At 36.9% G+C, this 72,089-nt stretch overlaps 2 protein-coding genes across 2 annotated transcripts; both read right to left on the reverse strand.

The window, feature by feature from the left end:
* Positions 1-22,736: 22,736 nt before the first annotated feature.
* Positions 22,737-42,074, reverse strand: LOC140226472 (DNA-binding protein RFX6-like). Its single transcript, XM_072306937.1, has 18 exons — positions 41,803-42,074; positions 38,323-38,500; positions 37,129-37,252; positions 36,222-36,283; positions 35,684-35,761; positions 34,709-34,736; positions 33,803-33,907; positions 33,205-33,282; positions 32,645-32,758; positions 32,026-32,075; positions 31,433-31,533; positions 30,180-30,238; positions 28,643-28,772; positions 27,394-27,488; positions 26,874-26,997; positions 25,840-25,962; positions 24,406-24,510; positions 22,737-23,593 (listed from the first exon to the last, which is right to left on the reverse strand). Exons 2-18 carry the CDS (start codon positions 38,496-38,498, stop codon positions 22,905-22,907), a joined length of 2,241 nt encoding a protein of 746 aa, XP_072163038.1. The 5' UTR covers positions 38,499-38,500; positions 41,803-42,074; the 3' UTR covers positions 22,737-22,904.
* Positions 42,075-46,293: 4,219 nt separating this feature from the next.
* LOC140226473 (uncharacterized) lies at positions 46,294-60,513 on the reverse strand. The gene is made up of 5 exons (XM_072306938.1): positions 60,340-60,513; positions 54,758-54,930; positions 54,136-54,195; positions 47,964-48,215; positions 46,294-46,529 (listed from the first exon to the last, which is right to left on the reverse strand). The coding sequence occupies exons 2-5, from the start codon at positions 54,905-54,907 to the stop codon at positions 46,446-46,448; spliced, it is 546 nt and encodes a 181-aa protein (XP_072163039.1). The 5' UTR covers positions 54,908-54,930; positions 60,340-60,513; the 3' UTR covers positions 46,294-46,445.
* Positions 60,514-72,089: the final 11,576 nt, after the last annotated feature.

Here is a 72,089-nt window from a genome sequence, read left to right on the forward strand (position 1 = left end):
TGGTATTCAAATTGTGGCTGGTGTGTGGATACGATTTGTAAGGTAATATTTATCAATCTTCGCACAAAACTAAGATTCCACAAAGCGTGTGGCAGAAAACTAACAATCTTTCACCAGTGTGTAACGTATTATGGTCATTGGGCCGATTTATATCAGTATATAGGTTCTGGAGAAGTAACACAAGGGGCTCATGACATTAAACTGCTTGCAGTTGTTGTTAGTTGCAAAGAAGGCCGTTGCCATGGAGACGACTGATTAGATATTTCCCTCCAACGGTTGTGGCAACTACAATAGTTTCAAAAATTATCGCAAACCTCCTAAATGAAAACAGACAAACGCCCTCTATGGCAACTTTAGAGATCAGTCGATAATCACGCGCCTGCTATAAACATCTCCATAATTATATTACACACCCTTTTCTCACACACTTCAAATTCCTGTAGGTACAGGCTTAGACGAGTTGTTGTTTGTTTGTTTTTTATTTCCGTCTTCATATAAAAATACACACATTGCAAGTTGCATATACATTGCATATACGTACAGAAGGAACGGGGGATTGCATGTTCAGTCATATTACCAAAATATGTCTGTTCTTCCACAGGGTCCCTAAATTACAGTTCAATACAAGAATAATAAACACTGTATATACAAAACATAAGACAAGAATAATGAAAAAAAAATCATTTACCGAACTGGTACAGTGAGAGTCAGCAATAATCAGAGATAGGTAGAGAAGAGCAGAGCAAGGAAAAGAAAAAGAGGAGGAGAACAAACTTAAAAAGAAAAGGCAAGACTCATATACCCCCTCCCCCTAAAAACAAAAAAACAAAAAAAAATGGCTGTTACATTTGGTATTCTATTGAGTCTTTTTTTTTTACCATAATACTCTATCTAAATAATCGGATAATAACATTTGAAAAGATCTTAAAGTTGATGCGTTACGAATTTCATTGGGCAATTGATTGTACATTGATACTCCCCTGTAAAAGAAAGTCCTTTTACAGTTATTCGAATTTGGCTTTGGAAGATTCAAATTCTGGTTTGAACGCAGTGAATAATTAAGAAATCTTCTAGAAATATCATCAGACATGTATTTGGGGAGAAAGTTCTGCAATATCTTATAAATCATCATACTCATATTCTTTTTATATCGGTATTCAAGAGTGCAATGCAAGTTATTGTAGCTTGTATTGAGATGCCTGCTGTGGAAATTGTGATAACTTGGAAACTGTAACATCTTGAAACGCCTGAATTATCATCTGTTATATAAGGCTTATTGCTATTAGTAATGATCATCTTATCTGTAAGTGATAAACTCTTATCGGTGCCTTTATATTCCATTATCCTTTAAATTTTATGCTGCCTCAGTCCCTCAAAATAAATAAAGAGAAAGCAAAGAAGGCTCCACTGACGTGTCCCACATCAACCCAGACCCCACTAACTACTGCCCTATAAAAGCTGCCTGACAGCATACGGTCATGTTTCTGCTTCCTTTTGCAGATACCTAAGTCCAAGCAAAGGTGGGCAAGAGTCTACCAATATATGTATATATATATATATATATATATATATATATATATATATATATATACATATATATATATATATATATATATATGTATATATATATATATATATATATATATATATATATATATATATATAATCCGTAGTAGAGGTAACGAATACATGAGACAAGTTTAATCCTTTTACTGAAAGTAACTTTATTAAGGTCACACTCTCGTATACTGCATAATATACCACGATACACAATAATTATTTAATAGAATTCAGTTCACACACAAAAAAACTCGCAAACGTTTACCACTATATCAAGTAGTATAGTACATAACAATATTTCCAAACCATTAGCAAATTCCTTACAATTCTGTAAAACGTACATAGGCCCTAGTATTTTGCAATCATTCTTATTTTCAAAACTGAAGACCATCACATCCCATGTAATAAATCTTAATTCACGTGTAGTAGTATATTCACACCAAACCAAAGTTCTACTGCTATGGATTGGTAAGTATAATGATAGCATGTATAACGAGTCAATTAGTCACATATACTATCGACAGGCAGATTTTCCTATCATTACTTTTAAACACATGACAAATCACACGATACTCAATAAACTTACAGGCAAACCTGCCTTAGCAGCTACCTGTCTGTAGAGACCACCTGTCGAACGTGGCATTGAAAATCCCCCAGAAAAAAAAAAAAAAAAACCGTTAAAGACTCTGTGTATAACGTTCAAAAATTGTGTTCCCCTGCAGACTTAAAGGGAATGGCTAGTAACCGATCAGTGGGAACCAGTGGGAATGCTGAGGGATGATTGTTCCAATCCTTGTGGGATTCATTTAAGAGTACATTATATATCTACTGCTGTGTGAAAATCATTTGCTTCAGAACGGTCTCATATTCAAGTAATGTGCAGTTTAATGTTTCCAGGTTAGCATGCTTGGTCAGTGACGGGGCATTAATCTGCACATTACTTGAATATGAGACCATTCTGAAGCAAAAAAAAAAAAAAAAAAAAAATCACACAACAATAGATATAACTATAATGTACTCTTAAATGAATCCCACAAGGATTGGAACAATAATCCCTCAGCTTACCCACTGATTCCCTCTGATCAGTTACTAGCCATCCTCTTTAAACTGTCTACAGCGGCCACAAAGTCTCTGAGCTGTTTAGGTGTCTAGCTTGTGAACTGTGTAGCTCGTGGTTGTCGAACTTATGACTTGTGCGCCCAAAATTATCCATTGTATCTTGATAATGTAGCTACATAATGACAGGATATGTACAAGAGCAGCAAATGTTACAAAAGTCAATAAAATGCATTTTTGTCTAGAATAAAAATCTATCGCTAGAATTAATTCTTTCTAATGCATGTGGTATGATGTTCATAATACAAGACATTGCAAACTAGCAGGAAGTATTTGAATATACTCATGTTTTGCATTGTTCTTGAACAGTAGCCAATATACAATATTGAGCAAAGTGCAACTTAAGTCAAATAATGCAGTCATCCCAAAGTCTACCGTTATAAGAAAATCATAGGCAATATTATATCTATACAAAATATTTCATCATAATTATGTCCAACACGTTGTGTACAGGTTCATTTTTGATCATTATTTTTCAACAGCAGACACGTGTTCATGCAAAACGAAGTAAATAGAATACGTGTATATCTTCATGACTTGTGAATAATGTGTGCGATATTATTATACTTATTTTCTGTTATGTACAAGTGGAGAAATAAAACTCACTGAAACTAAAACTGAAACGTGTCAAACTATACAGTTCACATAAAACATCTGCAGCTGAATACAAATTAAACGTAGTATAATCTTTCTTCCTACTAAGTTCACTGTTTTGTTATTCATTTTCATAATACAAGCGTTCATTTACTCAGGGATGTGACCCGCTACAACAAAAGGATCCGAGAGTAGGGGTAGGACAATTTCCTGAAAACGAAATGACATTATTTCCTTACTCTTCCACTTTAATTTCCTACATTACACGACTCATAAAAGTACTCGGTTGCGGAGATATCCATGATTTTGTTGCGCATGTCGAGTGGTTTAGAAAATCGGCGTTTTGAGACAACCGCCTTCAAAGTTTTCCTTTCCACTCTATTATAATCAAAGGGAGACACGGCAGTTTTCACCTCTTGACAATAGGACATAGCAATCTCCGCGATGTTCATTCAAGCTTAGCGCAAGCAGTCTAGCACGACCAATCAGTAACCAGGATGCCAGTCACCGACCAATAAGATCCCTTCCTCGTTGTTAGGGGCGGGGTCTAGCTGCGGAGCTAAATCCAAATCTTCGGACGTGTTTAAAGTCTGAAAAATCATGGCTCATAAAACGCTATTTTCTTGCCTTTCCTTCCATCATTTAGCTTCAAAATTTCAGATGTTAGACGATACAGTCATTAGAGTACAAAATTATGTTAATAGCAGAAATCTGATCGTTTTGACCAATTTTGATGATCTGACTTCAAACTCGACTTTCTCGGCTCAGCTGTCAGCGACTTTAGGATCCTTTTGTTACAGCGGGTCTCGTGTATATTACCAGGTGTTACACAAAATAATATTTTCCACTCTTGATCCTCAATAGTTCACTATATACCACATAAAACTGTCATTGATATGAGCAATAGCTGAATAGTGTACGATTTTGTTGGAGGTAATTCAAAGATGATAGCCTTAATCAGACTTATCAAATCCAAGATTTATTTTAATAGGGTTCATATTTTGCTCTGTTTTCAACCCTCTGTAAAAAAAAAAAAAAATCAATTTTGCACACGGGTCAATAGGTCTGTATGGTAGTGTGTCGTTCACAACCTCCCAATGGGCCTGGACAATGACCAGGATTGGAGGCTCTGTTACATATTCATGAGAAATATTTGTCATGTGCATGCACTTTACCCCTTGCCATAAATTCAGACCAGCAGTGACCAGGGAAAGCCATCGTGAATTATTAATAAAACATTGTATTGCCTTGAAGCAATTCTCCAAAAGCATAGTCAGCAGACCTCTGAAAAAGGTTGTATTCATGGTATTCATGTCTACTGGTCAGTGCCATTGTATGCACACACTCACATACACATCATTGATACTTGTGTAACGTTCAATTTTGTACAGAGGGTTCAAATTTCACCAAAATCTGGAACTTAACTTTAACATTCACCATGGCTTTAAAGAAACTGATCGCCATCAAACGACTTCAACCAGCAGTGACGATGTGACACACACGAATCAGGACTCGACAAGCCAACCCATACAACCCCAGCCTCAGCCCAGTCAGCCACTCTACAAGCACAACTGCAAACGCACCGTACAGAGTGGCGTAAATAGTCAAGTCTGACTGAAAAGCGCCAAAAAAGCCCTCAACAACAACAACAATAACAAAAAAAAAAACCGAATCCTAATCCAAAGGAGACTTCCAAATAATTTTCAGACTCGCAATTGGCATTCATAAATTGGTTATGCTGAGTACAAGCGTTAAGAATTGATATTCTTTTCTGGGGATGGTGAGAGGACATAGAATAATTATGGCTGTGATGTTTTGGAGACCAAGATGGATTTTAATCCGACCAGCAATTATAACCAAAGAAGAGATAGTTCGTCGCTAATTCAATGACATATCCCCTTTTATATTGGTTTTATATGATTATAATATTTTCATTGGAACAGCATTAAAATCTAAATAATTATTCTTATCTGAAACCAAAGAAGGATGAGGTAATTCTGGAAACAGAAAAGGCAAAAGATGTCGAAAAAAAAAAGGAAATGAGAATGAGGGAGGGGCAAGCAGAGTGAGAGGAAAAGAGAATTTGGAAGTAGAATTTCAAATCAAAATAAAGGACAACATGGCATTTTCAACTTTATAATCCTTATGGCCGGAATTCGCAGATGTATGGCCTCGTATACGAGCAGGCATATTCATGGATATGTGTGCTACTTATTGTCTGAGAAAGATGTACGTACATACAATCCCGGCCATCTGCATATTGTGGATGTGGCTCACCAGTAAACCACAAACTGTCTGAGCTGGACAAGGTACCATTAACTGTCTCCCACGTGTAGACTCCTTCAGAAGATCGGTCATTCAGTCCTATCCAAATAGTGAGGCTGGAAAATCCAGGATTGCTGATTCGAACTGCCTCTGTGATACTGGACAGCTCACTTGTTGTTTCTATAGCAACCAGATATCCACCTAATTCATGGCATTTATCCCTGGCCGCCTCCCAGGTCTTGAGATCCTGTCGGTAGAGATAGCAGGAGACCGAAGACGACGACTCAATGCCGGGACAGACGATTTCTAGGCACGGCAATAAAACGAAGCACTTGAAAAGTAATATCTAGCATTGAAAAAGGTGAGAAAATACACAAATACACGATACTTTATAAACGTACAGTAACTGTTTTCAGTCATTGTCCTGTGATTTATGTGGAAAACACCTTAGAAAGAAGAAACATGAAAAATTCAATTGGGTTCCAACATTGGGAAAAAATAATTGTATGACAAAGTGTCATTAAAAATGAAAAGAAATGACTAGTTTAATAGCAAATCTGGCTGGCCAAGCATAATTAAAAGAAGTACTGAGATGCACAAGTTAACAAAAAAAAAGAAAAAAAAAACCAGGAACTATCACGTGGCCTCAACTGCCGGATCTGATGAACCACCTCAATTTGCGCAAACAAAAAAGAAAAAAAAAATCACAAAGACAAAATGGAAAAAAAAAAAGGATGGGCTTGCGCGTCACTAAAAAGGGAAACGTCCATTAAAGGGGAAGGCTAGTAACTGATCAGTGGGAATCAGTGGAAATGCTGGAAGATGATTGTTCCAATCCTTATGGGATTCATTCAAGAGTTCATTGTATATCTATTATTGTGTGAAAATGATTTGCTTCAGAATGGTCTCATATTCAAGTAATGTACAGTTTAATGCTTCCAGGTTAGCGTCCCTGGTCAGTGACGGAGCATTAATCTGCACATTACTTGAATATGAGACCGTTCTGAAGCAAATCATTTTCACACAACAATAGATATATAATGAATTCTTGAATGAATCCCATAAGGATTGGAACAAGCATCTCCCAGCATTTCCACTGATTCCCACTGATCAGTTACTAGCCTTCCCCTTTAACTCTTCCTCACACTAGATGATTGATACAAGTAGTTCATTCGCCCGCGGATGTCAGCGGGACGTCTCTACATCGTCATCGAAAGATGAGCACGAAGCTCGACCACGTTGCGGAGACGTCTTGAAGGTAAAACAAGTCTCCGCGACGCGGCCGGATCTAAGGAGACGTCAGAGAGACACCTCCAAATACCATCTGCAGACTGGAAAAAGTCTACAAAAATTGACCATGCTAGTCTCTAGGAGAAGAAACTTAGGAAATAACAACAACCCTTTCGAAAATCTATATTCGGGGAAAATTTTCGGTGTCTCTCTGTTAAAATGGTGTGCGCCTATGATTCTTCTCGTTGTCTCCCGCTGTTATCGCTCGAGACGATTTTTTTTTTCTCCTTTCCGTTGTCGGGGTTAGGTCTACCATAACAGGGATTTTAGACACACACCTGCGCACCTTGTATAATCATCTCTCAAGATTGTTGGTTTATACTCATATACATATTCATAAATATGTATACATATTATCAATGTTCTTATCACTTTCAGTATTTGCGTATATATACAAAGGGGTGTTCATATTTTACGGTTACTATGATAATCAAAACGCTGAGTATGCAAACCATAGATACATACCCACTTCACATAGGTTTCCGCCAAATGTCCTCGGGCACGTGCAATTGAAGCTATCCGGGATATCCAAGCAGGTTCCTCCGTTCAGACAGGGATTGGGCACACAACGTGTTTCTGTTGTGCAAAATAACAAAACAAACTTATTCTGACTTCGGCTAAGACTACGTTCCGTCATCACGTTGAACATAGAATTTGAAATATGCTCACTCTAAAGGTGCCTAGATATCGCTATGCCATTTTATGCTTTTAGATCAATTCAGGTTACTTTGATTTAAATAACACTTTACGTGAGAAAGATAGTTATGGTAAGCCTGGTCACTGAAAGACTTAGTTGTTTACGCTTCTTTGAGGAATGTCCCAATTACATAAAAAGAAAAGGTTTAATAGGAGAGGGAGAGTCAAATTTGATGATCAGGTGAGATGGATAAATTTCTGGTCAATTTTCACTTTGAAGTCACGATAATTTGATATCATTAACAATGATAACGGTCACATTCTCGACAAAAATCTCACACCAATCTTGCTTGCATTCATAGAATAAATTCCAGGCGAACAGAATCATACAGCATGGACATGTCTACATAACATACCACACCCGTTAACACACACACACACATACATACATATAACACCTGCTTGTATTAAAAGTGTCACCATGGACCAAACTTAACGATCACGTGCATCAATCCCTTTCTCTGATACATAAAACACGCATGCGCAATGGTCGAAACAAAAACAACAGTGTTGCAGTCAGGATTCGAATTCAGGGCCTTCAGTTTGCGAGTACACCACCGCTATATCTGTAATAAAATGTTGTCTTACATTCATGCATGTATATTCATATTGATAAGGTTCTTATCAATTTGAATTATTAGTTTATGAAGACTAGTTTCAATACTTTACAGTTATAAAACAAACAAACGTTATTTATTTCCAACATGGTGACGTCACGACATGTGCTCCTGCGACAGTCTCTCAGGTCTTGTATTCTCCACAGACTTATGGTTAGAGTTGTGATAAGGTTTTAGGTGTAGTTTGATGTGAGGATTAGGAGTAGGGATATGGTTGTCGTTAGAATTTATATCAAGCATAGCGTTTCGATATTTCATGGGGGCGATTGTCGTAAAATCAAAGAAATAGAACTTACTGAAGCACGCACTTACCCACTTCACATCGGTTTCCGACAAAATATCTCGGACACTTGCAAGTGAAGTTATCCAGAGTTTCCGAGCAGTTCCCTCCATTCAGACATGGGTCGGGCAGACACCCTGTTTGTGTCGTACAAAATAACAAAACAAACTTATTTTGACTTCAGCGTAGACTATGTTCCCTCATCGTGTTGAATATTAATTGAATTATACTTACTTTACAAGATTCCAAGACGGTTATCGCCATGATGGGAGATGTATTCAAATTTCTTTACTTTGGTACGTGATAATTTACGTGAGAAAGTTATATCTATACATCAAACCTTGACACTTTACAGCTTCATTTTGATTACTATTTATGTCAAGAAAGTTGAGGTCAGTCATGAGCGAAAATTGCTTTACTCAAAATAGAAAAATGATTTCACCTTTTGCATACAGATAAATCGGATTAGACGAATAATGTCTAGTCGTTTTCACATGGAATTCACGATAATTTGATATCTTTAATAGCGAAAGCTCTTAACTGCATTGAGTAACGTTATTTAAAATGATGAGAAACACGCAGTACTGACACGCCTATACATACCGCACACTATAACACGCCGCACAAACACACACAAAATGCCTGAATGACGGCGTGAATAATTTATGGACACAAATTAAAGATCACGCGAGTCGGAAAGTATTTGCTTCAGTCCCGAAGCGGAAGCCTTGAACTCATGAGAGGTTAACTCTACTATCATTTCAAAATCGATTTTTTTTTTCTAAGTCAAAGACTTGCAGCCCATGATTAATTTGATTTTTCCCAAGTCAATCTTTCCACATTGACTGCTATCAACCGATGCATGACCATGACACTTTGATTCCCAAATTGGCCGAGAGTTTCGAAGTCTAGGGTTGAAATCACTCCCTCATAATGACGTGTCTAGTAGCTACATCGCAATCAATAATCAACATGAATGCACAAAAAAAAGAAGAAAAATAACAACTAACCGGGATGGGCACAGTAAAAGTTGGTCTTTCCTCTCGCTGCTTTCGGAACCATGACGTCATACTGAGGATGGTCACGTGGGACATACTTTGGTATCGACCGGACATAACTGCCTGTTTTCTCAGAGAAGATATTTGGGCAAAGATTTTCCATGTCCATCGGTACATTGGAACAAGTGTCACTTCCAGCGGCGGCGACCTGCACGTAGTAGACTACATCGTCGAAGAATACACATTTAAATGTAAGCTGTATATGAATCTCTAATCCATTAACCCTACAAATACTTACAACTGACATAAGCATACTTTCAAAAATAAAAATGTAATGCATTTTCCTTGATAAATTCGTATTAGTGTGCGGAAGAAAAACTTGTCATGGACAAATTTTCTTGCCCACAGGAACATAGTATTGTGCACAATAGAGTTTAAATCATGTCATCAAAGGGGTATAGTTTTAGGTGAGGTGAGAATTCAGCGTTTAACCTTCTGCGAAATATTTAGAAACCACATTACAAAATGCTCAAAAAATATACGGTTCTATAAAGAATGCAAAATTTTGTTTTTATAAGTCGAGATATCAAAAAAGAAATATAATAATAAAAAGAAGCAACCCTAGTTCAGATCGCTTTACTTTAGAAAACTCAGCGATGTAATCATCATCATCCCACCAAAAAAGTTGAAAACCTCCTGTCCCACCTGAACTGCAACCGTAACTTCCCCTTAAAACAAGTGTATCCAAAAGCAGCTGTATTTGTTTTTACTTTATTTGATATCACAACTTTTTTTTCCACCAATCATGAAAATATCTTAAGAGTATCGTCCTCCATTGACTACTTTAATGTCTCAATGTCAACATAGTACAAATCATAACATCCCTCTTTTTAATTAACATTTCGTTAACATTTACACAAACAAATGTTTGGGTGATTGCCACTTTAAACTTAACTTTTTGAGAGTACCCAGAAATATGATGTTTAGAGAATATCTTTCATTTGTTTAATATTCATTTTTCTTCATAAAGTTAAACTTACGGACCTTGTTCTTTAACATTTATACAAACAACTGTTGCTTTTAATCAGAATCACAACACAATTTAGAACATCGTTTCTCTTTTCTCTTTTCTTTGAAACCATAATTTTTTTTCAGACTAGACTTTAGCTGTGTTTTAGAACCTCCATTTATCCACTTTCATTCCACATTGACTTGCTAGTCTCACATTCATAAAAGAAATACACAATATCTTCCAACATTTCTTTACAGAAAGAATATTCTTTATTGCTATTGATTTTTTCATCTTTTGCAGTTTGCTCATTCAAAAACAAAATCCTATCAATTGTTAATACTGAAAATAAGTCAATCCAATGTCAAAAAACAAAATATCATAATGTGATACTTTTACATTTTTAAAGATAAACACAGGTTGAGAGTGTAATAGGAAAAAGTAAGAAAGAGAAAAGGGTATAGATTTGGAAATAAATGAATAGATAAATTTGTATCATAAGGCTCATAGAAAACTGATCCACTATAGGAGCATTACTGTGTTGCATTTTGAACTGGAAGTGAGTTGTATTTCATCACTCTAAAATCTTCGAGTGACCCCTGAGGTCACTCCAAAATGAGTGAAAATGAACATTTTCACTCAAAATGCACTCCAATTTCACTCTAAATTCACTCTTGAAAGAGTGAATATTTTCACTCGATCTTTTTTAGAGAGTAGACAATTAAAAACAAAATAAAACGAAGCAATCCTAATAAAAAAATAACTCACACCTTTTATTTGGGGCTTAGTTTTGGATATCACAACCATTTCAAAATCATTTTTTTTTATCAAATAAACTTTGAATTCCTCTTAGAAATATATTATCTTTCTTATATTTCCTAACAGTTTTTTTTATTATCTCAAAGATAATCATTAAAAAAAGTTGGAGACTTGAAGCCTCATCTCATGCAAGAAAATCATCCTTTAAAAAGTAAAATCAATTAGAGTCGTAGAGAAGAGAAGAATGATGAAAATGATACAGAAACAAATATAGAACACAAATTAACGAAGGTCTCTTGACCGAATTCGGTTGCACATGTACAGCTGTACGACTTTGTAAATTGGTGAAAGTCACATCGCAAATATCGATTTTAAAGCCATTTCTGATTTTCGCTACTTAATGACGAATTTGAAGGCCAACTGGTAATTTGGAAGCGTTCCCCATTAAAAATCAATGGCCTACTTCAACTCCTTTTTTTTTTTTGGCTCAGGCACTATTAACAAAAATTAAATGACCTACATTTTACTTTTGCATGCAATTAAGGCCACAATAGGTGCGAAATTGGACGGGGAGATGATAATAAAAGAAAGCTGAGAATAAACAGCGATTCAACGGCTGCTACTGTGCTTGTAGTGTATAACACGTACGTTTTTGTTTGGGCATTTTTTTTTTTCAGTGTTCGGCCACGTGTGTAAATGTTGCGTATATGTAAACGTACATTTATGGTTTGGTGTGTGTATGTGGGTATGTCTGTGTGTCTCTGTTTGTGTGTGATAGTGAGCATGCGCCTGTTGATTTTATAGAAAAAATGTACATCACAATGTGTTATAATTAGGGACGTAAATAAAAAGGTCATATTTCCAGTAAGAGAACGCTTCCAGTCAAAGCTAGAATTGAGTATATGAATATAAGAACGACCCAAGTCCATGGAAGACCATTTCGAGTAAACTTAAAAAAACTTCCTATTTTTTTTATTTGTCCAATAATATTCTATCTAACTGTGGTGGGAAGGCAACATCGTATATACAAATTAGAACATATATTATTATGACAATTAACATTTACATTAATTGTGGAGAGGCCATTTTGTGTGATGGACTTGGGTCGTTCTTTGATTCATATACATGATATTCTGCTATAGAGATGAGAGAAGGACGAGAGAGGGCGCTATAATATGAATGTAAGAATGACCCAAGTCCTCCATTCTTACATTCATATAAGATTTAACTCATTTATTTCAGGCACTTCCGGGGGTAATTATGATTTATCATTTTTACACAAGATGAGTCCATGCATAAGCTACAATTTCCCATGTCAAACTGAATTTTGCCAAAAATTGGACTTGGGTCGTTCTTATATTCATATACTCAATTTGTCCTTCGAAATGAATGCACATGATTTTTCATTTATTGGATGAGATGAAAAAAGAAATCCTAATGAATATATCGCAGTTATAATCATTTCGTGGCAACTTAGTGACATCGCGTGGTGATGATGTAAACTGATAATGTATAAGCACCCGTTTTATCTTATCTGCATACAGGCTTATGCCAAGACACAGGTATATCGAACACTCAGTGAAGCCTACATTTACCCCCAAAGTCTTAATAGGTCCTACCATCAAATTTTGCTCGTCTTTCTCAAGACCAAATGTAGGAAATGTGTCTATCTCTAATCTTTCATGTATCTACACTGTATATTTTGTGTGATCGTGTTTAGTTTTTATTTATTAAGTTTTAATTAAGGAAGTGCACTCACCTATCTGTAGTGACAGGGTAGTTATCACCATGGCAACATGAAGTCGCTTTAGAAGCTGCATCACGGCATTGAAGTACATTGGGACCCTGAGTGAAGTTAAAAACGAAACAAAGCAGAAACATGGCAGTTAAACATGCTGCTATTGCAAAATTGTGTAATATAATAATAAGGAGGTTGATCGCAAAACGGTTAAAAGGACGATTTATAAACAAAATGAGTCCACAAGAAAACCATGATGTCATCTTGTTTCTGTAATGCATTGCAGTAATTACCCGAACTAATGGAGGTTATCAGAATCAAAGAAATTATACATAATTGGCTATATTCTAATTGTTTAACATGATTATTCCGGGTAAGCGAGTCTTCAAGCGAAATAATTATATTTCTTCCAAGTAAAGTTTTAGAAACTGGCTACTGGAATTTACTACTGTTGAAATGATTTAGCGAGAGAGACATGTCAGTATTTATGTCATTGTGATAAATACTACCCTAATTACACAAACGAGGAGTTATCAAGATTTGACTGGTATATCTAGGAAAATCTGGAAATCAAGGCCTGAATTCTTGTACTTCTTATATCATATTCTTGTATTGCATTTACATCGCATAATGTATAAACTCGTATGGCATCATAATAGTCACATGACATTTATATAAAAAAATAGCAAAGGTGATATAATACGAATTCCCACAAATGGAGTGCTGTAATGATTGCTAACAATAACAAAATGTGCAGTTGTAGGCCTACAGATCTTCCGGCCAATTTCGTAAAACTTTCATTATTTTAATCATAATGTGCATTCAAATTTGTTTTTAATATGTTTCAATATGTTTTAAGCGGTTCAGTGGCTGACGTCTATTTCACGTTTAAGGTTTTCAAATTTGTCTTAGCCATAACACCCAAGTCGTTTGTCACTAGTAAAATGTGGATGTAGGCATTCAATTTCGAGTTTGGATAAAGATTTCGAAGTATGTCCATTCAAAATAGTGTAATGGGCTTTGGGACTTTCGGTTTGGTTTCCGAGCAATCGATTTTCACAACTGAGCATTGTTTTTCAACACGACGCAATCAAAATCAATTCGATCAATGTTCAGCAAAACACAAAGAAGAGTTCATCATGTTATCCGTCAGAAAGAAATGCAATCAACATTTTTTTTCAAAAAAGAAAAAAAAATTGTAATCATCACCATCCTTTCAATCAATCCTCTTTGACCTGTCTCTTTCTGAAGAAAAATTATTGTGCAGTGTAGCACACAAAATGCTCATTTCATAGTTTCATACAGACGCATGACAGATATTTCTAAACCTACACTTCTATCTTTTTTGTATCACTTTACTTCATTTTTTTTCAAGCAAAAAAAAAGAAACAAAATATAATAGAACATAAGGCATCCTTATACCTTTTTTTTTTAAGCACGCTTAAAGATTCTGTACTTGTTGAGAACAGGTTGATTTTGCTATAGACCTTTGCCCGAATATACTCAGGACTCGTCATTAATGGGTTTTTGAAATGCCTTGAAACACAAATAAAGCATCAAAAAAGTATTATTTGATCATATTGCATATTGAAATTGTTTCAACAGATAAATTATATGAGAAAGTTATATCATTAAAACAGGGTCCCACGCCCAATTTCATCATAGTATTTGCATTCGAATTAATATAATTACCCCTTACGTTATCGATGTAACATTAAGAAATAATAGCTATATCTCAAAATTTTGTCTTTATTCAAATTCATATTTTCATTTCATTCCTATCTGTTCCGTATCCATTATCATAAGTTAAACGTCTGTTGCCACTATCGTCTCACATCCGTCTCACCCAAGTTTTTCGTCAGTGATAATATAGGTTTTGCTAGTTGTCAAAAGCTTCGCTCACATATTCTGTCCATATTCGAGTACACATGTACACTCTTCCCTAGCAGCGCTAAAGTCGTGCATGAATATAATGGACATTTTGTGTTTCATAGAGGAGTTATGCGAGCTTGCATTGGCTCTATATTAGCCATACGTAAAAGGCCTATTTCTCAAGGTACATTAAGTTTGCGCATTCAAATAAATGACTAACTACAAAGAATATAAGAAACAACGAAAAACAATGTCCATATCATACATGTTTGCGTTATCGCGAATTTTAATTCCTCAACCTCCTTCGCGATGTTGCTGCAGGGAATTTGAATGCGTTGCACGTGCATTTCTAATTTGAACGCCCCTTTTTACATGTTTGAGAAAATCATGAAATCGCATACTGATGAAATTCAATGAGCTAGTTACTCTTTTTGAATGTCAATCATGTTGAACCCGGTGGTCATTCAAATTCACTCGACAACAATGTTCGCAATGTGAAATCAAATGCAAATCTGATGGGCGAAAAAACCTATAGATCTATTACAGGAAATATAAAGTAAGTTTGTGCACAACAATTTCTAGCGATGATGCCACGAGATCTCATATACAACTATTCAAATTAATCACATACTTTAATTTGAATGCCAATAATACCATGCGGCTAGACTAAAGACACGTAAGCTTCTTACCTGCGCTTCCTGGATTCTTGGTCTGTGTGCCGATGCAATGGAGATGTCTTTAAAGTGAATGCCACAGACTAATGATTCTCCTAAAACGTTAATATACCACATGTCATTGGTGGCGCTCAGGTATCTGACGATACGGAGAAGTCGTTGAGCAGTCGTATTGTCATTTGCTAAGTTGCGGCAGATCGATGAAATATCGTTGCGCTCTGACTACACAGACTGAGAAAGGAGCAATGAAAAAGAAAGTGCCTAGAAAAAAATGGAGATAAATTTGTGTCCATTTTTTTTTTGCGTGTGTGTGTGAAATTGTATATTTTCCTAAATAGTTCTTTTTTTTTTTTTTGATTAACTTGTCACATCACAGATAAGATTTTGTGCATCTATTCAGATTTAGAGGACTACATTACACGCGGAAGAACCAAGTTGTCAAACATCACTAAAAGCATTGATACCGTCCAGTCAAGTCAATGAAAATAAAAACACTCAAATTATGGAATAACAGACGAACAAATGTAGAAATCTCTGTCACAGTCGTAGAAAGCGTGTGATGGCCTGTTTCGGACAAAGTAGCACAAAACACAATGATTCCGGAAATAAGCAAAATCGAATACTTATATGGCGGTGATACAAGGAACAAAACAAACACATCGACACATACGCACACACACCCACGGTTCAGTCGATGTTTTTATAACACCTCATTTCCACTCTACTTAAATTAAATGCCAACTTCGTCCCAATTTCCCCAACTATTCATAAGGTGCGGAGCCCATGCAGTGGCAATAGTAACTGCTTCACAGTATTTATGGCCATAATTGCAAGAACTACACTCTGGTTTTACTGATATACGTTTATAACTGCTTCTTTAACACAACACTCGGAAAATTTCTCTGTTTCAAACTAAATCCGGGGATAAAACTTGTAAACGGGGTCTAATTAGAAGGAAAATTATTTTCCTTCTGAATTTAAACAAAACCCGACATTTTCCATGTTTTCAATAATATGCAGTAACGTTGCCTCCATGGTCATCGAACGCGAAATGTTACCGACGTTCGCTGCGAATGCAGGGTGCTCAACTCCTGGGCCCCGTTTCATAAAATTTGTCATCAGTCGTGACAACTTGTCTTAGATGTGACAAGCTACTGAAATCCTTGCAGCTGATTGGCTGAGAGCAAACAGAAATGTGGCAGTTGTCATTGATGACAAGTTTTATGAAACGGGTCCCAGATCGAGGCGACGACGCGTCGTCGCCGACGGTTTCAGGAATCCCAAGGTGCCGTATATGACGGATTCCTTCCCTGTCCTGGGGGCATTTCATGAAGCATTTTTGTCCGACAACTTGTCGGACAAATTTGCTCTCAGCCAATCAGATGCAAGGATTTCAGTAGCTTTTAACATTTTGTCAGACGAAATATCTGACAAGACGCTTCATGAAATGCCCCCCTGAAGTGGTCAGAGATTACATTCTCACGAGCTGGAGTTTCTTTAAACTGGTTGTCTAATTGACCTGCAGATGATCCAAGTTAACGCCTTAGTTTGACTGATGCCTTGAAGCTGATGTCATCCGACTTCATCTCGTCAGCTCAAGCCGTAACCAGCAGACTAAAAAAATCCAGCTGCTTTAGCTTCTATAGATTAAAAAAACCGTCTCACCTCCAAAGTCTCAATAACATCAACTGACAAACGATAATTGTCCTACTGCTATTGCTACGCCTTACTCAAAAATCTTGAACTATCACCGACTAACAAACGGGTTGTTATCTTCCTCTCGTATTATGTATGATTAACGCATTTAATTATACACTCCTATTAATTTTGTTATTTTCTGCTATTTTTACCTTTATCACTATCGTTATTATTTTCACTATTATCTTGATCATTATTATTTTTGTATACGATATCAATTCAATTTCAATTCAATTCAATCATAGTTTATTTCCATTCAACGAAAATCAAGAAACATAGTACAAATTTCCAATCAATATCTATATCATGTTCTGTATCCATCATCATTGTTTTGTCCGATTTCCTTGATACTCAGTCTTGATAAAGGGCAGGGCCCGAAAGCTTGAGAATAAAAATCAAACTTTGAGCATTCAAGCTACATCTATCGTCTCATCCTTTCTCTCACCTATATGTAGCAATTATTCGTCGCCGTACATTTTTGAAATATTAAAATAATAAAGGGCCTGACATCAACGATGCCAGAGAGAGAGAGAGAGAGGGGGGGGGGGGGAGAGAAAAAAAGAGAAAGAGAGACGGGGGTAGGGCTGGGAGAAGTGTGAGGGCTATCGTCATTAATTGACTTGAGCGAGATAATTATCAAATTCCCCTGAAAGTCGCTTCACGCGTTGGTGATGACTGTTAGTTCACGTGCTCTTCTAAACAGCGCACGTGGCTGTTGATGTTGTACGTTCGCCGAGTTATAAAATCCAATCATTGAAATTGCTACTCAGAAACGCATCAATGCAGCCTGGAACAACGACACTTTTAAAATATCTTTGCATTCCGTGTGTGTTTAACCGGATGGACGATTTGACAATATCAACTACCTCATTACATCCAGACAAATAGACTTGAATAGACAGGTACTACTTCTGACTTACAGTCTGTACTAATATTCCCACAAGGTCTACTTCGTTGCAATGTGTGGTAGTAATCATAATGATGGTCGTTTTATAACCAGCTATCGTCAAGTCAATAAAAACTGAAACACTGTGAGCACTTTAAAAGGTTTGTTGCAAATTCTGGTACTTTGGGATTACTCTAGAGCTGTTAATTGGAGGCTCCTTAATCCAAATTAATTAAATCGAATATCATCGTGAGAAAGAGAGAAAGAGAGAGAGAGAGAGAGAGACAGAGAGAGAGAGAGAGAAAGAATAGAATGCTCGGTAGTACATTATTGCCTTTTATCTTTTCCTCTAATAATGCTTCTTCATAAAACACGCACACAAACAAACACCCACAGACATACTGTGGCTTATGCTATAGGTTGGCCTACATTTCTTGGCTCGACCTTTTTTGAACTTCATACTGCTTTTTTTTTCAATGTTATGTCATGTTTCTTTTTTATAGGCAAAAGTAATGTTTCTGAATGACATAAAGATGTTATTATCATGATATGTGACCGTGCACCTCAAAACGAACATAAAGTCGCACACACTGATTTTGCGTGAGGACTGAAAATAAGTGAAATGGGTCAACCTAGCCGAACTTGACTTTTTCATATGTTCTGAAAGAGCGGGTCTTCTTTTACATTATGCTAAAATTTGGTATCATAAAACGGGCAGGAAAGTGTGTTTTTTTAGCAGTTTATCTCGAACATTTTTGGTAGAATAGTGTGATTAGGTGTGTCTTTAGAATCCCTTTTTCATTTCTGAAAAACCTTGTCCACACTCTTCACTTTCAACTCTAATAACTTTTGAAAGGATTGTGCTACTGATTTGAAAGTTGGCATTTCATAATTATGGACAAAATGTGTTAATGAGACACGCTTTATTTCAGTTTAATTTAATAATCCCTTCATTGTTGTTACTCTGGTGGTTTACTTCCTGTTTTTTGTCCCATTCATCGCACAGCCAGCACGGTTTGGTAAAGATTAAGCGCTTGAATAGACACTGTACTTCAGAGCCTCTTTTCTCAGTTCACACTTTTCCTGAGTTTGTGCTTTCTTTCTAATATCTAGATAGGTTAGGAGAGTCCATTTGATTTGAGTTATACATCATTTTAAAGCTTAAAGTCTGCTCTTTCAGAATATGGTCTTAACTAAAAATTCATGTCTGGCGACTTTTTGTTTGTTTTGAGGTGCAGGGTCACATATTATCTGTACATCCGTCTGCACCGTTAAAAGGGGAAATGGAAGGGAGACAGAATTCATTTTATATAGGTCACGTAATAATACAAGGAAAAGTAGAAATTACGCGGTGCGTAATATATGTCCCCGCCGGAAGTAGCATTTTGTAGCAAAATGTACAATATAGGTCAAAAATCAAGGTCAAAGGTCAAAGAAGTCAAAGGTCAAAATTCTGTGTAGAAGTTTTGAAGCGCTCACCTAGTGACATCACATAAAGCAAACGGAATCAAAATCGGGTAAGAAATGGCAAAGGAGTAGCATTTTGTAGCAAAATGTACAAAAAATGTAGGTCAAAAATTAAGGTCAAAGGTCAAAGAAGTCAAAGGTCAAAATTCTGTGTAGAAATTTTGAAGCCCTCACCTAGTGCCATCACATAAAGCAAACAGAATCGAAATCGGGTAAGAAATGGCGAAGGAGTAGCATTTTGTAGCAAAATGTACAAAATAGGTCAAAAATCAAGGTCAAAGGTCAAAGAAGTCAAAGGTCAAAATTCTGTGTAGAAGTTTTGAAGCCCTCACCTAGTGCCATCACATAAAGCAAACGGAATCGAAATCGGGTAAGAAATGGCGAAGGAGTAGCATTTTGTAGCAAAATGTACAATACAGGTCAAAAATGAAGGTCAAAGGTCAAAGAAGTCAAAGGTCAAAATTCTGCGTAGAAGTTTTGAAGCCCTCACCTAGTGCCATCACATAAAGCAAACGGAATCGAAATCGGGTTAGAAATGGCGAAGGAGTAGCATTTTGTAGCAAAATGTACAATATAGGTCAAAGGTCAAGGTCAAAGGTCACGACTGAAATTCTGTGTAGAAGTTTCAAAGCTCCCATGTAGTGCTATCATAAAGCAAACAGAATCAAAATTGGCTCATAAATGACAGAGAAGTAGCAAATTGAAGATTTTGATCACACACGGACGCACACACGGACGGACACACGGACGGACGGACGGACGGACGGACGGACACACACACGTACGGAGCCCGTTTCATAGTCCCCTGCTCGAACTCGTTCGGCGGGGACAACAAGCGTGGTAGTAAATCCAGCTATTTGAAACTCCCGTAGACCCGTTTACGTGTACAATCCTCTGGTAAAATCTGGGGATAAGCTATTTCTTATGGTGCCTGCGTGCGCTTCTATTCTTTGATGCTAGACTTGGCCACCCAGGCTGCTCGAGGAATCTCATAGCTTCTTCAATTACTTTCCAGGTTTGCTGCTGCAAAGACTGTATGACATAATTCATTACCAGAAATAAAATTAATAGCATGTTAAACCGACAGAAATTACAAGTTATGAGTAGCCCTAAAATGCATGGAGATATGCTACTTTTGATATTAGCAGTACAGCTGTTTTTGATTGCTATACGAGGAATTTTATTCATAACGATTAGTATAATATTTTATACCGCATGATAAGAATAACAGAAATACAATTCTCATAATAATGCTATCATAATGAATCACAACCATTATAATAATAATTACACAGATAACGAGTGTATTGGTTATGATAACAATGATAAAGACAATGATTATTCATAAATGTGACTAATAACATCAATTGAATTGAGCGCTTCAATTTTGGTTTATTGGGTTTCACCTTTATTCACTGGAAATGACTTACACACTTTATACATTATAATTATACAAAGCTTTTTTTTTCTGAACAAAACGTGAGTAGAGAATATCTAAACTGACTTAACTGTATTGTCATCTCGTCAAATTTTGTTTGCAAAAATAAAATGAAAAAATTTTGTGCAGAACTGAATTCTAAAGCCCACGGTAGTACGATGGAGTGATGATGGTAAGTACATTGCGCTCGACTGAGACAGCAACGTAGTCATGCTTTAGAAAAAACATTCCGATTTTCAAATCCATGTAACTAATAGAATCGCATTACCCTGGACATAAAAAACCCAAAGTTTTAGAGAATATGACAAACTTTACTTTTATGAGATTTAATATTGTATGACAACACCGAGTTTGCTTTCCTTTCAAATGATCAAAAGCTGCATTGTCGTAAAGGGATGACATTGTACACAAAACAGTGACAGAAACTTAGAATTTGCTAGCAAACCCAGTTTGGAACACCGCTGACAGTCAATCACCACATAGGATGCAAGCTAGATAATATACCATGAATGGAATAGCAAGGAACGTTTTCATTATACGGTGGCATTTGGCGATTTATCGATCGGTTTGGGCGACGTTTGAGCAAAATATGCAAACTTGTCAGGTCGTCGACTGAGTCAAAGTGCGAATTTTGCACATAATGGCCCGAATTCACGAAGGTGGTACAAATGAAACCATGGTTTAAACCATGGACAAAAACTGTAGAGTGCCAAGTGTCGCACGGAATATTTCGTTACGAAATTGGTCATTTCGTCGACAAAATGACCGCTTCGTTAACGAAATTATCATTTCGTGGACGAAGTGTTCATTTAGTTACCAAACGTTGTCATTTCGTTACAAAATCATCATTTCATTGACGAAATGACTGATTTCGTAACGAAATATTCCATGCGACACTTGGCGCTCCATAGATTTTGTCCATGGTTTAAACCATGGTTTCATTTGTACCACCTTCGTGAATTCGGGCCAATGAGTTATACAAGCTTATCAGGTAAAGTTCATTGACCATTGACCTGCCATCTAAATCTGTGGAGAGGGAGAGATAATACACAAAATTGTTGATGACGCCGCCAACGACGACGAAAAAGTGACTCTTTAAGACAGCGAAAGGGTACCGGGTGCCTTTTCAGTTTTCAGTCAGATAAATACTAAGGAGGTAACAGTGGCTAGCAGCTACATGTACTTATGAATTAACTTTCTTAAACGTGTTAAAGGGTGTGTACAGTTCTGGTTAAGGTGAGGATTTAGCTTTTAACGTTTTGCGAGATATTCAGAAACCACTCTATTTGATGTCAAAGAGCATGCAATTCTACGGGGTATCAAAAGTTTGATTGATGAGAATCGGTTTTGAAATGGCTGAGATATCACAAAACAAGGTGAGACAAAGAGGTCCTAATAAAAGACGTGGTCTGTAGTCTTTTATTAATATCACTTTTTTGGCTATCTCAGTCATTTGAAAACCAATTTTCATCAAATGAACGTTGAATCCTTCTTAAATTTACATGCTCTTTCATACTTCATACGAGGTTTCGCCTTATCTCACTTAAAAATGTTATAAACCTGAATCCCCACCTCAACTAGTACTGTTCAGTCCCTTTAAAAGAAAAATAGATGGATAGATGAAGTTACCATTAATTTCTTAATTACAATTTTTTTGCGGCATGTGTAATCAAAAAATGCGTTAGGTTTGCTTACGTTTCATGACAGTAGCTAAACATTGGCCTGTATTCTGATATTCACGGGATGTTTTGAAACAAAACCATGATTTAGATTTTAGTCCACAGGTGTGGAATAACCGTCCGTACCTTTGACGGTATCCTTGGATGTCTGCGGCAACTGTCTAACGCATTTACGCAGAAGAAATCTGCATCGTATCCGGGCAATAAACCACAGATTAGAGTTAAACCGTCTTCTCGAATACTTGCCAAATATCATCGAGGTTATGCCTTAACTATTATCATAATATGGGACAGAGTTTCTGTCATTCAAGCCATGTAGATCTAAGCCCTGGAAAACAGGCATACTATCCCTGGCCAGAGCCACACCCCTCACATAACCATCCGACCTTTCTAACCCACGTCCCAATCGATGTGGAAGCAGTGGACTACTAATTCTCATAGCGCCCTCATTGGTGACCCTTGGAAAATCATTGGAGAAACTTCTGAATCCCTGGGCTCTTGTGTCAACTTGTGAGCTGTTGCTAGTCGCAGACGGCGAGTAGCTACTCGATAGCTCTGCATAAACTCCATATCCACTCCCGCTTGGAGCTGCATCCCACATTGGTTGGTATGGAGGCACGTTGCTTGGATACGAATTAACGTAAGGTACGTGTAAGGATGCACCGTAAAAAGTGTTTTCGTTTTGAACAGACGAGTAATATGGGTATGTGTTGTTGTACGACTGCTGTGGAGGGGGCGCCCCAGCGTGCTCTGTAGGGTACGTGTGAGGAACCGAACCCTTGTACGAGGAAAATCGGTTCCTTTCGGTGTCACATCTCGCCGAGTCAAGGGGGAGGTAATTCTGAGGGGCGGAGTCTACAATCGAGTCCATGTCTTGGCCCCGTGTTGGGTTTTGTCCGATTGGTTGTTGGTTGCTAGGAGAGGTGTATACCATGGTCTGTAGACACGCCTCCGGTGCTAAATGGCCCAAAAATAATGAGGAAAGATTACATCAAATGAATTACTGAGTGAAATAGAAACTATGTAATGCACCTATTTATATACATATATGCATGCTGAATTGTGTTGACTCAGAATACCCTTAATATCAGTAATGCGACCGAATGAAATTAATGTCAAAATATATGTCCAATGTTCTTTGTGAAAAATAATTTATTTTTTACTATTTATTTCATTCAGATTTCTTGGATATACCCCCCCCCCCCCCACACACACACACACGCACTCAAATAAAACAATTGATCTTTCAGTGACGTTATCTGTCTGCCATTTAAAACAAAATTGTCTGACTACCAAAATTGTAGTTATGATACTCTATATAATATGATACTCTATATAAAGTTGTGTTCTAATGTCTTTCATTAATCAAATAAACACTTCCAACACAATGCCTGACAGATGATGTTACTAGCAGTATATATCTTGGCTCGGAAGAGTCTACCCGTCCTTTCTGTCGGAGCGGGGTTTGGAATGTGTGCGTACAATTGTAGGTCTGTTTCATAGACAATCTAAACTGGCACATGTGTCTCTTCATCATATGAGCACAGACTGGAAGATTATGATGCCGTGGCAGAAGGAAAGAAACTGACTAGCTGAAATACAGACAGAGACCAGACAGACGGCGGAAAGACAGAGAGAAGATTATAAGAAAATTGAAAAGAAGACACGTAAAGCGTAACGAGAAGCTGAAGGGAAAAAAGTAAGAAGCAAGGAAAGGAAGAAGAGAAATGGAAAGAAAGAAGAAAATGACGAAAGAGAGAAAATCTTACCTTCCGCTTCCACCTCGCTGGCTCTCCTCTTTTTAGCCTTGTGGGCGTGGCTTGATGACATCTTCCGGCTCGACGATCTCACCTTTGCTTTGGTACTAATTTCAGCTGGACGAATATAACCGAGAGCGACAGCAAACAAAATGAAAATTTGGACAACAACAACAACAAAGTCCCTCGTTTATTGGTGTAAATTCAGCTGACCAGTATCAATCTTGTTGTTATGGTAACCACATACCTAATGTTCTGAAATAATAGACACAGCTACTTCCAAATAGGTGGTATATCATAACCAAGGATAGACATTAATTTTGAAACTCTTTGTGCTCTGCTAAGCATTACATTCATAGTAAATCAAGAATCATTCGTCATGTTCGTCTTTATTACATTAATTGATTTGGATGATTATTGCATCTAATGTCCCTTTATTTTCTTCCAGAGTAAACTTTAAGAATCCGTTTGCCTGAGGATGTAGTCATTCATGATTATTAAAAATATAGAAAGTTACATTCTTACCGTCAGAAATAATATCGACTGCTCTGTTTTTATGGTTCCTCCATGTTTCACATTTTGTTGGCACTACAGTCTTTTGTTCAGGTCTTATATGCGAACACATTTTCTATAGTATGTTAGTTTTGTTTGTTTTTCTGTTTGGATATGACAAGTGCCTTAAGGGTTATTTTCAGGGACGTCGCATAATTTTTCTTTCCATCGTGCATTACTCCAATACAATGTGATCTTTGAACACCATATTGAGAGATAACTTGCCTCCAAAATTACTTCAAACGATCAATCTATTAAAATCTGTTCCGAAATGAAAATTTTCGGGAGAACGTATGTAACGTTGTACTGTCATCTTTGTACCAATAATTTATGGTCAAGTAATATATATTTTTGAAAATTTTTCATCTTTTCAACTGTAAGGCCTCATATTGATTAAAAAAGATGCGTTATTATAGCAGCCCTTAAATTCTTTGAAACACTGTTTTAATACCATTTCTAGATTTCATAGGGGTGACGTTGTTTGTGAACTGACAAAAATGTGACAGATTTGTCAATACACTCGAAGTAAGTTCGCCCGAAATTTTTCATTTAGGCATACATTCTAATGTACACCTATATTTCTTGCTTGAAGCACTTTGGGGACCAATTACCTCTTATTATAGTGTTCTCAAAGATCTGTTGCATTAGATGTAATACAGAAAATAACGGGACATCCCTGATATTGGCCCTTTTACCTTGAAAATACCACACCTTATATCAAAATTAATGATTATACTAAAATGATATTACCTGAATGTGAAATGAAATATGGAAATTAATGTGCTGGAATTGTCCACTGTGTCTCGATTATGGGAAAGGTGCAATTTCAGTTATACACTTATTTCACTGTGATTCAAATAAAGTGTAGCCTCAGTATAGGTTCATGACACTTACCAGTTTCTTTCATGTGTCGTTGCACATTTCGCTGATACCCTGCATGGATAATCTTATCGTGTTGTGTCTCTATGGCGAGTAAGGCATACTCCTGGAGCATCAAATGAATGAGATGAAAGTGACCTGTGGGTCGGAGGCAAAAACAAAAACAATACTTTTATTCCGACCAGTTTTTGAAAACTAGAATCCGCAAAAGATTGCGATTTTTTCGGCAGACGCAAGTCAATATTCATTCATGAATTCCTTTATTCATCCACGATAGCTTTCGATCAACGATGCTAATAATACTAATCGCAAAAAAACCAAATCAAACAAGATAAGAACAAAACTCAATGATGACGGGGAAATATACAAATACTATATCTTGATTAGAATTGTAAGATTTGATAAGCAAAAAATGACAAGAATTCCATGTTTTGTAGGCTGAAACACAGAAATTTTCGGCTCGCTCTCTGCGCTCGCTCGCCAAAATTCATCCCCCCAAAAAAAGACAAGAACAAAACGTGATGATGGCGCGGAAATATACAAATTTCGGCTCACTCGTACATACTAATTTGGAGTATTTTTTCAAGTCCTCAGTTTGTTGGTATAAATCGTTATCTATATAAGGCCGTCACTATATCTTGATTAGAATTGTAAGATTTAATAAGCAAAAAATGACAAGAATTCCATGTTTTGTAGGGTGAAATACAAAAATTTTCGGCTCGCTCACTGCGCTCGCTCACCAAAATTTATCCAAAAAAAAAAAAGAGATAAGAAAAGAACGTGATGATTACGCGGAAATATACAAAAATTTTCGGCTCGCTTGCTGCGCTCGCTCGCCAAAATTCATCTAAATTTATTACATTTAAATCACCCTCAAAAGACCATTTTTAAGTGCTTGAAAAAGCATATCATGTGGACTTTTTAAAAATTCCCTACCGGGATGGGGTTGGGGTTGAACACTTTTTCAGAAATAAGGGGAACAATTTTTGCGCTTGCCCCGGGCGCCGTTTTCCCTAGATACGCCACTGAAGCACGGGTTTCTTACTCACCGAAACTCTTGACAGATCTGAGAGTGAGTTCTGCCATGAGGCGACCAGTCACGAACGACCAGCTCATCAGAAATGATGAAGACATGTTTGTAAAGTGGCCTGAGTCAGGTTCCGATGCGAGTTCCTGCAAACGACCCAAACATTACTGCTTTAGTCATGACAAGAAGTAACCTGCAAGTAACATCCCTATGAAAATGTGCACATCAATTTGCCATGTTTGTTTTCTACTTGAGTTACGAACATTGGCGTTAGCATCTTCCAGATACACTAACATAATCGTAATTACATTTATTTTCAGATAAATACAACGTTGACTGTCTTAGGTTGTGTTTTACTTTTCTTGAAAACACTCGGCTAAAAATAAATGAGATAATGTAAATATTCTGCCAATCTTTAACGGAGATGATAAGAATATGATTCCGAATTTTCATTGAAACAATTTCGATTTCCTTCAAGCATGTCTGTGATTTGACAAAACAAAACACGATTAGAGACAGAAAATTGAGAGAAAATAATTTACCTTTAGAATGAACTTATTGATGACGAAGTCGATCCATTGCACGAAAGATTCCAAAGGAGCTTGTTTGCTCATCAAGTCTTCGAATTCTCCTAATACTGAAAGATAATAATGTACACATAGAAAAGACGACGAAAATGATGCATTTTGATATAAAGTAGCAGTGATAATGATTGTCACATAATGTTACTATCATCACATCTGGTGATCTAAGCGATTATAATTGTTATAAATGTCAAAATCATGCATTTTACAATAACAATACTGTTGGTTTAGGTGATTAATAGCCAACAATCTTTCTACGTGTATGAAGAGTTTGATCGCAAATGATCTAACTTCATTCTTGTTAGTTTTAGATATTACCAATTGAATGTCTTAAAAAAAGAAGTACATACAGACAATTCTCAACAACAAAAAAAAAATCTTCTAGCATGTTCATTGTTACTAGACAAGTGAGATATAACTGGTGAATTATTTATTATGTTCTATCTGATGATGAGCTAAGTTCAAAATGATTTTAAAAAAAGGCACTTAACGCAAATTGCGACTATGATATTATTGTTCAATACGCCTAAGCAGACGCAGTGTAATGACTTCTGCTTCAACTTTTTGTCATTACATGGAGCTGATGGGATTTGTTTTTCTTCTCGTTAATACATTTTCTTTTTCTGTTAATACAAAAACACATTTGTTTCTATGTACGATGCAGACAAAACATAAAGATAAAGCAGCATCGCTCTATTTCATCGATGTTCATTGGAAACGTTTGTGCTGATATGATAATCTCGATCTTTTTAACTCCATCTTTCAAAACATTCTAATGACTCGCCTTGACGGTATTACAGTGGACTCTCGTTATAACGAAGTTCTCGTCACCAGAAGCTTTCCTTCGTTTTATCGTGTTGTTTTTTTTTTTTTTTTTTTTTATAACCCAACAATTTAGCAACAAAAATCATCGAGCGGATAATGATGCAGCCTGAATGTTCACTTCGTTGTAACCACAATTTCGTTATAATCGTGTTCATTATAACGGTAGTGCGCTGTATAGTAATCGTTTCTGTGTTAAAGTAAAAGGGTCTCCATTGTAACTGGTTAGATACACAAGATTACAAAAAGGGCGAGTTCCCGCATTTGCATAGAAACACACGTAAAAACACACATATATACACCCACTCAGCCCCCCCCCCCCCCCCACCACCACGATCACACACACACGAATGAAAGTGTATGCGGAGTGAGTTTAGCTACTCACATTCTACTGTGTGTGTCCTCATATCACTTGAGAGGGCGGGCTGCAGGATGAACTCTGTAGAAGTCAACTCCTTGAGGTCTCCCATCATTTCCCGAATCAATTCATGACTCATCAGAACGGAGCGGGCGCTCTTCGTTACACCAAATTAAAGGGAAATTACCAGACGATTTTCATAATTTCACATCATGTAGTATATAAATCGACAACTCAATGTATAGATTTGTGGAATTTATTGTGGTTCTTGAGCAGAGAAACAATACTTTGAATAACCTTCAACAAATTACTCTGAACAAGGATGATGAAATAGGAGGCTCACATATTTCAGAAATGTAGCTGTGTAATTCCATTACAATACCGCTTGCTTGCGAGTTCACCTGTATATAATCTTTGCATGCCTTCTTTTTTTTTTTGTTCTGCTTCCTTGAGCCCAGCTCATGCATTCTTATGGTGACTCTGCTATGTCATCATCCTTGTTCATTGCAATTTGTTCTAAATTTTGAAAATATTCTTATTCTTCATCCCAAAAATTATAAATTCTGAAAGTCTGTCCTCTGCATAACTAATTTATAGTTAATCAAATATAAAAATCTGAAAATCATCCGGAGGTCTCGTTTAATGATGAGAATGTAGCCTAATAATGATAATGATAATGATTATAAAATTATAACAACAACAACAACAGCAATAATGATAATAGTAATAATAATAATAATAATAATAATAATAATAATAATACAAATGATAATAACCTGCTGGAAAGAACACAATGTGAACACAGTGTGAAATCTCTTTACACTGTTAAATTCGAGCGATATAACAGTATGAACAGTGTGAGCCGTCAATTCACAGTGTAAAACAAAGCATTACTATGTGACCACTCTGTGAGAACAACATCACAATGTGAAATAATCTTCACACTGTTAAACTCGAGCATTTTCATATCGTCGGCTATGTGATCACACTGTGAAAACACTCTATGACAATGTGTTCTTTCCAGTAGGCAATGGCATTGCTGATAATAACTGTGACATGTAAAATCTAATGTCAACTAATGCTGCAAGCACTGATGAATATCATTTTAGCAATGATAGCAATAATGACGTTAAGAATCACAGCAACAATAGAGATAATAGAAGCAATAACTATCATTGTCAATGCATACAATAATAACATTTATCAACTAAATTAATGTGTGTTTCAATAATGAGGACAGAAATAGTATTACTTGTTCGTTCTGTAAAGTGAACAAGTCCTCGGTGACCTAAATAAATTTGAGTATAACACAGCTGCTGGAACTCCTTCTTCAGTTGCGTTTGTAAACTAAAGATAAGTTTGACATTACCCCAGGTGATAAAGAATAATGTCTTGTTTTATCTTTTCCATGACAGATCCCGGACTTGCAAGGAAATCTTTTCCCGTCAACTCAGCAAAAAGAGTTGGCTTATTTATTTATTTTTTTATTTTTTTTTTTACTATTAATTGATCTTAAGTAAGCTGTAAAAGAAAACGTTTGGTGGTTTCAAACAAAACTACAAACCTGTGCCAAGTGTATGAAAGCCATCTGTCGGCGAATGCTTTGGACAAATGCACGCACGACTAAAAACATAAAGAGAAAAGAAAAAGAAAAGGAAGACATAGATATGAAAAGTCTCGAAGTGACAGTTTAAAGAACTGATGTCAATACACTGAACAATCACACAAATAGGACCATTTTTGTGAAGTTGTGAAAAGACTAGATATAGGATTTACTGAAAGGGACGTTTTCAGGTTCATGAGAGAGGGCATTAAAATTAGACTTGAATCAAGTCGTAAACATCTTTCCCCAAAGGCTACCGGGAAAATATTCTATGTCTTGCCTTTTAACAGAATTATTCATTTTCTTTACATGTTTCAGAAATAAACAGAGACACATTTTTCTCCATTATTTTAGGAAGTTGCGCAAAACGTTGCTTTTGGATGCCTTAGAAAACTGAATCTTTTTTCTTCAATAATTTATTTTCTTTTTCTTTATATCATTTCGCTATAGTGATTTTGAAGGTTAACAGAAGCTAACCGAAATTTTTAACGATTTTTACATCTTAACCACTTGTCTGATCTTCCTCAAAAAATTCAATAATCATTTTAAACTTGTTGAATCTTACTAAGTAATTAGTTGAACCCTATGATGCAGTATTACACAATGCGATATTGTCTCGCCGTTACTCGCGATGCGTCTCAACGCAACGTCGAGCGATATCGCGCCGGTGATCCCCGTGAAGGATACTCAAAGAATCGTCTGCTGCTGTGATGTCGCGCACTTTTCCCTTTGAAACCCCGGCTCACAGTGTGAGCCGGGGTTTCAAAGGATCGTATTGTTTTGTTTGAGACCCAACTTCAGGTTTCTGACATTTGTGTGTGTGTGTGTGTGTGCGTGTGTGTTTCTTGGTGAGATGGTGAGAAACATGTTATAAAACATTAAAGAACATGTTATTCCAAGAGGGATTCAACATTTTGTTTATTGGTTTCAAAATGGCTGAGCTATCAAAAAAAACAGAGCAATCCGAAATTAAAGCAGGGAGCCACATCTATCAGGATCGCTTTATTTCACTTTGTTTTTGGATGTCTCAGGCATTTATAAAACGCTTTTCATCTAATAAAGTTTTAATTCCTCTAAAGATTGTATTCTTTGTATTAGTTCATAAGTGGTTTCTTGATATGTCGCAAAATGTTGATAACCCAATTCTCATCACCCCAATTAGTCCTTTATACCATCCCTTGAAAGGACGATTTTCTCCTTGTTATGATACTAACCCGTCAGCTTGCGTTGCTTCAGTCCCTCCGGGATCTGATCTAGTGACATCTCAAGCCACATTGGTAGCTTCCTGGAGAATTGTCGAATTTCACTCGAGAGTCTGAAATGAAATATCGATACTATGAAGACTTACATCGTCCAATTACCACAAACAAGGTATATATATTTTATTTTATTTTATTTTTTTTGCTGCGTATTAAGGCTATTGTCATTGCTTCTGCTGCTTTCAACCGTACAATTCGTTCTACACAAATACATGTATATTCCAGCAAATACTTAACCAGTTTGTTTTACGTGGCCATAAGGAGACACTGAAGGAGAAGTGGACCAAGGCGGGACTTCTGATAACAAAATAATCGGTCATGATTTGACTCTTTCTCAGAGACTCAACTGTTTAGGTCTCATTTTCTTTAAAAATCTTTTTATGAAAAAAAAATTGAAAGAAGTTTTTGAAATGGCGTTCGTGCACAGTAGTGTTCCACAAAATAAAATTTTGTCTCGTTTCTCAGAAAATTGTTAACCTTTCTATATTTTCATAGTAGCAGACATTACGCAATAATTTGTCAGTTTCCAATACTAGTTGATACCTTACCCTTCTGGGATTTCCTGAATGACTCCAGGGATAAGAATCTCATTGAGGACCTGAAAGACGGACGCAGAAAGACAAATCAAATTGAGAAGATGGGTTTACAAGCAATCACGCAAAGCAGAAAGGCCTGCAGGGTTTACGATTTATTTGATTGGTCTGGAATACAGCTACTTGGAGATGACTAATAGTTTAGGTGTGACAGCAAAGGCTACATCTATCGTAATATTAAAGCAACGAACATAACGTTGCAAATTATTCAGCATTCATATCTTTCTCTATCATCATGGTGTGATTAGTTGCTCAACTGTGATGTGAAAATAATTGCTTTTTTTTTTTTTTACAATGTTTCGTGTAAGACAAATTGAAGTCAATTGCAATTAACCTTAACTAACCTTCATGAATGATTTGGAAAAATTACTCGAACAACGCATTTTTTAAGCAAAATTCAAAATTATATTTCTCTCTTAGGCAAGCGCTGCTTCTTTTCAACGTATTTTACTCCCGGGGTTCAATCTCTCCAAAATTCCTTGCCTTAAAACAATAAGGATATGCGTGCCGGATCTGGATTTTGTATTGGTAGCTTGCAAACGATTATAAGATCCATAGAAATATAATGACATACCTTGTACAGGATTGAATCGCAAAGAATAATGACGTCATTGATGACGTCACATGTCAGTAGCGAAGAGAGATGAGACGGAAGTCCTTGCCAGAAATGAAGAAGAAAATTCTGAACCTGGAGTTTACAATGAAGGTTATGAGACTAAGAGTTACAAAAACTCTACGACAGAAAACACATGTTTCTGAACTTTATACGCACACAATTATCATATCTCTAAGTTCTCCTTACCTAGGTTTCCCTGATGTCATAAATCATTAAGAACTTCCACTTTTTTCTGTTATTAGCACTTTTCTCATTCGATAGTTTAATTATGCTTTATCAATCTGCAGTTTGATACTGTGACTATATTATCATTAAGACTACGATAATCATTATTACGTTTATTTCTTTTTAACACTCCCTCCGTTTCTCTTAGACTCTTGCCTTATTCAAAGTATTCGGTAACAATTATTGTTTTGGGGGTTGTTTTATTGTTTTGTTTTGTTTTGCTTTGTTTTTTTGATCGCAGTAATCGCTTTGGTAATCCTGTAATGTATCTTTATCATGGTTGCTATGGTTACCTCATCAAAGTTGTTGGAGACGATGACATCGAGTAGTCTCTGAGAGTGAGTCCGGTACATCAATATGAACGTTTCCACCTTGTGGGATAAAAATTGATATCATCTTTATCTAACAAACATTGCGCCTGTTACTGTTTTAGGATTTACATCGCATAAAGAGAGAAGTAAGGGTATTTTTGTTTTCCCCTCAGCACATTTGTCGAAGTTTTTTCTTTTATATCCCAGATAAAGCTGGCTCTTAAACATTTTGAGTGATTTTTCTTTTCGCCGAGAACTTCAGTATTAAAACACTACAATTCCAAATAATATAATATTGTGAAAACTTGCACCAATAGACCATGAACATTTAATGGATAGTTGATTGAAATTTGTTGATGTTCACTTTGTTGGTTTTTTGAAGTTGATGTTTTTAGGGGGAAGTAATAATCTAGAGAAACAAAAAACAAAAAAAATGAAAAACAATACATGACGTTATGGACGTACACTCAATGGATGAAAACGAACATTTTATTATGGTATGTAGGAGAAGCTGTAAATCACCACAGATTAGCCTTCAAGCTAGTCGTTTCTTTTTACCAAACTTTCTTTGTGCACTCACTTTTTCTTGGGGCACGTCTGCAGGCAGTACGAGATTCGCTGCATCCGGGTACTCGGGAAGGAGTGTGCCCGCTTTGGAGCTTAGCGAAAACTTCTTGTTCGAATTCTGACGAGTGAGCAGACAAAAAAGAAGAAACGCAGATATAAATAATGTAGATGTTATATGTTTTTAGCGCAAATTAGCGATGAAAAACCCATAGCGTTATACCCACTTTCTAAAATCACTGTCACAAAAAAAAAACGGTTAAGAATGCTATCTTCCACAAAATAAATAACTATTATGAATTAGTCAAAGTAACGACTAGAGCTACGCACGGGCAAAATTAAAATGCTTTTCGTTGGCAAATCTGAATCGCACAAAATATGAACGCGCAGTTTGCAGTGTATACACAGACCATATTGTTTTTCGGTTTTTGTTTTTGTTTTGTTTTTTGTCTTACGCTGCTGTTCATCAGCGTATACATTAGCATATTTGCTCGAACGGCAATTGCTCAGGAACAAGGTTAATCGGGAATAATGCACGTAACTATAGAATATACAAAACATAATGACCAATCACTTACGATGGAACGGTGAGGGCGCTATCAACACAACTTTTTTTTTTTTTTTTTTTTTTTTTTTTTAACGGCACTGAACATGATAGTCACTGACCGCAGGCCCACCCACTTTGTTATTTTTTGTCTTTTATGAAGAATGGTAATTTCATCATGCTGTTATTTTGAATTGTGACTTCAAGCTCCTTAATGTAGCCTGCAACTGAATCAAATGTGTGTGTGTGTGTGTGTGTGTTTCGCGATCTTTTGACAACTAAGATTGTCATACTGTAACACTAATATCGTAGCAGTCGGAAGCATTGTAATCTTCAATAAGTTTGAAAGAGTTCTATAATACAAATGAATGTATTTACCTCAGTGTCTGGTTTCTTTTCTGAAAACCTGTAAACAGAAGGAATAATAAGCGTGTTTTAATACGCAAAATCAGACGAAAATAGGAGTGAATTAGAAAGGGGGGGGGGTGAGAGACCGTTGAGCAAGAGAAAGCAATAGAAGGATGGTTACGGTTTACAGTCACCGGACAGCTTTTATTACAAAACCGTTCGAATCCATAACTTATCGAGCCAAAAGCAATTGAAGAGCTTGCTTCCAAAAGGCGCTAAATCCATCATTTTCAATGGATTTAGCGCTTTTTTGGAAGCAAGCTCTTCAAACATAAACTACTTACAGACTTATGGGGGTATAATAGTTGATGTCATTTTCTGATACAGTCGAAACTGATCTCGTACTAAAATTTCAGACCCATAAAGTCACTCACACACCGCGATATTAACGAACAAGATCACCTTCATAGACATGCGAATTGAAACAATGCAGCAATATAAGGACAAACGCATATCTACACATTAATGAAAGTTTGAGGAAAATCAAACAATTCGATCAAAAGTTATGACTATTTGACGTAACATGCATAGAACATCACAAGAAAAATATAAAGATATTCCAAAAAATTGCATAAAAAAACACATTCCCTCAAATTGTTATGACATAATCTATGTTAAGGGTAATACATATTTCTCCTGCCTCCTAATATAGAGTGTGCTCTAATGTGCTCTTATTAGGCGAGAAAAGTGGAACATATCATGCTAAATGATTGTCTTTGCATTGTCTTTATTATCGTTGTACACAATAACATCACAAGCTGTATTTCATTAGTCTTCACATCCAACGATCGCGGAACTGAAAATTAAAAAATGCATAACTTTTAAACAGATTGTACGATTTTACTCAAATTGCCACTGATGTGTTCTACTTATATTGCTGCATTCTTTCAATCCTTACGTTTCTGAAGATGAACCTGTCCTTTGACGTAGAGAGAAGGAACTTACCTGGTGAGCCCAGGTCCCGAGTAGACCGAGTGATAGTAGATCGACGTTCTCCTGATACTTATTCCATAGTAATGGTATCTAGTGGAGGTGGGATGAGAAGACGAGACATAGTGACCTTGATTTCTTCAGAGTGAAGAACTGATAGTATGACTACATGCCTACCAAAACACGTCCTTGTTCACGACAGCGTGCCCTCAGAAGTGCTCCTGAGCCGGGACAGAAAAAGGAGCAGTTGCTGAGGTGTGCCTTCCTTCGTGGAAGTACAACTCGGTAAGATTTTCGCCTCTCGTGCGTTCTGATCATTTACGTGGTATTCTTCAAACAGGTCTCTCTTTTAATTCAGATCTTTGTTTTACTTGTTGTTTTGTTCAGCTATCAGTTTCTTTCTCTATATCCCCTTCAAAGAAAAAAAAAACAACACTTTCTCGACTTCCTCTGTACAAGTTCAAAGTCATTCGCAACGGTTTTATGCTTCATAACAAAAGCAACCAACCAAACAAACAAAAAAAAACTGAATTATAACATGTTATATACTCACTTTGACTGGCCTCTGGTGCCCAGACGTCTTGTAGTTAACTTCGGAAATTGCTGCCGTATGACCTGTTCAACGAAACAAATTGTGCATTAATAGCACACGTATACATAATATTCTGACGATTATACTAATTGGGCAGATGACCTGATAGCCTCATATGTACGTGAATCGCAACGTAGACGTTAGTTTAATACAACAATGTGAGAAATCAGATGAATAACTTATGTTTGTGTTCCATTGTCATGGTTATGGTGATTATAACATCCACGCTTCATTCGATATTCACACATGCCTACCAAATGTCTTCTAACCCATGTATATGAGAGAAATCTAGATTTTAAATTCATACACTCTCTCGATTTACAAATTGACCTGATAAAGGTATTACATTCTGTGATGTATAAACATAGGCAGTGTTTTATTGATCGAAGTATCTAGTGGCTGGCTGTAACACGACAATATCTTTATCCTAAGTGGAAACAAGAAAACATGGATTCCAAACATGGATTCCAAACGGGTACTTCCTATACCCGTTTTTAAATCTCGACCTTTTATGAAGAAGGTGCAGACTGTACACAGACATCTCTGGGCTGGTAAAGAGCTTCATTACTATTTTTCTTCCCCTTATAGCCATTAGATTGTAGTTGAACTCCGTTACTTTTCGCTTGATTGTGATTTATGTGAGATGTGAGAGGTACTCTATACTGCTCAGCAACACAGTTTTGAAAATCATTCCTTGGATATTGTCAGTCTAGACACACACACACAAAAACAAAAATGTGAATGACGGATTTGCGATAAGTTTTGTTGTTGTTTTTGTTGTTGCTGCTGCTGCTGCTGCTGTTCTTTTAGAATATAACACTTATAGGAATAACAGTATAACGAAGGGAGAAAAAATTCTGAAGTATACCTTTCCAAAGGTGGCTGCACTGGACGGTGAATACTGGTTCTTCTTACAGAAGTCGAGGTAGTGTGTGTAGAGCACGCACCTCGGGAGGCACACCCCGGCCGATCTCTCGTAGTTCTCGCTAAGCCTAGCGGGGAAAACAGCAACAATGATACGCAGTGGACTGCATCACTAACATGCATTCATGTTTATCACAGGTGCTGTACTTATCTATACTTTTACTACGTAAGTGTAGCCCATAAACCAAAAAGCAGTGATCTCCCATGGCACAATTAATACATAATTACTTCCACTTATCTACATATAATAGTAAAATGTGTGGACTTACAAAGGATTAATATTGTTTTCCCAACGAACCAGGGTGATTATCAAACTATTGCCCGAAATAGCAATAACTTTTTGACATTCCACCTTGGTCACTGTACTTAGATATATCTTTCGTGAAATAGACTGAAGAAATGGTTTGTCAAATAGTATCCTTTTCGTCAGGGAAAATATTCACACATTTTAACATAACCTATCTTCACCGAATACTGCAACCTTAACGCAATACACTTTGATGCATTTTAATTCATGAATGTTTCTCAGAATCTATGACACATAGTGAGCTGCTTATTTTATTACTTAATCAACATGAGTAACACATCTGAATGCACCTTCCCCTTGACTAATCATAAGTTATACATAATTCCACACAATGTAATCATTGTTTCTTCTATCACTTTGTCGGAGGTCACCCGCTACTACATAGTAAGATAAGGTGACAGTTGATGGTGATGGTGAGGATCAAAGAAGATTGATTGATTTAAAGCTTAAATTGCTTTCTGTGTTTAGTCAAGATTCCAATGATGCCGTTTCCTTTCACTATTAAGTCTCTCTTCCCTATAGTCTAGTCTTGGATTGAATTTTCAGTTTGTAAATTTGATGAATTTGTTGTTACAACAGAGTTGTTAAGTTGCAACTGATTGACAACTTTTGATAATGATAATAATAAAACGTTTTATTATGTAACACTATAATACAGTTCTTATTTACGTCTATATAGGGCAACTGCCAAACAGTTGCAATGCAAACATATCAATGGAAGAATTATTTCATGAAGAGGAATAGTTCTAAAGTTGTTGGAAATAGCGAGTGGCTAAAATGAGACAGGTGAGAAGACAGAAAAGACCCGGGGAGAGGTGCGAGGACGAATACCATTTCAGCGTGTCCACGAGCTGGAGATGTTTGGCACTGTCGTGGCTCTCGAGGGGCTCAACTCTCGGGGAACTCTCCCGGTCGGGTTGGCTTTCAGACTCGGTCGCTTCCTCGAATGTCTCGCTGGGCGCCACCATTGGTTGTAGATTCCCGCTTTCATCCATTCCACTGAACATCGCTACGATAAGAAACACACCCGGATATCAATCTTTTGGGATGTTTTTCACGCATTTTGAAAAAGAAAAATAATTTGCTCTAATATCCTCTGTAGAACAGATGAAAATCTGATACTTCTGACCATAAAGGTATGACTGATTCAGATTTGATAAATCCCCTAAACTGAGATCAGAGCTCAAAATAAGACTTTTGAAGGTCACTACCATTCTTTAAAAGGGCACCAAGGCCACTTTTTTTTTTAATAAAATGACAAACAGCGCAATGTAATGCACTTCAGTACGTACCACGTCGTAATGATAACACACACACACACACACACACACACATATCTATATTATATATATATATATATATATATATATATATATATATATATATAATTTATATATTTATATATCATCCTATATTCATTTACACATAGAATACAAATCATTGCTCCCATAACCATTATAACTCAAATCTCTTAAGAGCTTAGTTTTTCACCATGTTATAAGGAAATAAAGTCTTAAAAGGAATTGTAGAATTTTACAGCCATTTTGGTGGCCAGTTCATCGGTTATGTTGAATAACTCATAACATTCAAGAATGTAAGAGCTGCATCTCAGTTTTCTAGACATAGACTTGAATAAAATCAAATTGTCTTCTATTGCCACCTTTCACAGGGAAAAAAATTCAAATTATGGGACGTTATTTTTTTGCAGCCACTTTGGCGGCCATTTGGAGTATCTCAAAAAATACAAGGATGCAAGAGTTTCGTCCTCCATATTCTAATAAATACTTGAAATAGGATAAAACCATACAAAAACAAGCAAATATGCAAACAGAAATTGAGCGGACGCTAAAACAACATTTCTAAAGGCCACGCCCTGGATTCTGCGATCTGACACAATTTTTTACGACTGTGTATAGTTGCTTTTCTTCAATTTTCTGTCCATAGGTATGTGTTTGAAAGCCGAGCATAATATTTGACTTATTGGCACAGAAATGTTTAACTGAAGAAATAGGAGCAATCAGAAATCATAATTGGCACGCTGGGTGACTGTGTGCGCCACATCTTACAGGTGGTGGACCACTCACGGACAGGTGTTCACTGTCACGTGATTCTGACGTGTGTCTCAATGCATTCTTTGCTCACTAGCAGTCAATTTTAGTGAGGCGCCATTTACTACTTTCTACAGCGCCATTCAGCAAACACCAGGCCTAATCTTGGGAGTAATGGGGAAAGAGACAATATTGACCTTTGGGATTGCATTGTCCGCGGTTCGTTTGTCAAGACTAATTCATTCTTCGGAACTTTAGCCCCGCCTCTCTCTCAATCTCTGCGAAAATCTGAGGTTTGACGTCATCAATGAAAGTGACTGTACATCACAGAACAAGGGCAACGAAACCAAAATATTTTGTACTCGCGCGACCTTTAAAAAAGCAGAATTATGTAGACAGTAATGGCGTTAGTAACTAAAAAACAAAACAAAATATAACCAAGAAAAATAGAGCAAAAACAAAAGGGGGCTGTATCTTAATACAATAATGTATAATATGGGTGTTTCTTTTTCCTACAACCTAGTAACGTGGTATTCCATTCACCCGCTCCTTCCCATAGTGCTTTGTGTGCTCTGTGTCTTTAGGGGTAACCTTGCGAACAAAGCGTGCATAAAATCTCAACACATTACAGAACCAGTCTACTGGAATGTAACAGAAATTCTGACTAACAAGGGCATAACCTTGCCACTAACGCCATTACCTAATCTTTGTCAAGTGTGTTGAGGATGGGCGTGGAACATGCTTCAGAGCAGAGATGCCTATGTAGCTGTATCTGAATTATGAATATTTGCGCAACGTTCATGATTCTCCCATAACTTTATCTTACCGTTGTGTACCCTTCATCTTTTAATGTAGGGATGATAAAAGGCGTATCCGGGCAATTACTCCCAGAGGGCAATTATACCCCCCCCCCCCCCCCCCACTCCCGGCTAAATACTGGTTAGTGGTAAGGTTAGAGTAAAGATTAGGGTTAGGAGTTTAGATTAGGGTTAGGATTAGTTTCAGGATTAGGATTAGGATTAGGACAAGGGGGTAATTGCCCAGGGGGGTAATTGCCCTAGACCCGGCAAAAAGTAATGACTATTACAAAGGCTGATAAAGAATGGCTGGCCATTCGGTTGTGCAACGGTTAAAGTGAACGAACGGACAGGTTTATAGTCAAAACAAATGTTATGCATGCCTTCCTGACAAAGGTTCTTTTTGACAACCCGCAATCTTGCAGGAGGTTTGCACGACGTAGCAACAACTAATGTATGCAGATGGATTCAAAGGTATTTTCGACATACAGGTTAATAGAAATGCAGCTCGTTGCTGCGTCAGAACGTAGGAAATATCCATGAATTTGAATAAGTGAACTGGTCTTTTAGGCAAGTCCAGTGTGACAAATAATTTGCATATTTTTGTGTGCCGGGATCAAACATCGTCAAAGGAATGAAACAGCAATTACTCAATTTTTTGAGAAACACAAACTGTCCAAGGTACATAGGTGATGTAAATTAGTTTGGATATGGTGGCCGTATTTGTGTCCGTGCAGTTTATTCTTGTGTTCGGACTCGGGTGCAAAGGTGGAATGGAGAATTTCCGAAACTCGCTTTTTGTACAATATAATTTAGCAACAGGTGATGAACAAAATAAAACGGCCAGATATTCATTGCAACCCCGGTATTCTGTTATGAAAAGAATTTTGGGTTTTATTTTCACATCAGGCTGTTCTATATGACCGGGATATCCTGCGTTGAAGACAATGCGAACACACTTTAAACTACTACCCTGAATGACGGGGAACCTTCTAAGTCCAATAGAGGCCAACAAAGAAAAATTGAGACAAGACAAAATGACTGATTCCAGAGTAAATATAATAAGACTAAGACTAAAGTATTGTAGCATTTCGCTTTGTTTCTAGACCTATATTTTCTGGGGCTCACTGATCAACGGAATTAGAATAAGATAGATACAAACCCTTGAACGTCTTAACAGATCACTGTATAAGATATGCAAATTAAGAATTAACACGAGCAAATATTATAAAGAAGTCTGACGTGAAGAGATTCCATCAAACACGATGGACTTGACTTTACGTAATAAAATCAAATGTCAAGAGTAAATTAGCTACAGCTGGTATAATGAAAGAAAATATTATCTAGAACTATACAAGAATGTTAAAATTTTCCATGTTAGGCCCAAACACTCAGCAGATGAGGTGTTGCAGTAAAAGGTAACAATTGATCCACATGGGGGATTGTAAAGATGAAACATCACTCACCTTCTTTTTTCCTGAGAACCACGCAGAAGTCAGATCAGAGCAGGTCTTGGAGGTGCCATCAAAACTATCGAAGTCGTATGGTCTTCTTGGTACTTCTGTGAGTTGGTTTCGACAACCGCCTTTTCACGAGCAATAATCCTATAAAATGGGGTATCTAAGAACCTGTTCACAGCTTGCAAAATTGACTTCCCGCTGCAGTAGAAAGCTACTCCTAGTTAGGGGGTCTGAATTAAAATTCAGCGTTAAATATTGGGAGAGTGAACCTGCTTGTTAGCAGGTTGATTAGAGAGAATTGTAAATGCGGTCTCCTTTGAAGGATTAACATAATGCGGTGACATAATATTGACACGCGCCGGCGCCCTGACCTCAGAGCCGCTGCTCACATCTACGGTATTCATGGTATTGAGCCGCATCGGTAAAGAGCGCCCACTGTAGGGAGACTGTTCAAATAATGACTTGAGGGCAATTTTAGAAAGCCTGCACACGGCAGAATCACAAATGTATGTTGTTAGATTCTGATACTACAGGTTCAATCACTTCTTGATTTTACCACTGGACTCGTAAGATTTTATTCTCTTTTTTTTCTATCAGACTAACCTATATTTGGACTGGATTTCCTCTTGAAAAATAAATCTTATTATGAAACTGATTTATGTTTTCTTCTTTAAATTACGTCCAACGAAATTGTACGCTATTAAGGCATTGCCCCAATCAATGTCAGTGTTATCTAATAATAATTTAGTCTTTTGAACTGTCATGGGTCAAAAGTGGGAAATATTTTTGTAACACCTATTATAAGTGTAGCAATAATATATATATACAATATTAGCAATAATGATAGAGATGACGATGATGATGTTGATTTCGAAATACACTCCATTTCTCAACATCATTATAACTATAGATTATGCTTGTCAAATGTTCTTTGTAACTTCACTTACATTTTGAAAGTTCTTATCATTATTATTATTTTTTTTGGCTGTGTGTGATTGTGTATGTGTGTGTTTGGGGCGCATGTACAGAGTATAATGTGTCTTTTGTCTTTTTTTTTTCTTTAATAATATAAAACTTAACTGAGTTACATGAATACAACTACGAACACTATTATATAAGGGGGGGGGGGCGTTTGTCACTCACTCTAATTTGAGGCCTGAAAGAGCTGTTGGCTTCAAACAGTAATACGGATGTTGGGTTTATAATCTTTTTATGACCCAAATAATCGGTTTGTAGCCCTACAATACAACTGTTTTATTGTTTATTTATTTTTATAATTTTTTTAATTTCTTGAATGAAAATTGAAGTCACTGACTAATCACCTTAATGGACTGAGCAGTCATTGTGGACGCTTTAAAGGACAAGTTCACCTTCATTAACATAAGGATTGAGAGAATGTAGCAATATTAGCAGAACACATGATTGAAAGTTTGAGGAAAATCGGACAATCCGTTCAAAAGGTATGAATTTTTGAAGTTTTTGTGCAGTCACCGCTGTATGAGAAGACTACTGCAGTGTATGATGTTACAATGCGTACAACTATATAAGGAAAATATAAAGAGAATTTCACAAAATGTCATCTTTTGAAAAAAGTACACATTCCCTTGACTCGTTACTGACATATGTTATGGGTAGTATTATTCCCATTGCCTTTAGAAAGAGGCAAGTCAAGTGTTCTTTTATTATGCAAAAAAAGGTGAAAATATGTTGAATTTTCTTTACATTTTCTTTATACTGTTGTACTCATATGACATCACGAGCCTTTCTTTTTAGTCTCCTCATCCAGCGGTTCCAACACAAAAAATCTAAAAATTCATAACTTTTGCACAGATTGTCCAATTTTCCTCAAACTTTCACTGATGTGTTCGACTAATATTGCTGCATTCTCTCAATCCTTATGTTTATGAAGGTGAACTTGTCCTTTAAGGTTGCTCAGCGGTAACCATAATGGGGTCACTGGTCTTGTTTTTAATAAAGGCAGTTTGTTCCTCTTCTTTGTTTTCTCGCTAAAATATATTTCCACGTGGTCTTAATGACCAGGTAGTCACTACAGCAGGTTTGCTTAGATACATGCGTGGTGTGTGTGATAAAACAGGTACAAGATTTCAAGACAGGCAATAACGTGGTTACATTTCTGAATATTTTTTTTTCTTTATTCTGCCCTCACTTTGAAACTTTCTGCATACTGTCTACGTTATGCTGCTCTGCTATCGTCATGTTTATCTAGGAAGAACAAGGCTGTTACATAGTATTTTAAACAAATACGGTGACTTATTGTCAGCCACGATCAAAACACTTAAAATCAAATAACACATAGTACACTGAGCGTGGAAAGGGAGGTGAATTACTTTCCTATCGCACTCTTTTTGAAGTATGACAACTTCATTGACTTTTGTGGGGGCACTGCAGCAAAGTGGATAAGACTCCCGAATCCCATTCGGAGCACCCGGGTTCGAATCCCGCCCAGTGCTTACGTCCTTGGACGAGATGTTTTTACCTACCATGTCCCTCTCGACCAAGGTGCATAATTGGGTATCTGGCAACTCTAGGGTAATAATAATGACAGGCCTGGGCCCTAAGTCTGGTAGAACAATTGCAACGCTGAAGCGGCTACCATGAATAAAGAAGACCATAATTTATTATTGTCGACGTTGCCTAGATGCAATTATGAATTGTCTGGTTTTCCATCTAACTTCATATTTATCTTATATACCATAATCTTAAACTTCCTTCAGAAATCAACCGATCACGTATATATGAGATGGCAGATGCATTTAACCCTTCCTGTTCCAGCGAGTCATGAAGTGCACAAATTTCACACACAAACCAATGGACAGGAAATAAACGAGGCACACAAGGATTAAAGCATCTCCTTTCCCAACCTCAGTAGCTATCGCCTAACTAACTATTACACGTCTTTCAGAAATGAAATTGCCGAATTGCACAAAAGACAACCGACTTTGAGGTTCCCTAGATACCCCACTACCGATACCCACAGCAAGCATGCAAAGAATATGATTTCACAACATCAGCACCACGTTGTCCCCCCCCCCCCCCCCCTCCCCGTACCAGATGGAAAGATCAGACCAGGAGCTTCTCTCAAGACTACCCCTTGATGAGGAAGACTACCAAGCCCAGAATAGGACTGATTGGTGAAAGATGTGCCACATAGAGTAAATCAAGGGAACAACTTTATCTCACTGTTACTAGAACATTATTATCTAGTACACTCACGTCAAAAGTATGTCATACAGTGGACTCCCGTTATAAAGAAGTCCTCTAGACTTGACGGGCAGTTGTCTTTCGTTATATCGTAATTTCGTTATAACCAAACAAATAAACGGTAATTTCAGACCTGCACTTTTATTTCGTTGTAACCGGAATTTCATTTTAACCGAGCTCGTTATAACGGGAGTGCACTGTATTAGAATTAGCATCAAAGCCTGGCAAGGTTAAAGCGAACTAGGGAAGACTACGAACAGGTTCAACAAACACACAGTTCGATGTGACGTAGTAATATTAAGATGTCATTTGTTCCGTCAACACACACTGCTATGGATTTAGACTATACAGTAAAAGCATTACGTTTAGCATCAACCGCATTCTTTAACTTTTGCAACGCAACAGAATTTTATTTACATCTAATAATTTCACACGAAGCGTTCTTAAAGCTATGGCAGATTTGCTTTGTATAATACAAGAAATAATGAGAAGATAACAACCAACCACAACATTCTTCTTCCTGTATGTTGCATGACTTGTATTGCTGCCATCGTCATGACAACACCACAGCCTTTCACTCTTCCATATCTTCCTATCACAAATAATACTCTGATGTTGAGATGAAGAAGAAACTACGAGAAACTAAACAGTATAAGTATTTTCGCCTCTCTCTCTCTCTCTCTCTCTCTTGGTCTCTCTCTTGGTCTCTAACTAATGATTTTTTTTTTTTCCAAAATGCATTCATTATTCATTGTATGATTTCTCATTTTGATGTACGTAAATCAATAAAGACATAATTATTCTTACTCATACCTTACACGCAGTTGATACGAAATAAGTACACATTTTTGCCTATAGTACGAAACAAGTCAGAGAAATCAGGATTTTCTTTTCTGGACATATGAATATGATAAAGATGAAGTCATCGTCACGTGACCATAAGTCCATTTTCATGGTGTTGTCCGATTTCTAACGAGATCCCAAAAATATCTTGCTTTTTATTTTTTTCCTCTCTATAATTCAACTTTCTCTTTCTTTCTTTTCTTTTTCTATCGTGGATTGCTATCACGAGTAGCTATACAAATCATAAATTGAGTGCTTAACGGATCTTATTTCTTATCCCTGCTGCATCTCTATATACAAAGGAAACTTTTCTGACAAATTGAGGAAACAAAGCTTAATCATCTACACACACCGGATACTGCTGAAGCAGTATAAACTTTGACCTTAACAGCTTGCAAAAAAAAAAAAATGGTGTCAATCACGATGGTGTGTTTCTGCAGCGATGAACGAACACGAGTCCCGCCTCGAATGATCCTCCAACAAGCTGGGATTTGTCCGTTCAGTTTACTTCTCAGAAAAACCTTCTACAGTATGTATTAGGAACCAGGAGTTCTGAAAAATCACGTGTGGTGTCAATACCGCCCTCATGCGTTGTACAAATTCCCTCGTTGACGACTCGGGGAATCCCCGTGTGCCACTCGAACTGGCTCCAAAGCCAGACCGTAGCCCTGCAGAGAAAGAGAGACACAGACAGAAAGACAGACAGATAAACAGACGGTTAAACAGACAGAGCATAAGAATACATTTTTCTTTACGTCCTTAGGATATTGTGTTTAACACTAATCATGTTTAATGTTTCCAGGTTAGCATGCCTGTACAGTGACGGGGCATTAAGCTGCATAATTACGTGAATATGAGACCGTTCTGAAGCAAATAATTTTCACACAACAATAGATAATAATAATGTACTCTTAAATGAATCCCACAAGAATTGGAACAATCATCCCCGAGCATTTCCACTGATTCCCACTGATCAGTTACTATCCATCCCCTTTAACACTCTGTGTGCCACACCTATATGTAATTTGCGTGAAATCTGCGCTCATTTGAATAATAGCCACAGAATAATATATTTGTTTATAATACTATGAATCTATTTGCCATCTTGGAGACTGAAAGTTTTTTGATGTCTCGCTACAGAGTAAATAAACTAAGTGAGGAATGTGTGATTCCATTGAACCTAATTACACACAGCACAATGGACTAGACCTGTACCTAGGCGTTTTATGAAATCACAAATTAAGCTAAATTGTTTATATTTTTCTTTAAAAGCAAACTTCAAACTTTTGGATCAGAGCGATTAAAAAAATCATAATAAAACAAATAATGTGCAAAAATAACGAATGTGTATTAATTGCATTCACAGCTTTCCACCCTTCCTGGTTTTTGGACAGAAAGTAACATAACGGGTATCGTTAGTACGTGGGTCAACTGTATGCAGCCATGGGGAATATGGGGATAGCATAGCTGGGGATTGGATTTTAAACTGATGGGGTACGGCTGATTGCTACAAGTGTGGCTAACATTACAGGGAACCCTAACCCAAAGAGCAATGTGGATAAAATGAAAGCATCAACTTTAGTACAACATATCAGTGAATGTTTGAGGGAAATCAGACAATCGATGCAAAAGATATGAATTTTTAAAGTTTTGGTGTTGGAACCACTGGATGAGGAGACTACGAGAGGTCATGACGTATATGTGGACGTCAAAGAAAATTCAACAAATATTCACGTTTCTAATGAAAGAGCACTTGATTAACGTTTTCGGAAGCAGGGGTAATAATTTCTTCCCTTAACATATGTCAGTAACAAGTTGATAGAATGGGTAATTTTCATGAAAAATCATTTTTTTTTTTTGGTGAAATTCCTTTTGTATTGTCTTTATATTGTTTTCCATACATGACGTCATTACCTCTAGAAGTCTCCTCACCAATCGGTTCCAACACCAAAAATTTAGAAATATATAAATTTTGCATCGATTGTCCGATTTTCCTCAAACTTTCACTGATGTGTTCTACTAATGTTGCTGCCTTTTCTCAATCCACATTGCTCTTTGGGCTTGGGTTCCCTTTAATAAACAGACCAGTAAACGTCAGTCACCTTCTTAGCTGGTGCCTTCTCACAGCAGCAATTCAACCAGGTGGCATAGCAGGAGGTAATGAGTAAACAGAGGCCAAAAACTAGGGTGCACGTGTGGATCGCCAGACCTGTGGCGTTCAGTGTTTTCTCTCGATCGTCCGATTCGGACACAGCGAGGTCGTACTCGGCCATCCAGGCAATCCCGCCGATGATGGCCAGACTCGCCATGCTGGCTAACATGGCGACCACGCTGAGGACGAAGAAGAAAACTCCCTGCGACACAATACGAAAGGGTGAACGAAACAGTCAAGGGGACAAAAATAGTGTAGGCAAAGATTAAAAGAGGGTAGGAAAGACTCAAGACTCAATAGATTTGAAGCGTTTGATCTCAAAACGAAATAACTCCATTCTCATCAATTTGAGATCTTTACAAAGTAGCCTGCCAAAAAAAAAAAAAAAAAAATAGACACTGCTACTGTATGAAAGTTGGCATTAGTAATGGATAGAGTGTGTTTAAATCATGGTATAGATTAAGTTGAGATGAGGATTCAGGTTTTAATTTTTGGGAGATTATTGTAAACCATTATATGAAATATCAAAAGCACATAATTCTAAGAGAAATGAAATGTTAATTTCATGAAAATTGGTTTTAAAATGGCTGCGATATTACACAACAAAGAGGTTTTCATAAAAGGTGAGACCAACATGCTACAAAGAGGACTTGATAACTTGCTTTAAATACCTCAAGATTTTAGGAAGTTAGAAAGTTATCGAAAAAAAAAACGTGACACTTTGTTATATTTTGCTTCGCTCTATCACAATCACCTTTGAACTGCAAGGATTTGCATTACACCCACGTGATCACGTTGCCTGCTTCCTGATTTATTCATAGGGTAAATAGGCTGAGTTTCTGACAGATAGTCAGATGAGACCGTCATGTCTTTTGTCCAAATTTGCTCAAGTATTTCAATCCCTACTCAGATGTTTTACAATCTTTGTTTGCATTCTACCTCTCTGCTGCAAGCTTTCATTTAAAGGGAAATACCACCCTGATATCCTGCTGGAAAGAACACAGTGCCGCACAGTGTGAAACATAGTGTGAACCACAGTGAGAACATTGTGAACACAAGGTAAAATCCCTTCACATTGTTAAATTCGAGCGTTTTAACAATGTGAACACATAGCGAATCATCAATTCACAGTGTGAAACCGAACATTCATGTGAACTCTCTGTAAAGGAAAAAAAAAAAATCTCACAGTTTGAAATCACATTCACAGTGTTAAATTCGAACATTTTAGTATAATAATTTATGAACACATTGTAAATCATCGATTCAGTGTGAAACAGAACATTACTACAGTGTATGTCAACACTGTGAAAAACCAACACTCTGAAAAAACACACATCAGTGAGATGTAAAGCAATCATCTTTACACTCTAAAATTCGAGCGTCACTAAGTCGACTATGTGAGCACACTGTGACCACTATACTGTGAGACACTGTGTTCTTTCCAGCAGAATATTATTGTTGCTTGGTACGTTGACAGAAAAAAAAAATCAGAACAGTAGGTCTGGGAAAATTGAGTTGAAAATAAGCACACAAACACAAAGAAAAAAGTGATAAACTGTTAAAATTTAGAGAGCAATACAAAATGGCAATTCTGTGTGACACAGAAAATGAAAAGTTCTTCATTCTGTTTGTACACACACACACACACACACACACACACACACACACACACACAGAAATACACACAAAGTTATAAACGTGGATTTTTTTTTTTGGCTCGAAAAATTTAAAAAAAGATCTTCAATTCTGTTCTTGGAATGGAACAAGAGTGATACATTTTGCATGTCCTCCTTAGCTGCGGCTAAGTTCTGTCTCTGCCAAAATGTTTGAGAAAAATGAAAATTAATGGAAGTTTGAGTATACCAAAACAACTGGAGAGCTGTTAAACACCTGGCTTTACTCTCTAAGCATGCACAGTTAATATTATGTGTGTGTGTGTGTGTGTGTGTGTGTGTGTGTGTGTCCGAATATCCCCCCAATAACTAAATAAATAACAATTCTTCACTGATCTACATTTCTGATCCATTTCTATACAAAGCGACACAATATAAAGATGGACTTTTCCTTTTAATCCCCTTGTGGAAATGTTGTGAAGTTACAACTATTGAAACTACCGGGTTTAATTTTTCCTAAAGCCGAAAGAGTGCGGGGGCTTTATCTGTCGCTACAGTCATGAAAGTGAGAAAAACAGATCTCCGCGTCTTGGAACGTCCACCGCGTCTTGGGACGTCCACCGCTAAAATGATGAATGTTGACAGGGTGAAATATTTGACTTAGGCGATCCAAAAACATGATCTTGTTTATCTTATTGGGGCGGTCCAACGGATACAGAAGGGCCAACTCGATGGCTTGTTGTCTCACTTTCCTTTATAACTGGGTATGTCTTTATTGTGATCCTGCATCACACAACTAACAAAAAGTCGCCAAAAATGGATTTTTAGTTTAGGGCAGATTCTGAAAGAGCAGTCTCTAAGCTTCAGAATGTTGTATAACTCAATTCAAATGGACTCCCTTAACCCTATTAAGCCCACGCTATTTTGACCCCTCGCAGGCCCAAGGGGGGGGGGGAGCACATTGTGCCCCCCCCCCCCTATATAACTTTTTTATTATTCGATGTATCATCGTCATATTTGGCACGTGGGTAGAGTAACTCATACTCTACATGACCATACATTTGAATTTTCACAAGGTTACCCATGGAGGGCACTATTTACCAAAATATAAAGAAATACATAGGAATTATACTAAAAACATGATTTTTCTGTATAATTTCTTTATCCCCATTATATATGTCTTATTATAGACCAATCATTTTCATATTTGCCACAAATGATAAGCAAGTTGAATTTTATTATTTGTTATGGTTAAAATTTCTCAAGGTCACCACATGGGGGCGCTATTCATATCAACACAGTGATACATTATGAGACCTGAGATGAAATGTTTGGGATGGGTACATGTATAGTTATGACATTTCATATTTGCATAATACTGGAATTTTGAGATTGCAAATTGATAATATGATAAACTAATGATATTACAGGCATAACTTGGGTGAAGGAATCAAAATAACTCAAAATATAAGGGCAATCTTTAGAAAATATTATTGTTTTCAATTATCTCTATTATATCTATTGTTTTATGCCTTTGTCACATAAAAACAAAGGAAATAATAAGAAAAACTTTCCAGGACCATAATTACTTCGAATTTTGCTCCTTCAACAAATTGTAGCCAAGAAACACCCATTTCATACACTGTAATGCTGTTAAATGAAATGGAAACAGAAAAAAGATGCAAAATCTGACTGACATGGTTGTCAGTTTATGGTTGCCATGGCAACCAGCAACATCATATATAGCTGAATTATATACCAAAATGTTCGCAATAAGATTTTAGGAAAAGTCACCAAATTTGGTTGAAATCGGATTAAGGGCGAAGGAGTGGCAAACGAAAATCTGGTAGGGGGGGCACAATGTGCCCCCCCCCCCCCTTGGGCTTTATTAGGGTTAACCTATCTAAATACTGGACAAAAAGCGGTAAGGCTCGGTCACAAATGCCTTTACGAACTGCTACGAACGCCGTACGAACGATTTTTAGACAATTTCGTAAGATCTTCCTAAGAAGGCCGTACGAAACCAGCGTTCGTAGACCGTTTTTAAGTTCGTAGCCTGGTCGATGGTCTTCTCCAAGATTTTTGTTTGTTTGTTTTTTTTTAACTTCGTACGAAGAACGCCTTAAGTCGTTCACAGACTCTAGAGGGCTCTTACGTCTTTCGTAAGAATGCCTTAGAATGCGGAGATATTCGTACGGCGTTCTTACGAGCAACTCTTCGAGTTTGTAAGGCGTTCGTGAGGGACTCGTAAGGCGTACGTACACAATTTGTGCAACTGTTGAGTTTTAGGGGGTATAAAGCCAAACGCGCAAAGTTCAAATCCTCACTCTGTTCTAGGTGTTCGACCAAAAAGCATCTCTGTTAAATATGGGACCAAAAGGGAAGGCAATCAAAGGGAAAAGGGGGAAGGGGAAGAAAAGAAAAGAGGGAGAAGAAGGAGCGAGAGGGGGAGAAATGGAGCAACAACCTCTTCCTCCTTTACTTGCAGCTGCAGCTGCAGTTGCAGTCTTCTTGGCACTACTGCCATCTTGAAGTATAAAACTTTCAACTGTTACAGAATTTCGACAGGACACGGCAGCATCTTTTTATCAACCGGCCGACAAAATATACCAAAAAAAGTGAAATCTTCCTGTGAATGACTTGAGAATGCTTTGAGTCGCACGTACAATCATCTTACGACAAAAAGAAATGAAAAAAAAAAAAAGATGGCCGTAAGTCTGACTCAAGACATTCTTACAAAAAAAAAAAAAAAAAAAAAACGTACGAATTATATGGCCATTGTATAACTGAAAATCATGTCGTTTCTCTAAAAGGTTTTAGGTTGTTCTTGCGAATTTAACAGCGTCCCTACGAAATTCTTAAGAAGGCAGTAAGAATTATGTGCCTCATCTACGAATCTCTACGAACTCCAGAATTCGTACGAACAGTGACATTCGTACGAACGCATCGTTCGTATGAACCTTTGTGACCGTAGCTTTACACTCTGGAAAAGTGTGAACTAAGAAAAGAGGCCGTGAAGTACATTGTCTATTCAAGCGTTTAATCTTTTAATACCAAGCCGTGCTAGCTGTGTGATGAAAGGGACAAAACTGAGGATGTAAAACCTTCCCGTAAGTACAACAATGAAGGGGTTATCAGATTAGGCTGAAATTGAGCATGTTCCAGAAACTCATTCTGTCCATGATTAATGCCAACTTTCAAAGCAGGACCGTTATCCTTTCAAAGGTTATTAGACTTGAAATTGAAGAGTGCAAAGGATTTTAAGAAATGAAAGGGGGCCTCTAAGACGTACCTGATCATTCTGCTTTCCCCCAAAAGGGGTTGTAGAAAAACTGCTGAAAACACACCTACCTATTCATGTTATGATCCCAAAATAAGAATAATGTAGAAGAAAGATAACTCTCTCAGAAAATATGAAAAACTCAAGATTGACTCAGTCGACCCATTTCGCCTTTTTTGAGTCCTCATGTAAAATCATGGGGTGCGACTTTTTGTTGTTTTTGTGATACAAGGTCACATTTTGTTTTGTTTGTTTGTTTGTTTTTCGGAGAGGAGCTGCCTCATTCTTTATATGGAGTAGATCTGATGTGAAGCAGACATTGTTACCTCAAACAATGGTAACCTAAATCATACATCGGAGAAACCATTCTGGAAAACTGACGATGATGGTAATTGTGTCTTTTAAATTGAACAGGTTTGAAATCAAAGCACATTTCGAATATGATGCACTTACTTTTCTTAGAGAAGAAAGTCGAGCAAATTAGTATATTGTGCATTGCAAATACACATTTTATATTTTATGCAGCAAAATAGCATTAAGAGGTCCTGTAGGCAGCAGAATATATCTGAGATCATTATTAGAAGAAAGATATCAAGATTAAACATCCACTAATGCAAAAACAATGTAATGCACGCAAAATGCATGGAAATGAAATGCTTGAATTAATGCTATCGGCACGTTAATACTGAATCTTCCTCCTGTCTTCGTCCACTTAAGACGATATTTAATTCTATTGTCATTTTTAAAGAAAGATTTGTGGCCCAGCTTGATCATCATTTAAGGGTATTAAACTATAATTCATTACCAACGTCTTGCAGAAAACCCTATCCGATTTGCTTCAGTGGTAAAAGAGAAGTGAGGATTTTTGTATAGAGCATGTCAGGAATCCCTTCCCTCCAAGTTCTGTCCATTGTGTTCACACATTAATATGCAGTTCCAAGAGCATCCAATTGCTAAACTTTGAAGAATCACACCCACGACATGCTTCAAAACGGTTCACATTTCCCTTTGACCAAATTAGATGGGGTTTTCTGCAATATATAGGCAATGATTTTCACACCCTGAAATACTGTAGCATGCAGACAGTTTAATCATAATATTTATATTATTGGAGGATATCAAAGCAAAAATCCTATAGTATTTTTTTTTTTGGGGGGGGGGGGGAGGGGGACATGCTGTAGTTGGTCTACATTGCGTTTGTATAGCTCAAAATGCTATGATACACTTACCATGACAATCTCCTTGTAATGTCTCACCATACAGATTCCGAATATACCGGTCAGGACCGCCTGTCGGTCAGAATGAAACGAAAGTTCAGAGTAAAACACTTTTCAGAGCTTCGAAAAAAAAAATGCACTACCAGGGAGGTGGGCCCACCTCCCTGGCACTACTGTGCACTCCCGTTATAATGAACACGGTTATACGAAGTAAAATCTAGGGCTGCAACATTATCAACCCTATGTATTTCTATTGTTTATTCGTTCGGTTATAACGAAATTTCAAAATAACGAAAGAAAATTGCCAGTTTCGAGGACTTTATTATAATAGGAGTCCACTGAACTGCACACGTTCTTTGCCACGGGTATGAACACACACAAAGGTAATAAACTGAAGGAAGATATTCTCTCCTTTATAATAGTATTATAATAATAAGCAAACCAGAGTCAATGATACAGAGCGCCGACAACGATATAAAGAGAACATAGAGGCCCGGGAAGATATTTGAGTGGAGAAAGAAACATCAAAAATACAAAATGAAGATAAATCATTCAAATACTGTAAATGAAATGTTACTACATTAAAACGATGAATATATAAATTCAAGCAAAGAAATTAATAAAATTAACTCACAATCATGCCGCTCCATCCGGGAGCAGCGTATGTAGCTGCTTTGTCGGCATAGCAACCAAACTCACAACTCACTGCGAATGTGATTTGTATCAAACCAAGAACCAGCATCGCGATGCTGACGTTGAGGGCGTTGGAGTAGACGTACGCCATCTTGGGGTCGTAACCAGGGGGGTCTGGAAGTGAGAAAAATATATAATATTCATGTGAAGTTATATTATACATCAATCATGATTTTAAAAATCTACGTTTATTCATTTTCTGTTTAAGGTAAACAGCAGGAACTTGGAAATAAGCCAGTTCACACTAGTCTGCAATGACCTCTCTAACCATAGACTTTGAAAATTATGGAATAGTCTTCATGAAGAGCAGTTTAAAAAAAAAAAAAAAAAAAACATGCTGGAAGTGTTAATTTACATGTCAGTTCTGCATGAATCCCTTTTGTCAATGTTGCTGAAAAGAATTCACATTCAGATGTAAATACCAATCTGCACCTGGTTCGTTTATAACACAGTTTTCATGAAGCTCTATTCAGGTTTTGAATACCTCAGTTGCCAGTCCATTTCAAGAGAAAGTCTGCAATGACCTTTGTCTGCATCGTATGCTCAGATCGTCCAGAACTGTGAACTGGCTTATTGCACAAAGTATGACAAAAAGCAAGAATTGATACACCATCCATTAATGAGATTAGTTTAGATTTGACAAAAAAAGAGAGGAAAACAAACAAACAAACAAACAAACAAACAAACACCAAACAAACAAATAAAGTCCCTCACATTACGCTGCTTCCGCAACTTACCCTCTGGTCGAAAGTTCGTCGGGATTTTCGTTTATCTCCCTCCTCATACCATTATTCTATTTCATCGGTCAAGGAACCCACAATTCCGATTTTGTTCAAACAGTATACATGGTACACTCGCTTCCTTTATATCATCCATGGAGACACATGGATCCAATGTCATTTTTTTTCAATCAAATTTATGTCTACATCTGGCATCGAAATGACATTAGTCGTACACACAAACAGCAAACATACCAATTATAATGGAGGAATCACACACAAAAACAAAAACAAACCACACACACATATTATATAGGTGACGCGTTAATAGTGATTCCTTGAATACCAATAACTCAAAGATTTGATTTACAAAGAAACATCCATCAAGAACATGCTTGAGACATTCATATACGAAGGTATACAGGAAAAGAAGGATATTTTGACAAGAAATCTTTTTTGACACATTTAGTCTCTCAAGTTGTCGTAAAAATTGTGTTGAAGATCCTTTAGATATCAGAAAGGAGACAACATCACACAATCAACCATGATAATAACATCAACTTTGAGGGGAAAAAGGAACGATGCAAGAACCGCGCCCAAATTGTGAATATTACTGAATAGGAACGTCCGTTAAGACTAACTACCATGTCCCCCACATTTCCTCGTACATAAGCCACCAGTAGACTATAAAAAGAGGTCACCTTTAGCCTGGTATCTGAGATCGTCTTCCACATACCATACGAGTCCCAATCACAGCTAACACTCTCTCTGCACAGATATCACGTACATCCCTTCAATCAAGGAAGCTGTCTGTAAAGTGCATGTAAAATGCAAGAGCGTCTAGCAGACGTCTTAATAAACAGACATAGTACTGTCTGTGTGTGCGTCATGGTGGTAAAACACACACATCAGAATCAGTGATCTGTATGAAAACCACAGTTTGGGTTCACTCATCAGAAAAGGAGAATATAGAATAAAAGTGTGGTTTTTGATCTCCGGTAAGACGACTTGTTTGCTTGAATGTGAGCTAACAAAAGATCGAGGCCAACCCGTGCGGCACTTCATTGTTACGTCACAATAGCGTGAAGGTTCGTTCATGCTACAGTTAGCTATCTTGTGTATAGATTGAGATGGGTTTATACAGATAGGCTTGTCTGCAACAGGGCTGTGATGTGAGGTATTCGAAATGTAGAATTTAACCATATGCCGAACCAGGTCTTCATGTATATATAGGGATATCCTACATGATATAGCAGGACGCGCGTATAAATTGTAGAGCACACACACACACACACACACACACACACAAACACACAAACACACAAACACAATATACAATACACAATACACATTAGCTGTATGTCCTACATGATTGTGTGTGCTTACCTACGTCAATGGCAATCTTGTTACCTCTTCTCGATCCTCATACTTTATTGTAAATAAGGGTAAAAGTGTTCAAGTCGTAATATTATATACCTGAGACAAATTAAGTAATGCATTTCATTTTCGAATTATTGTCAGATTTGGTAATTTTAGCATATATTTGAACAAAAAACATCAATTTCCTCTTCGAGTAAAAATGTGACTCTATGATATAGGCGCCCTAGCTCTAAGACCCGTTTCTGAATTCTGCGGAGTGAAAATATTTTCTTTGTAGCAACTGACATTGCTGGAGGAAAATTATAGTTGTCAGAAAAAATAATGTATGAAAGCCTAATGGTCCTTACCCGCTGTGGTAGCCACTTACACAATTAATCTCCACCAGTCATTTCTATTACTAATTTCCAGAATCATTTGGACAGACCCACTGATTTCTATGGGAGGCATATGGATATTTAATAGTGCAATCACTTTGAAGTAACCATGCCTCCATCTTGCCATGCATTTCATCATGATAATAATTGTGTAGGAAACTCACGACATCACGTGATCTTTGTGGCAGTCGGTTCGAAAATGCGCGCAAATCCCCACCCCGCCCATATAGAGTGTGCCTGATAAGATGGCGCCGCGACGGCTTCACTTGTGTTTACAGCGTAAATGGGTCAATGAGATATCCAGATATCTCCTATAGAGATCAGTGGTCAGACCATAGGACTACAACGCCATGGTTTGATCAAGGAGCGTTTAAAATCCGACATGGAAGACAACTCAAACTGTGTTGTAGATTCTGACAAGAATCATTATGTCTCACCCCCATTGCCCATTGTTTATGCCCGACAGTTGCGGGGCCACATTGTTCCATGAATCCAGTAGTGAAACATGCAGGTGTACTGAACGTGACATTCTGAATAGCGGAGTGTTGAAGGCATTGGAGCCAACAAGATACAATATATGGATAGACAACTGTCTCTATTCAACCAAATGATATCAACTGAAATTACATGACACGATGAAAGAAGAGTGTGGATGATGACGAATATTTGGCTATGATAGCTGCGGAATCCGAGTTCCCCACCAAGGAGCTGGTCATTGAATGTATACATTCTGTTCGCTGTTTTCTATGTTTCAGCCATTACTGGAGGACTTGTGTGTGTGTGAATCCTTGCATCAAAGCTCACTAAATCATCTTTTCTTCTTACTTATAGAACCTCCTCCCTATTTGACCGACGTAAGTTCCTGTTTTTGCGTTTGTTTTTTTTTTTTTCAATTGAATAAGATCTATAGGTTTGGTGAATCTGATGATCCATTGATTCAAACCAATGGATAGTGAGTAAAGTGACAAGATTACCGAATGACTGACGAAAGATTATGACCTTACAATATAAAGCATGTGAACTTACAGTGAGCAATTCATCGTCAGTCGTCACCATAATTTTGAACCACAGACATTCCAAAACATGATTTTTTTTTTTTTAAGAGCAATCGCAAAAAGCCAAGCAGAATGTCGTAAATCTAAATGCATGTGCTGTACAACCCATTAATGTATATTGTTGATTTGGTTGAAATCAAGAATACACATTTTTACCTGTCATTCTATTCCAATATACACCCATTTCATACATGACATTAATAACATCGTTTTCACGAAGATCTATCTACGTGTCGTACTTATATAAAGGTGTGCAGTGACCTTTATCTGCACAGTAATATAAACTGGTTTATATTTGAAGAAAAGATAGTTTAATGTTTAGTAGCTAAAATGCTTTACAGAACAGTCCAGTGACCGATTAGTCAGATGTGTGTGTTCCCCCAAATCTAAACAACCCGTTCAATCTTAACATTCCTCTGAAGAATTTATATAAACGCAGTATTAGGCTTACAATGATATTTAAGTTGCTCAGTTTATCTTTGATATTCTGTATGCTTTCTCCTAAAACCAAACAAAACCTCTCTTATTCAGCTGAAATAACTGATTGATTGGATCACTGTAGATTGACTAATCGGATTAAAAATTTATTCTTGGAAATTATTGTGAGTGGCTGAAGAAAGGCACGTAACGACTTCATTTGTTTGGATTAAGGCTTTTTTATGAACAAATCTCAAAATACGACATTGTATGCAGACAGATTGGTAAAGCCGAAGTTAATCATATCACAGGCTTTGTAGGTAGATGATTCTTATCGTGAAACACCAAAAGGTATGGACAGTTTGGAAAAAAAAAATCGCTAGTATTAGACATTTCCACAAAAGGAAATGTAAAACCCCCGGGATAAGTCATTTCATGTAAAGCTCTATACAGCAACATGTTAACTCTTCAATGGGCTAAAACGATATACTGTAAACCATAATTTTGTCAACTGTGGTGCTTTAAACAACGTCTAACCAGAAATGCTGCCTTTTCAGCAAGTCTCTGTTGCTGACCACAGACTACATCCGATGTTATGTGTTGCGATTTCATGACGTCATTATTAGCTTTTGACGGCATAGTTAGAGGTAATCCTTTTATGATAATTTTCCATCATCATATAGTCAGTTAATATTAAATATTTTTCGTGATTTGAAATGTTGGTTACTTGTCTTACTAATCATTTTCAATCACAAATAGATGATTTGTCCTAAAGAATCATAAAACAACAACAGCAGCAAAGCGACAGTAATATTATGGAGTACTGATCTCTCTCTAAAAAAAAAAAAAAAAAAAAAAAAAAATAGAGTGACCTCAGGGATATAACTCCAAAATCTTCGAGTGATCCCTGAGGTCACTCCAAAACGAGTGAAAATGAACATTTTCACTCAAAATTCACTCCAATTTCACTCTAAATTCACTCTTTATTTTTTTCTTTGTATTCACTCCTTCAAGAGTGAATATTTTCACTCGATTTTTTTTAGAGAGTAAAGTAAGCTGATCAATAGGCCTATAGCGAGGTAAAGTCCAAGCAAATCTTGGGCATCACGCCCTGGTTCCATTTTGGGCGTTCATCGAACTTTGCGTGTCGTTTTCCTATATCTCACCCTACCTATCAAAGTCATATCTGAAGCGTACATGTTTTTTTTTTTGTTTGTTTTTTTGTTTTTGTTTTTTTTTTTTGGGGGGGGGGGCTGCATATAAAAGGATTGACTGCTTCATTGATTGATAGCAACGTCTCAAAGGTTACGATAACCTCTAAACATTTCAGAACAGAAGAGATTACACATCTTGGTCTCTTAAACACGTTCTTCAGGGAAATCATCTTGCTGGTACCATAACACCTCAGATAGGTGTGACATTAATATACACGCTCAATGCTACATAAAATTGCTGATTTAAAGTCAGTGAGTACAAACTCCTGGTGTATGTATCAGATGGTTAGATATACACGACAACTTGCCTTGCACTGTTATGCAAGGCAAGACAAAATTATGAGGAAATCAAAAGCGCACTCACCAGTATGCACGTTTCTGCAATTAATTCTGATTGGTTGTTAGTTGAATGACGTCACAAATAATATGCACGTGGGAGACAGGTGCTAGGGGTGAAGAACTTTTGGAGAAAGGGGAGCGCGGATATTATTTGGGGCCCTGGTCGACAGTCTGTACCCAAAAATCTGTAGAACGCTATTTTTTTAGTGCCAGGTCAAGACGCTTTGACTGGAATCTGTTGAATCGAAATAGCAAGCGCCATCCAAGCGTACAAATCCGAAGCTTGTCTTACGAGCCGGGCAAATTGCAGGTAAAGCAACTTGATTTTTAAGTGCAGGTACCCGGCTATTGGATATAGCAGGTCTCACTGATACCAGTCACTAGTCAGAGTTTGTGATAAGATGCGAAGACGAGATAAAGCAGACTGTCACTGCTTGAGACAGACTTGCTCCTCAGAGCTCTATCCGGGAGAAGGAGACGGACATAGCTGGAAGGTTAATCAGAAATACCAGCAGGCTAAAAGAGCAGGGCCAGCACTCCAGCTCACGCAGCATGAAGGAACCTAGCCCGAGGTGACAGCCGTGATGACTATGAAATAGAACACTGAAAGGAATTGAATAGGAATATTATAAGCATTCACGGCTGTTTACATCAATGCTATACAAACACACAAGATGAAAGATGGTTGGTTCGTACGGACGGGACACTGGATTTGAGTTTATGATCGTGGGAAAGTTTGTTCGGATGTTATGGACACTTAGCCTTGTTCCAGTCGTTGATCATTCGAAATCACACGCCAACAAAAATTACCACTTGTGTTGCTTGGTAGCCTGTCCTTCAAGAGAAACCAAAGAAATGTGTGTGATTTTGACGTCACAGTGGCGTTGGTGACACCCGCACATCTTTGAAACTCGCGCTTCAGGACATTGATTTGAATACATTTCTAACATCATTTTATAACTCAAATAATCTCGACATGAGATATTAATAATTCAGCTTGCTGGTTCAAGGTTTGTTTAGTTTTTCTGCTTTCCTGGTCATGCTTGTACTTAGCCTACTAGGAAGATTATCTTTAACAACCTGATACTCTTGTCATATCCTTGTTTTCCTTTAATGTGTAAAAAGCTCACTTAATTCTAACATGAGTAGATGTGTTTGGTTTGGCTATTTCTGTGCTGGATAATGAAAGTATCATGGATGTTAGTCTGTTGCTAGGCAACCTCTTGTGGTATCTAACTACATCCGATGTCGTTATCAAACAACCATACCGTTCCTAGAGTAAACCGCACGGATTGCTGTTGTCACTATAAGAGTTGATCTGGAACAATACGAGTTCGATACAGGAAAATATGATACAGTATACAAAACAATACAAATCTTTCGTACGCGACTTGTTTTAAAGGGACATTCCGGGCGATTTTCATAATTTCACATCATGTAGTACATAAATCAAAAGCTCCATGTATAGATTCGTGGAATTTGTTGTGGTCCTTTGGCAGAGAAACCAATAAATTGAAAATCTTAAACAAATTACACTGAACAGTGTTGATGACATCAGAGCCTCATATATTTCAGAAATGTAGCAGTGCAATTCCATTACAATACCACTTGCTCAACAAGTTCACCTGTGAAGAATCTATGCATGCCTTCTTCTTTTGTTCTGCTTCCGTGAGCCCCAACTCATGCATTCCTATGGTGAGGCTGCCATGTCATCATCCTTGTTCATTGCAATTTGTTACAAATTTTGAAAACATTCTCATTCCTCATCCCAGTCACTATAAATTCTGAAACTCTGTACTCAGTTTAACTGATTTATAGTTGTTCAAATGTAAAAGTCTGAAAATCATCCGGAGGTCCCCTTTAAGGGTACCTCACACCCTGGATTGTAGACTCATTCGCAGTTCCACTTTGCTCATGAGCTGGAAAAACAAAGTGAGCATAACTAACAGTTGTGATACTTTGTAAATTCACTTGGATAATCTTTTAGTATCTGAAGTGTAATGCCGATTTCTGTAATGATTAATGGTGCTTGCCTTGCCAGCCTGGCAGTGGCCTGGTATCATTGGCAATGTCAAAACAGAACGACAGTTCTTGAATTAAATGCTAAAAATGCTTCCTAAGTGAATTGATGGCCCTTTCTTGTCCCTTGCTGTCTTGATTTCATTCTTTGTTCGAAAATGAATTCCAAAACGTATGTCGTCTGGCAAGCGTATGCATCATGTCGCTTCGAAAATAGGTGAGGCGCTTATAACCAACGAAGAAAAAAAAAAATCCTTTGTACTAGGTGTACATGAGCTAACTAAGAAATGCATCATTTCCTCCTTGTACAAGGAAATCGAGACCATCGTGTCGTGCAACCACAACAAATTGTGACGTCATAATGGGAAGTAATGTGAATATTCAAAGCCGAGAAGCACACGCGAGTAACAAGACAATGGAATTATAAGCTTAGAGTTGATCAATTCGTGTAGTATACAATGATTATACATAATAACGACTTGTCAAGTATTTGATGCTGACGATACCATGCAGTAAGACGTCCTTTAGAGGCCACCTGTACATCTGATCACCTCCAATAAATAACCACTATCACTCACTCCCCCCCCCCCCCTTATTTGACAAGTCATATTAAAGACCTATTATGCATAGCGGTCATCTGTCTAAAGCGACCTGTGCCCACCGTTTTAAGAATGATAACAACGATGATGATAATGATTATGATGATGATAATAATAATAATTGTAATGATAATGATAATGATACTAATAATTACTATAATAATAATGATAATAATAATAATAATAATAATAATAATAATAATAATAATAATAATAATAATAATTACAATGATAAATGTTTACAAAAAATGATTATCTTGATCAGCCGAAGAAAAAACAAACAAGTATAAAAGTGTACTTATTTTCTGGCTTGGATATTAGATAGGCTTACTGACCTTGCAGAACTCGTACCCAAATCAACATTAGTATGGTATTTGATTACATTAAAATGCCTGATTTTTCTCCATACCTTCAAAAGTACATTATCCATCATACTGAAGAAGAGCTCTTTGTATAATTCCACATGACGATGCCCTCCCCCTCCCTCTTTAAAAAGGGTCTCAATAGCGAGACAATCACTTGCAAAATAATCTACAAATTGTTAATGTTTTCAGAAATGGAAATAAATCATAGCAACAGACTCACCAGTAGGAGACTGCATGTCGTACCGAGTCCTTCCGATATTCAGTGAAAAGAGGGGACAATTCACAAGAGACAACACTTTATTTACACTCCGCTGTAACCGAAGCAGTACTAGAAGTCCAACAAGTGTAGAAGGCGACCTTTTTTCATTCAAGAAATGTTTTCTAATGCAGACCAGCAGTCTTTTTCCAGATATCTTCACCACGAAAAGATTCTCGACCCAATCCCCGTCTCTTCTCTTTTGTTATTATAATCAGGGATTGTCTCAATGAATATTCCGCCAAGGACGTCCTTGGAACCTCTTTATATCATAACCTTTATTTTTTTACTGGGTTTCTTGACTATCGTTTCAGTATAGAGCAAAATGCGATGTAAAGGGATTAATATCCATGATATAAAGGTCGAGCCTTGGATTATGAGGCCATTAGATGCTGCTACACTACTCCTTTACATACTTGTTCAGGTAGTTTACGAAACTTCACGAATGGTTATGACATTTTTAGTGCGGCAGAGGGTTGGACTCCGGAGAGTTTCACTTTGTTCATTGAAGTCTTAAAATGGGAGAAAAAAATAATGATACCGCTCTTGACTCTACGAGGGGACAGAATCAACGTTTCTTGTTTGGAAAATACATGAGTCTCTCATTATCCTACACTATATTATAATTCATCTATCTATCTATCTATCTATCTATCTATCTATCTATCTATCTATCTATCCATCTATCTACCTATATAGGCCTATCTATTATAGCTGTCTGTTACCCATGCATAGCTGTTGCATGGATTTTTCACGAAGATTCAGGAAAGGTAAAACCCAGGCTAACAGTTTTCACAATGCGTAAGATAAATGTCAATGCCGGTTTATTTATAGTTATATTTATTTTGCTGAAATAGAATCATTTAATCGCTCAATCAATCATATTGATATCCACTTATATCTGTCCATATAGCATGTACCGATTTTTTTTTCCTTATTTCATTTATCAGTCTGTCACTCCAGCTGTCTGTGTGTGTGTGTGTCTGTCTGTCTGTCTGTCTGTCTATCTGTCTATGGTGTATGTGTGTGTATTTTGATAGAAGCTCAGCGAGGTACATTTCTTTTTCCCTCCGGTCTTTCTTTCTTGTTTTCTTTTTATTTCCAGCTATACCCAGTTTTCATCTAATGTACTGTAGAGGACAATGATGATGACTGATTCTCTACCAATAATCAGTATTTAAGATTGGATTGATATTCTGAACATAATGCAAGAAAAATACATGTTGAATACATTTATATTATGTCAACTAGCAATTATTAAAGAAGACTCGTAGATTCGGTTAAAATCATTATGTTAACATTTTGCTTCATCAAAAGAGATTTGCCTTATACACTGGGAGAAATCAAAACGCCCTAGAAAGGTGATCCAGCTTGGAATAGATCGTATCTGGCTTGTTAATATCATAAAATACATGTAATGACGTAGGTTTTATTGTACACTTTCATATTTTTTGTATTTGCAAACAAATTTTCTTGCCGTCTCGGAGAGAAGGTATATGTAATCTATAATCATCTCACGAGTAACCTAATGATAAAATTAAAATCAAAATACGGCTATACATTCGTAAAGGCATCCAATTGGCCAATGCCAGGAAATATCAAACAAGTAGAACATTGAATGACGTCAGTCTCAGCGATAGACTTCCGACTCCAAGTTGCAACAACCATCGTTGATCTGAATGCACTGCGGGGTCAGAATGGGTCAGAGAGCCAACGAGGCCAGGCCGGGCGAATCGGGTCTTCGGACCGCTCAGTTCGCGCTCGCCGAAGCACGCCGTCTTCCAATGTACGTGAAATCATAAAATGACGAGATTATTGTGTTCGGGAACTCTAAGTGCGTGAGAAATTGTGGGATGAGTGTTCCCGAAGACCGAGTTCCATTAGTCTTCATACAAGACAGTTCTTTTTCGGTTTATTCTTTTGTTATTATGTGTTTTCTTGATATCTCTTTTTGAATGGGGGTTTCTTTCCACCAGGTGTTAGCCCGTCCATGTTGAAGCATCTTTTTTGTTGTTAGATTTTTACTCTAAGCTTTGCTCTTTATAATAACGAATGCATGAACCTAAACAACCACAACCAATCTCCCTCGTCTGCTTCCACCCCCCCCCCCCCTTTCTCCATCTCCCTCCCGCGCAATACCATGGCCCAAATAAAACATTCCAGACAGCGCGCTAGTTTAAGCCTTTCACGACCAATTCCACACGTCCCAGATTTCGGGTGTGTGCTTACCAGGGAGGTGAGACCTTACCGAAGTTCGAACGTTCAGGATCAATCAGTGTAAGATGGGATCTTTTTACCTTGCAATTCTTCCTTCCAGCTCACCCATGTTGGCCTAGCCCTTGATCAAAGACGCTATTAACTAATGTCCTTGATCTTGTTCACTTTAAAGTGAAAGTATAAAGAATCACCTTCTGTTTGCTTATGCTTTGATGTGATGAATGTTCCATTGAGAGCGCTATTTACCATTCGCATATTAAACTAAAACTGAGTTTTAATGCCTCGAAATAGTTCTAAAGATGTGAGTAAGGGATAGAAACAACCAATGTAGAAAATTGATTCAGTATGATTAATGTTTACTATTGTTAAATAATAATCATTCAAAAGGTGAACAATACTTCACCAGACTGAACCGTCTACAGCTATGGTTTATTGAGAAAAATAGTGATGACTCCGTTTATTTCAGGCTTTCTTGCAAAATGTTTAAATGGTAGGATGTTTTGTGATACATCTGACCTACACATAATCATCAAATGTGATGTCTTCAACATTTCTTAAGTCACTGCTCCCAATCATGGTACCTTCAAGTTTAACGAGACAAAAAAAAAAAAGAATGTTTTGGGGAGCTTTAATTAGGCGGGCATAGAGCTATCAGTGGTTTTAATAGGTGATAGGTAAAATAGATCAATGTTTTCAGCATCCCTATCTGTCATTATTGGTGCTACGATTTCTCCTTCTTTTAAAACTTTTCTTTTCCCGGGCCTACAAAACTCGTTCAAAATTTATGAGAAGAAACACCCTGTGCATTATTGTTCATCTAAGAAACACCTTGTACATTACTGTTCATCAAAGAAAAACAAAGTATTAGGTCTCAGCTAAATCAACGAAAACAAGCCCGCACTTATTAAATATTATTAGATTGTTGTATAGTTGATTTGATTTCTGCATAGAAATTATGTTTCTATATTGAAGTCAACTCAAAAATACACTGTAAACAATGGTTGTCACCTTTTAAAGTGAACCATTTACCATACAACAGTTGAGAGTTTAGGTATGGAAACTTAATAAAAAACGAAATGAAAGAAAAGAATGGCTATTTTGATCTCGCCTCTCCAATTCAAGATCTTAACTACAATGTACAAATGTAATGGAATAGGTGAAACAAGCCTAGTGAGACCCAAAGGTAAATTTGATATTTTTCTCACTGATTGAAATCAGTGAATCACTGAAGAAGAAATGAGTGGGAAAATCCAGCTGTTGTTGCTTACGTTTTGCATAATTTGTTAAAGGGGAAATCTAGTTCAAATACAAGTTAGCTTGTGAAGAGAAAAATATTACGGTAAATATTTGACTGAAATCGGATAGAAATAAGGAAGTTATGACATTTCGGAGGTTTGCTAATTTCTGCAAAAACAGTTCTTGTACAGCGGATATAAATAATTATGCAAATGAGTGAGCTAACCTCCACGTCAAAACCTCACAATTTTCAAAAAAAAAAATCAATATTTTTGTCATTGAAGTCTGAAAATGATGTTATTCCTAGTTGGTTGGGTAAATTCGGAATAGTGATCAGTTATATATACCAGGATTTGAGCCGCTAGCATAAAATGCGTTTTAATGAAAACTTGGAAATTTCAACATTTCATTTACAAACAATATGGCGAGTTGTGAGGGGATGACATACTGATTTTGCAATTTGCATATTCATAAATTGATTGTTGAAGAAATGTTTCCTGAAAAATTAGCCAAACTTCAAAATGTCATAACTTCTGTATCTTTCACCCGATATCGATCAAAATTCTACAATTGAACTCGTCGTATTATACTCTTTCTTATCAGATTAACTTGTACTTTGACTGGATTTCCCCTTTGATATTGTGTGTATGTGCTTATGTGTGTTACTATAAGCTATACATTAAATAGCGTAAAGACCAATTCATGTGGTAATGATTCTCGTAGATGGCGCTGTTCACCTTTGGTAAATAATTGTGCGCAGAGCTGCAGCTTTCATTAGAAGAAGAACTCCCTCGATGCAGCTACTTCTGTCTGTATTACGTAACGACAGTAAACACTTCATTCGTTCTCATTTAATCATTCAATAAGTCGCAGGATTGTGTGAAAGAAAACGATCATTGTGATTTTAACCGCAGACTAAAGAGGCTTTGAAGGTGATTTTTCTTTTTAATTATAGTGCAGTGAATTATTGAGCCTATAATCACTCATAAAACATTAATTTTGATAACGTGTTGTGTATAGTATCCACTTTATAGATGAAGTATTAGTAAGAGCGTATAGTGTTGATTGTGTCAAAATGGTTTTGTTTGCGTGTGAGTTAGATACCATAGTGCAGGAGACAATGTGTTAAAGGCATAATTTACCATTTGCAGATGAAACAAAAACCCAGCATAAGTGCTTCAAAATAGTTCTAGAATGTGAGTTAGGGGTAGAAACACCCAATGCAAAAATTTGAAACAATATAATTAATGTTAAGTATTGTTAAATACAATGTGAACAATGGTTATAATAAAAAAATGTTTCCAGACTAAACCTTCTACAGTAACTAGTTATTGTTTAATGAGAAAAATAGTGTTATCTCTCTAGGATTTATTGCAAAAATCTTACATGGTAAGATGTTTTGTAATACAAAATTGATCTACACATAACAGGCTTCAAAAGTGATATCTTGAACATTTGTTAAATCACTGCTCCCAAAGGTAAAAAGGACCTTTATCTCAGTATCTGACTCAGTATCATTACTCCTGATTAGGCTTGAGGCCTATTATTCTGAAGAATTATGTCGTTATTCCGAAGGTTATTTGGTTATCCGAAAATGAAATAAGCTTCGTAATTCCAAAGATTCGTAAATTCGAAAGTTCAAAAAAAAAAATACATGTATTGATATTCGTTTTTCCGAAAGCGTTATGGTAATCAGAAAATTGACCAAGGAGCTAACTGGAAAAAAAAAATGCTCACCGATATTTTCATGTTCGTATTAACGAACCAGAATAACGAATGTACAAGGAGGTCCTCGCATATTATGATCCCGGGCGGATCTAGGAATTCCGTAACGAAGGGGCGTCTTTACAATGATTTAAAGGGGTCGCACGCACCCCACTTCCATTTTTTTTTATTTCTTTTGTTTTAACAAAACATAAAGGGGGAGAGCCCGGTGCCCCCCTCCCCCACCCCCAACTGGATCCACCACTGTGATCCACAAGTATATTAACACCAGCGGGCTTGGTGTTAAAGCATAGTTCACTTTTTTTAAGCACCTCACTCGGTAGGATTCCCCCCCCCCCCATATCCTCTCCATTCTGTTACCTATTCTATTGTAACAGGTAAACTATTGGCATATTTCTACAGAACAGCATATTTGCACTTGCGCTCTTGTTGTGGTTCTGAACGACCGCGTAGCGCTATTCAGTCTTCGGAGGAACTCCATAGATAAAGCGAACGCGTTGTGGTCCGTTCTGACAAAGAGATAATCGAGTGGTAGGCAAAGAACGAGACTTTTATTAGCAGACGAGATTTCAAAGAAAGCCGTTTTAACTCCACCATGACGTTTCTGCAAGAGGTTTCTCCTCCGCCAATCTCTCCTGCTCTTGAAACTCATGAATCTGGTCCCGTGTGTGCAAACTATACTGTACACTTATTGCTATGGTATTGTGTCTAAAATACTGCATGCTTTTGCTATTCTTATACGGCAATCAAAAGATTGTTCTGCTTGTCAAATTCATTTCAGTTGATTTATTGTCATTGACACTTAAATTTTAGATACATTGTACAAGAAATATCGCGAAGTTCAACAATGTCTCAAGGTTAAGGAAAGCATGGCTGATATCGCAATACGACAGACATAACATTAGTTCTTTATTCATTTTGTGCTTTTAGCCGCTACAGAAATGAATAAGAAAAGGATTATCTTTGTCTAAAAAAATGGTGGTGTCATGTCAATCTATGAAGTTATAACAGCAATAAATCAATGAAAAAGTAATGTTAGACGGCTGCTGATGTCTGGATGAATGATTGAAGATCGAAGCTGTTCAGATGAAGAAAGGGAACCATCCCCCAGTCACTTTTTAGCTTGATTTAACTCTGTGGAAAAAAAAAAAAATGAGCAAACGATAACAATTTTACTGAGTAAACTAATCTCAAAAGAGATGATGACATAATTGTAGTGAATATGGCCTTTTATCTTTTTGTTCCTTTTTCTATCTTAATTTTTAACCCTAATACTCAACCAAATCTCGCTCTATGTCTTGTTCGTTTCTCCCTCTGCATGCATACACATGCACATACACATAGTTGGAAATATTTGAATATAATGTGTATAAGTGTATGTGCAGAAGAAAGAGAGAGAGGGAGAGAGAGAGAGAGAGAGTCGCAAACACCACTGAAATCATCAAAGGATGTAATAAACCTAAGAAGAGTGTTAATGTGGTAAAAAAGGACGTAATCATAGAGTTAGTCAACATTGATTTAATCAAAAACAAGTGTAAGGCAAGGATCCGTTAAATTGATTGACAATTACTTCGTACTAAGTTTTGCAGAAAGTCATACATTGAGGAAAAGATGGAATACAAAGACTATAAGGGAAATAAAGGAGAGTGATATACTTATATGCTTATTTTCTACTTATCTGCAAAATATCTATCATTAATGTAAAAACAGCAATAACATCAACACCAATGGCCTGACTACTGTATGTGTTTCAAATTGAAAATGACTTCTATCTCGGTATCTTGAGTTTATACTATTGTAATTATCATAATTACTATCATTCCCATCATTATGACTTGCACATAAGATCTATGTGAGATGTAAAAGAAATTTCGGTATATATCTCTCAGTCTGTCACGGATAACCTTGGAAATCTTTCAACCAATAATAATTATGGCAACTGGTTTTTTGTTGGCACCATTACTTCACGAGATCTGGATCCCGTTGAAACAACGGTAAAAAGACAATCTGTGATTTCTTGGCTCCAATTAGCTATGCAACAGTGATCAATTCAGTTCACTTCAGTTCAATTCAAATTATTTCAATTCAATTCAATTCAATTCAATTCAATTCAATTCAATTTAGTTTAATTGTCCAATAAAATATGGAAGTTACTTGAAATTTCAGAGTGGCATTGTTTAAAGAGATGATACACACTGTAAAAACATCGGTGTTAGATTTAACACCATGGGTGTTAAATCTAACACCGATCAAACTTCAATAGAGGACCACACCCACAGGTGTAGAAAATGTGTTGTGACGGTGTTAAAAAGTGTTCACCTGGCACTTCGTGGTGTTAATTTGACACTGTGGCTGGTGATATTTTTGACACTGCGCTATATAGAGTTAATTCAATAATGACACCGCATGGTGTTGATTTGATGTTGGTGGTGTTGATTTCAATGGTATAACACCCGTCCAGCTTCAATAGGGGACCACACCAACTGGTGTTACTGTGGTGTAAAGGTATTTACAGATTTTTTTCAAAAATCAAGTACTTTATCGGAAAATTCTTTATCGTCTTGTTGAAGTTCAAAATTAACAAGAAGTGCAGTAACTAAGAAACTATTCAAAAAACAATTTTAAATTTTGAAATGACACCCGGAGGTGTTAATCTAACACCATGAATGAGCACTGGAAATTCAACACCAGCTCGGTGTTTCACATTTAACACCGGACTTTTTGCAGTGCAGTATTGGTGGAGATGAAAATTGGGCTTTTAACTTTTTGCGAGCATAACATTTTCAAGAGGAATTCAAGTTCATTTGATGAAAATCGGGTTTGGAATGACTGAAACATAAAAAAAAAACAAGGTAAAACAAAGCGATCGTAATAAAGCGTGGGATCCACACTTACGAGAATCACTCTGTTTTGGATCTCAGCCATTTCAAAACCACTTTTCATCAAATTAAAGTTGAATTCCTTATGAAATTACATGCTATTTCATATTTGATATTATATTATATAATAATAATAATACATTATCTCACCAAAAATGTTAGAAACTACATGTATACGATCTCTTTAATTCATTCCTATTCAATTCAGTTCAATTTAATCGTCCATTAGAATATGGGAGTCACTTTTGATTTCACAACTACATTGTACTATTACTTGCAAAGTTGTATGATAACAGTTTTATGACTCAGGCCTAGGTTTGAGGTGGCGCTCTACTCGAAGTACAGTGGTACATTGTGGAATTCAGATGTTCGGCACTACGCCAGAAGCCGCCACGGTGTTGGTGACTCGCTCTATACCCACTCATTCTTTTCAGAAGCCTAGAATGCTTTTTGTGGGGAAACGATTGTTAACCGTTGGG

Source organism: Diadema setosum, chromosome 3, assembly GCF_964275005.1.
Source record: "Diadema setosum chromosome 3, eeDiaSeto1, whole genome shotgun sequence".
In the NCBI taxonomy this organism is placed as follows: domain Eukaryota; kingdom Metazoa; phylum Echinodermata; class Echinoidea; order Diadematoida; family Diadematidae; genus Diadema; species Diadema setosum.

Excerpts from the sequence above, each read along its gene's own strand:
- LOC140226472 (XM_072306937.1), bottom strand. The coding sequence starts at position 38,498 with ATGTTCAGTGGAATGGATGAAAGCGGGAATCTACAACCAATGGTGGCG. Across the intron at positions 32,076-32,644 it reads GCGATTCAATCCTGTACAAG|GTCCTCAATGAGATTCTTAT; the intron begins GTATGTCATTAT and ends TCCGTCTTTCAG. Across the intron at positions 26,998-27,393 it reads TCAATAAGTTCATTCTAAAG|GAACTCGCATCGGAACCTGA; the intron begins GTAAATTATTTT and ends GGTCGTTTGCAG.
- LOC140226473 (XM_072306938.1), bottom strand. The coding sequence starts at position 54,907 with ATGGCGTACGTCTACTCCAACGCCCTCAACGTCAGCATCGCGATGCTG. Across the intron at positions 54,196-54,757 it reads CCGGATGGAGCGGCATGATT|GCGGTCCTGACCGGTATATT; the intron begins GTGAGTTAATTT and ends TCTGACCGACAG. Across the intron at positions 48,216-54,135 it reads ATTACAAGGAGATTGTCATG|GGAGTTTTCTTCTTCGTCCT; the intron begins GTAAGTGTATCA and ends ATTGTGTCGCAG.